This window comes from Amphiprion ocellaris, chromosome 16 (genome assembly GCF_022539595.1).
Source record: "Amphiprion ocellaris isolate individual 3 ecotype Okinawa chromosome 16, ASM2253959v1, whole genome shotgun sequence".
In the NCBI taxonomy this organism is placed as follows: domain Eukaryota; kingdom Metazoa; phylum Chordata; class Actinopteri; family Pomacentridae; genus Amphiprion; species Amphiprion ocellaris.
Window position 1 is genome coordinate 14,792,683 of NC_072781.1, and position 72,089 is coordinate 14,864,771.

At 40.3% G+C, this 72,089-nt stretch overlaps 3 protein-coding genes across 5 annotated transcripts; 1 reads left to right on the forward strand and 2 right to left on the reverse strand.

The window, feature by feature from the left end:
* Nucleotides 1-747: 747 nt before the first annotated feature.
* fbxo11a (F-box protein 11a) lies at nt 748-14,512 on the forward strand. Of its 2 annotated transcripts, none has more exons than XM_023268140.3 (22): nt 748-1,148; nt 3,151-3,275; nt 3,390-3,471; nt 4,868-5,012; nt 5,780-5,909; nt 6,620-6,703; nt 6,792-6,924; nt 7,013-7,119; nt 7,209-7,320; nt 7,571-7,677; nt 7,899-8,036; nt 9,147-9,364; nt 9,452-9,632; nt 9,753-9,875; nt 10,137-10,222; nt 10,373-10,449; nt 10,576-10,719; nt 10,934-11,044; nt 11,225-11,332; nt 11,450-11,558; nt 11,656-11,754; nt 12,786-14,512. In XM_023268140.3, exons 1-22 carry the CDS (start codon nt 1,055-1,057, stop codon nt 12,913-12,915), a joined length of 2,643 nt encoding a protein of 880 aa, XP_023123908.1. In that variant the 5' UTR covers nt 748-1,054; the 3' UTR covers nt 12,916-14,512. The 2 variants fall into 2 exon arrangements, with proteins under 2 accessions (XP_023123908.1, XP_023123910.1); XM_023268142.3 differs by having other exon boundaries at nt 4,871-5,012.
* msh6 (mutS homolog 6 (E. coli)) lies at nt 14,479-22,259 on the reverse strand. 2 transcript variants are annotated; one of them, XM_023268139.3, is made up of 10 exons: nt 21,880-22,259; nt 20,234-20,436; nt 19,959-20,125; nt 17,208-19,773; nt 16,338-16,621; nt 16,072-16,189; nt 15,888-15,977; nt 15,610-15,764; nt 14,786-14,985; nt 14,479-14,665 (listed from the first exon to the last, which is right to left on the reverse strand). In XM_023268139.3, exons 1-10 carry the CDS (start codon nt 22,140-22,142, stop codon nt 14,584-14,586), a joined length of 4,128 nt encoding a protein of 1,375 aa, XP_023123907.2. In that variant the 5' UTR covers nt 22,143-22,259; the 3' UTR covers nt 14,479-14,583. The 2 variants fall into 2 exon arrangements, with proteins under 2 accessions (XP_023123907.2, XP_023123906.2); XM_023268138.3 differs by having other exon boundaries at nt 20,234-20,439.
* Nucleotides 22,260-34,736: 12,477 nt separating this feature from the next.
* kcnk12 (potassium channel, subfamily K, member 12) lies at nt 34,737-60,314 on the reverse strand. The gene is made up of 2 exons (XM_023268163.3): nt 59,190-60,314; nt 34,737-40,758 (listed from the first exon to the last, which is right to left on the reverse strand). Exons 1-2 carry the CDS (start codon nt 59,527-59,529, stop codon nt 39,869-39,871), a joined length of 1,230 nt encoding a protein of 409 aa, XP_023123931.1. The 5' UTR covers nt 59,530-60,314; the 3' UTR covers nt 34,737-39,868.
* Nucleotides 60,315-72,089: the final 11,775 nt, after the last annotated feature.

A 72,089-nucleotide genomic window follows, 5' to 3' on the forward strand; every position in this document is an offset into this window, starting at 1 on the left:
ATGTGCCTGTCAGTAACAAAAAAAGATCATGACTACTATTACAAAAATAAGAAAATGTAAATATTGCAGTTAAGACCTTATGGTGTTATTTATGGTTTGATTTTACCTGAACAATTTATATTTTAGGGATTAAAACACTAAAAAAAATGAGAAAATACAAATTTACCTGCCTATAATATACTGTAAAACTGAGACTCTAGTGTTTTTAATTACAAGGAACAACTACTGTAATGTATTAATATAATAGTATTTTAAACTATGGAACTTAACCTAACAAATAAAATAATATCAAAAAAGTAATTAGTCCTTATCAAAAAATATTATGGTCAGACTGTACAAGATTATTTATTATTGAGATTAATCATGACATTTTAAACAGTTTTAACTTTCCAACAATGCATCGTGGAGCTTTTGTTTATAATAAACTTGATTTAGTGAGTTCATTCTCAGCTGGTCATTCAGCTATCATTTTAAGTTAATCTGCCTCGAATTATAAAAACTAGCATATTTAAGTTGTACCTTTTAAGTTTTGTTAACTTAAAATTTGCAAAACTTACGTATTTACATTACATGAATTAGAAAAGATGAGTTGACTAAATTCCTCAATGACGTTTTGCGCTGTGTGATATGATCAGTGCTTCCTGTGTACCTTTGAGCAACACACACGCACCTCCACTGATGGGACGCAGACCGCAGACTATCACAGACGGATGCTTGAAAGGCTGAGATCCAAAAGTAAAAGTAAAATCACTGTTGAATAGACCGCCTGGAACAAGGAAGGCGACGTGACGGCGAGAGGTCCTCCCATGTGATGCGACTGAGGCCTGACGGACTGTGCATGTCTGTTATGGCTCCTCCTGCTACAGTGGATCGGGGCTAGACGTAACACCAGTGCGGGGGAACGGGAGCAACACACCGCGATACGTTTCTCGGGAGCCGCGGCTAAACATGGCAAATCGTGCAATGCTGAAGAAAAAGACATAGACCGTGTGCTCGGCGTCGCCTCCTCTGCTGCGAAGGCTTCGACATTTCTTCAAGATTAACAACACCCCAAATGAACTCCGTCAGAGCAAGTAACGTTAGCAGAAGACCAAGGCGAGTATCGAGGCCGCGCCCGGTGCAGCCGGAGAGGAACCACCAGGAAAGAGGTAATGTTAGCCCAGCTAGCCTTAGCTTCGCTGGTCTGCTTGTCAAACAGCTGGCTTTAGGGTTGAAGCGTGTGTTTTATGGTGGAACGGCTGTGTGTGTCGTTTGTGTTATTATGGTACGCGTACATCACAGTAATGTCGGTTGTTGTGATAAGGCAGCGGGGAGCTAACGGCAGTCTCCAAAGGTCGCATTGCAACCAGGAAACGCCAAGGCTTTTGTGTTTGTACTTAGCATTCAGGCCGCGCTTTGTTTTGCTTGATTTTTGCCCCGAGTCGGCCTTTCTTTTGCTTGTCTGACCTCGTATCGCTGCCGAAATTCCTTTTTTGTAAGGTAACATTACATTAGTACTGAAAATGACACGCGACAGACAAGGGTTTGTTCGAGTCATGGCTGACAAACGCAGGGAAGGATACATAAAGTGGTTTTGCCATTTGTCGTAGCATGCTAACTGAACCTAGCCTGTGCTAGTTAGCTGTTATTATTAGCATGTTTAGCTAGCTATCTGCGTCCGGTCGTTTTCATTATAAGCCCCAGTCTACATAACATTTGAAACGCTGAAATGTCAACACTGGATGTATTTCTCGTAATTAAGGGTATAACATGCCCCCTATAATGTAATCACTTCAACTTCGGTGTTATTCTTCGGTAACGCTGTGTGACATCTGACGGTAATGTGAGGAAATCTTGTTTGCCGTTTTTCCAAGTAAACCTTTGCCAGCTTGGGATGTTCTTTAGTTTTAGTTACCTTGGATGAACGCCCGTATAGAGACTCAGTCACATTGAGGAACGGTGATCAATATTATTAATAGCTGTTTGCTATATCTAATCAACGTTTTTAGCTGGACTGGGGACATGTGATGTTTGGTCTCACAGCATCACTTGAATGGCAAGTAGCATAATGTGATTAACTTAGTTGTCTGTTCTTACGAAAGTGAGAAAATGGTAAACTAAAGTAATAGCTGGAGTTCATCTCTTCATCTCTTTGTCTCAATTAATTTATTCATGCAAGACCTACTATGGCACTAATTTCCTCGCGTCCAGATGTCCACAGCATGGCTCGGTTGTCAGTTCAAGGTGACAGTAAATGAATAAGCCTTAAGCATGGTCGGTATCAGATAATCATCATTATCTGTGCACATGCCACATCATATAGTATGTATTTTCTTTGAACTTAAATGTGTTTGTATTAGTCAGACGAAACAGGAGTGCCTCTTTTCTGAACTTTTTTTCAGTTCACAGCTACAGAGAAGTTCCTTTAACTTGTCCAGGTTGTTGCATAGACTGTGTTTGTAGTGGTTACTGAGCTAGTAGCTGGGGAGAGTCATCCTTGCAACCAGAGCAACAAGCAGACAGAGTTTGCATCTTCCATTTAGGGTAGCTATCATCAGGCTATTGTGAATAGGCTGATAAACACATGTATGGCTCCGCTGGAGGCTGATGAGAATTGTTTATTCTGTTGATTGAATCACATCTTGAGAGGATTTGTTGTCTTTTCTGGCTTTTGTCCTGTAAACTATGTGATGAATCATGTTAAGACACTTGCAAGTGTTAGAATGTGTTGCTTATCACTGACAGATTTGTGTTTGAAAGCTCACATCTTTGTAATCTATGTTTAACTTACTGAAGGTGTGATTTGATGTCTGTTGTTCAACCAAATATCTGAAATGTACATGCAAGTTGATGTCCATTATTTCAGATGAAGCTATACATGCTTTAGGGCACCACACTAGAGAATATTACAGAATCAAAAGGGAATACATGCAGAGCATTGTTTATATTGTGTACTAATGAGCGATAAATTTGAATTATCCAATGGCAGATTCACTTTCTTAATGTGCGCATTTGAAACGTTAAACCACAAATGAGTTGTTGACAGCACATCAACAAAGAGTTCTCTTATATTTCTTTCCATCGCATTTCAAAATGTATTTTGTATTAGTTTAATTAATTGCATTGCAAGTAATCACTGTATGTGTTTTTCTTCTTTTCCACCATTTGTAGATGAGGACGTTCCTGCAGATATGGTTGCAGAAGAATCCGGTCCAGGAGCTCAGAATAGTCCCTACCAACTTAGAAGAAAGTCTCTACCCAAGAGAACAGTGTGTCCGACAAAGACAAGCATGGAGGTATATTTATTAGGGATCCACTGAAGATGATACACAGCCTAAAAGATACGGATTTGGTTTTACTGAAATGACAATTAATATTTAAATGTGACCACTGTCTTTTTTATTCTACAGGGTGCTTCCACTTCAACCACAGAAAACTTTGGACACCGACCTAAGCGTCCCAGAGTTTCAGGAAAGTGTCAAGATTTACCAGGTAATAAGGAACACATTATTAACTTGAAGTGTGCCTTTTACAAAAGTTTGCTCTTTTTGTTTCCTGCAGCCTGTAAGGGATAATTGTGGGGGTAATTTTAGAACATTTATGGATTATTTACATATCCTGAAGTTCAATGATGTGTTGACTCATTTAACAGAAAAAAAAAGATTTAGTTTCACTGTAGTTTTCATGAGGAGAGGTCTATATCGCATAGACCTTATTTATACAGTGAGTCTGTTTGGAAGTATCGGGATTGTCAGATGGTATAACATGACTATAAATTGATTTAGGCCTATATAGATCTCATAACTTCTCTAACCTCATTTAAAATCAATGTATTTCTCAAGCAACTATAAAAGAAATTTTAGAGATGCAAGGAAGTTGTTCAAATTTTAGTGGATTCAATTCTGCACTTTAATTCCTGTATTAATCCATTCTTTTCTTTCACTTACTCTCATTTTCAGTGTTGGCAGCTTAGGAAAAGTAGACATTTTTTAGTACAACCCTCCCTTAAGAGAGTCTCTTTAAAAACTTCTGTAATAAAAGTTTGAAACAGTTCCATGAATTCATTCAGTGTGCGTGGCTTTGCAGTTTAATCTGATTGGCACTTGCTTGCCGCAGCTCCACATGATCCGTTTTAAAACCAAAATTGCATCCATAGCAAATATGACATTTTTCTTCACAATTCCTCGTGTGTGAACTTCTTCTCTTATTTTATATGCAAGTGGTCACTCAGTTAGCAAAGTTTTTTTTTTTTTATTCTATCAGGCTGTTAGTGAAGCTCCCAGAAACAATGAGTTTTCTTTCGATCAGCAAGATGTCTATCTGAAATCAGCCACTTACCCCTGACAGAGAATTAGTGGTATCGTTCAAGTACTGCAAACAAATAAGGGTTATATGATGAAAAAAAAAAAAGACATTTTAACTGATACAGAATTGAGTATTCAGTGATTTTAAGAACAGAAGCTTTACTAGAATCAGTGTAAAACACCAATAATTGCTTCACTTTTAGGTAGCTGCATGATAGTTGCTTGGAAGTAAACACAGGAAGTTTGAAATTTAACTCTGAGAGTAAAGTGTTGATTTTCAGCAATAAGGGTCTTTGAGGTTGTAGGTAGTATTGGAAAACACTGAGGGACTTGTTTATAATGTAGTGCTAATATTTTAATTAGTGAAGTAGGACAGTGATAGGGTAATTGCATATTTGCAATTCCATAAGAGAGCCTTTATCATTTCTGCAGAAGTTTGTTGGTATAGTAACATGAGAAATACTTTTGGTGGTTCTCATTGTTTTGCTATAAATATGCTTGTATAATTGCTGCTGTTTAACTCCACTCAAACTTCTTTCCTTCCAAAATCTATTATTCTAATTCCCTGGTTATCCTCCACCCAGCAGCTCCAGCAGAGCAGTACTTGCAGGAGAAGCTTCCAGATGAGGTGGTGCTGAAGATCTTCTCATACCTGTTGGAGCAGGACTTGTGTCGTGCTGCATGTGTGTGCAAACGCTTCAGTGAGCTGGCCAATGACCCCATCCTGTGGTGAGACATGTTTCTGTAGCTTGTTGGTGTTTTTCTCATGTTCATTGTGCTCCTTTGTGTATATTTAATGAATTAACAGCAGCTCTAACTTTTGTATCTTATTAATATTTCAATATGTTTCATGAGCACTTACAATTACAGTCCCACAGTTGGTCATTTAGCTAACTATGATTTGATATTACCTTTAATTCGTATTTAATTTGCTTGTGCATCTGACTTTAAATGGTTACACACTTTGAAATGATAATTAAGTGGGAAGCAAACGGAAGCTGAATGTTGTTGCCGATCTGACAGCAGTAAAAAGGTCTATAAAATTATGATTAAGGAATGTTTTAAATTCACCTTTGAATAATTTGTTTTTTAATGTATTAAAATAACCTGTATTGTAATTGTCTCCGTCGTTCTCATTGCCAATACAGGGTATTGTGTGACATTACCATAATTTAAAATAAGCAGGACTTAATTTGTTGGCGTTTCAAACACCAAAATACATCTGTAAGCCGAACAATTTTCTCTGTATTTAGAATAAACCCCGTTATGAACAGATAGTCAAAAAAAAGTAGACTACAAATGATTTACTGTCAGCTTGGTGTCACATGGTCCTGTAGTGTGGACATGAGCTTTAACTTGAAAAAAAGTCATGTTTTTACTGGCCAGAACTTGAAACAACAAAGACTTTTGCTGCATGAGATCATCTGTACTGTAAGGGATTCTGTCACACATGAGAGGAGGATGGTGTTAATCGTTGATTTGCTGTCTTATTACAGGAAGAGGCTTTACATGGAAGTTTTTGAATACACACGACCCATGATGCACCCTGAGGCAGGGAAGTTCTACCAGATAAACCCAGAAGAATATGAGCAGCCAAACCCGTGGAAGGAAAGTTTTCAGCAGCTGGTATGGAATCTCCAGTGCACTTACAGACTCATTGTTGCCTTTACAAAAGACTCAAACTGCTTACATATACATGATTATACATGATTTATTGCACTCACAAGTATTTGTTATGCAACTGTAAAAATAACCATTTGATTTCATATGTGATTATGAAGGAAGTGAGACACTGACAAATAATGTAGTAGCATTGACTTTATATCAAAGAAAGCACAATGATCATCTGAAATGCTTTACATTAAAAATAATAATTTTTACTGAAACCTTCCCCATGATGTGAACATTTATTGGAAATTATTACGGTAACCTACTTGTACATGCAGCAAGTTATGATTAAAGGTAGTACTGAGACATAAATTTCGCCCTCTTTCCTTTTAATCTTTTAATCAATGCTTTTGTGGGTGACAGTTGCTTCTGTGCAACTTTAAATCCTCCGTGTACAGACAGCTAATGTCATGCGAAAGGGCAACACCACAGGCTATAATGATGACATTCAGTTTTTAGGGCATAGAGGGGAATGTGTTTAAAGAAGAGAATGTGTTTAAATTGTTATTCCTTTGTGATATACTGACCTTTAGGCTTGCTTTCCATGGACAAAAACGTCTCAGTCATTTTTCTCCTTTCCCTAACTTTTTCAAAATGTAATGCCTGTGGGAACTATTTGCTTATTTACTGTGTGAGTTATCATGTGATTTATTTTATATTTTTTACAGTATAAAGGCGCACATGTTAAACCAGGCTTTGCAGAACACTTCTACAGTAATCCTGCGAGATACAAAGGGAGGGATAACATGTTTGTAAGTAAACTTTTCAACATTTTCTTTCCTTTTTTTTTTTTTGCTTAAATATACCAGTCATTTAACTGACCTGTAATGTTTGTTCCAGTACTATGACACCATCGAGGATGCTCTCGGAGGAGGTCAGGAGCCTCACTTTGACGGGCTGATATTTGTCCACTCTGGTATTTACACAGACGAATGGATCTACATCGAGTCGCCGATCACAATGATCGGAGCCGGTGAGTGTCTCGGTTACGTCATGGTTACGGTTTCATTTTGCGCTTCTTTAGTCTTGTGTCTAATTATACCATGCTGATTATTTTGTAGCTCCTGGAAAAGTAGCAGAGAAAGTTATTATTGAGAATACCAGAGACTCCACATTTGTATTCATGGAAGGCTCAGAAGATGCTTACGTTGGATACATGACCATTAGGGTGAGATTCTCTTTATCTAGGCCACACATACAGTACATAATTAATTAAATGGATCGTCATGGTTTTAGCTACTGTTGTTTCTGCTGCAGTTCAATCCTGATGATAAATCCGCCCAACACCACAATGCACACCACTGCTTGGAGATTACAGTCAACTGCAGCCCCATCATTGACCACTGTATCATACGCAGCACATGCACAGGTAATTCTGCTGACCCTTTAGTCTATTTTATCGATTTCTAAACTTTAAGGAGCTTACAGGAAAAATCTCAGGGGTGCTTCATAGATCTATGCAACTTACGAAATCTGTGACTCTAATTGTAATGGTTTAAGGAATCACTCCAATCAATTGATATGTCTGTGCTCAGATAAGATTTTCCATAATAGAGCAGAGATTGCTTTGTTTCTTTTGACATTTGTGTGCTAATCAGTCCTTATCCTGCTTGTCTCAGTGGGGTCAGCTGTCTGTGTCAGCGGCCAGGGTGCTTGTCCTACAATCAAGCACTGCAACATCAGTGACTGTGAAAACGTTGGTCTTTACATCACTGATCACGCACAGGTAATACTTTTTTTTTCACATCGTTTAAGTATATTGTTGACACACACATTGCTAAGCAGGTCTCTCATGGATTTATGTAACTGTCTAGTCCCAGTCTAGAGAAACTAGCCTTTTATGCTTGAGGTTAAAATAAAATACAGTATTACAGAACTGTAAAAAAATATACTGAAAACTGTAAATTGTCACAGACTTAAACTTTTTCAATACTGATCATTGTTTAGGGAATATACGAAGACAATGAGATCTCCAACAACGCTCTGGCTGGGATCTGGGTGAAAAACCATGGTAACCCAATCATCAGACGGAATCACATCCACCACGGCAGAGATGTGGGAGTTTTTACATTCGACCACGGCATGGTAAGATATTACTTAATGCAGCTTGGGTTTTGTTTAAAGCTATTTCTTACCGTACATGGAATACTGATGACTGCGAAGATGCCCCATTGCACCAACTTACTTTTTTGTTCTCAAATATAAATTGACACTTTTGGTAATTACGGGCCTCAAGACTGTCGCAGTGTGCAACAGTCGTGCCTCTGTCCTACAAACATAAATGTGTTCTGTGTGAAGTCTCAGGGTGATGGCCACTTGGCTCAGTTTGTTACAACGTGATGCTGCTAATGTCTAGGTTGTGGATTGTATCCCTCTTCAGGCCAACAATTGTTTTTCCCACACTCCTGTCTCTTCTACTTCAATTACTGTTTTTTTTTCTTTTGCCCTATTTCTCTTCTCACTTGTCCCTTTTTTCATAGCAGCAGGGATGATTTTGTGTTTGAGGGTGTTATCGCCCTGGATATTCAGACAGGGCTTTGTACAGGGAGGGTGATGGCTTCATCATGCCACTTACAATAGTGTGTCAGACAGGGTGATTTATTTGTGTATATTTTGTAATTTGCATCTTTGCTCATATTTTTATGTAAACAATTCAATTCAATTCAATTTTACTTATATAGCGCCAGTTACAGGTCAAATTGTCTCAAGACACTTTACAGAACCCACATGCCTGAACCCAATGCAGCTAAGGTCCCTTAAATGAGTTTTTATTAGTCAAAAATAGTATTTGGTCTTATTTATTTATTTATTTATTTATTTATGGAATATGATGTTTTTTATTTTACCTGTAAAAAAGGTAAAGAGAGCCACGTTTCGCTTAAAAAAAACAAAAACAACTAATGTTAACCATTTGCTGTAATTTTTTTCAAATGTTATGACAGGAAGTGAAGTGAAGTGAAGACACGATCGTGCCTTGTTACAATCAGTAGTATTGTGTCAAAGCAGGCCACAGTTGTATGATGCTCTGTACATAGGAATGTGGGCAAAAACACCTTCATTCAAATAGAGCTACACAAGCAGTATTGTGATATGCAGCATAGACACATTTTCAGTTCTGTTAGTTGCTTTCTCGTTAGCCGAAAAACCATTTTGATAGGACATAATGTAACTTTGTAATTTTGTATCTATTTCCAGGGTTACTTTGAGAGCTGCAACATCCATAGGAATCGCATAGCCGGCTTTGAGGTGAAGGCATACGCCAATCCAACAGTGGTTCGTTGCGAGATCCATCATGGTCAGACGGGGGGCATCTATGTGCATGAAAAGGGCCGCGGCCAGTTCATTGAAAACAAGATCTATGCAAATAACTTTGCAGGGGTGTGGATCACCTCGAACAGTGACCCCACAATAAGGTCAGTATGGATGTCTGAGATCAAATAAGTTGCAAGTATCATTTTCAAAAGTCATGCCCTCAATTTGGTTGTTTTGTTGAAATGCAGGGGCAATGCCATTTTTAATGGAAACCAAGGTGGCGTTTATATTTTTGGTGATGGCCGAGGCCTCATTGAAGGAAACGACATCTACGGTAACGCCCTGGCAGGAATCCAGATCAGGACAAACAGCTGCCCCATTGTCAGGCACAACAAGATCCATGATGGCCAACATGGTGGCATCTATGTGGTAATTAAATCGTACAGCTATTAATCGCATACGCTTATTAATCAAAATATTCTTACATCTTCAAATGTTTTTGCTATAATCCTGAATCATAGTGATTTATGGTGGTTTTGTATCACGCAGCATGAAAAAGGACAGGGAGTCATAGAGGAGAATGAGGTGTACAGCAACACCCTGGCAGGAGTGTGGGTGACAACGGGCAGTACGCCAGTACTTAGGAGGAACAGGATACACAGCGGGAAGCAGGTAAGATCACTGACAGGGTGCACATTTAATGTTGAGAAATAAATGTAAAACCAGTGATCAGCTGTATGCTGTCATCTAATGTGATCATAATGTGTGATGTGTAATGTCATCAGAAATTGCAAGGTCAGACTGGCTGACATTTTTAAAAAGAATCAAAAACTCACTTGTGTCTTTATGTAGGCTGCTCTGTCATATAGAAGCAAAATCCAAAAAATGCATTTTAATACCAGGAAGAAATGACAGCCAATATATTTTAAACAGGTTGGGGTCTACTTCTATGACAATGGCCATGGTGTGCTGGAAGACAATGATATCTACAATCACATGTACTCTGGAGTTCAGATAAGGTTTGTGGATAGTGATAATGAATGTGTAAATATTCATTGAAGTCTGAGTTGAGTTGTCCTGATATCAAGATGGTTGATTGGGAAAGGAAATTGATTTATCATTGTTTAAACAGTGGCTCAGCTGTCTGTTGTGTCCTTTTTATTCCACAGGACTGGCAGCAATCCCAAGATCAGGCGGAACAAAATCTGGGGAGGCCAGAATGGGGGTATTTTGGTTTACAACTCAGGTGAGAAGCAGAGAAGCCTTTTCCGTTTTATTTTTCCACAGTGAGTCGGGGCCACTGCTATTAAAGTGTTTGACCAATGTGGCAATAGTTACCCACTAATTAAAAACATGAACTTGTGTTTTTCAGGCTTAGGCTTCATCGAGGACAATGAGATCTTTGACAATGCAATGGCAGGAGTGTGGATCAAAACGGACAGCAACCCCACTCTGCGGAGGAATAAGATCCATGACGGGAGAGACGGCGGGATCTGTATCTTCAATGGAGGAAGAGGTAACTTATCAGTTTATTCTGTGAAAGGGGACTAAAAACTCTTATGTACAGTTGACTAGATGCAGTTTTGCCTCATAATTCAAAGAAGTGTACATACAGTAACCGTGTATTGTGTGATAAATCAGCATAATACTTACGAATTGTCTCTAAACCATTCAGTTTGAATTTAATGTTGGTGGTTTGTTTGATTAAAAGGACTCTTTTCTGTCATTAGGTTTGCTGGAGGAGAACGACATCTTCAGAAATGCCCAAGCTGGAGTCCTCATTAGCACCAACAGTCACCCTGTACTGCGGAAAAACAGGATATTTGATGGCTTCGCTGCAGGTGGGTAACACCTGCACACAAGCCGTAATGGCTCATCATTTGAAACTGTGATGAGGTGCTTGAGTCTAATTATTATGGGCTTTTAAAATCCTTACAAATAAGTCCGTGTGAACACATTGTTTTTAACGATGTACATTATGCCTTGCTAATGGAAACTGTTCCCCCCCCACACACTTGTAGGTATTGAGATCACTAACCATGCCACAGCAACCCTAGAAGGCAATCAGATCTTCAACAATCGTTTTGGCGGATTGTTTCTTGCATCTGGTGTCAATGTTACAATGAAAGGTACTCTCTTGGTCACAAAGATTTTGCCACATTTTCCAATCAAACCCTAAATTATACCTGATGACAGATCAAAATGTCAGTGACCTGTAACGTGCCAATTTCTGCTGTTTCTTCCAGATAATAAAATAATGAACAATCAAGATGCCATTGAAAAGGCTGTGAGCAGAGGTCAGTGCCTGTACAAGATTTCAAGTTACACCAGCTACCCAATGCACGATTTTTACAGGTAATTCACATTTAATAGTGCAATTAAAGTAACTACAATACCTTCTATTGCTTGTGTGTTTTGTGATCGTTAACAAAGACACTTTGGGTTCCTGTAGGTGTCACACTTGTAACACAACAGACCGCAATGCCATTTGTGTGAACTGCATCAAGAAGTGTCACCAAGGACATGATGTGGAGTTCATCAGACATGATAGGTTAGTGTTACTGATCCATATTAATGCAAGTGAATGACACAAATGGAATTCGCAAAATACACCACGGCCCTTCTTTTACTGTTGGATGTGTGTTGAATGTAAACAAGTGTGTGCTGTGCTATCTCTGCTTCCATATTTACATTTTGTTTGTGAATGAAGTGGTGTGAAACCGCTCTTGAGAATGGCACATTTAATGAACTAGAAAAGTAGGCCTCATCAAAACATGCACTGTGTGGGAGACAGCAAACCCTCTAGTACTGTTAAAATCACTGTAAAACTGCACATCAACCAGCTTAGAATCCCTCACACCCCTGAGGCAAGTAATAGCCATCAAGGGCTTTGGCACTTAGTTAAAGAGGATCAGTTTGCCCTAAACACAAAAATGACATTCTCCAGTAATTTCTCTATTTTTTTTATTTATTTTAAATCTGTGCTACTAAGTAGCTTTGGTTTTGTTTGCAGCTGTACGGACAGCATCTCTTTAGACTAATGGATTTTATTTCTGCTGCTGAGAGCATCAAAATGGGTGTTTATGTTTATTCAGCAAGATGCAGTCTGTAATAATTATATAGAAATAATTCAAACAGCTTTCAGGTGACATGTTAATGGGCAGAAAACCCCAAAACACCAATCTCACCGAAGATTTGTTGGTTGAAAGTCAAAATTTTTAAACAATAACCTGGTTGGTACCTCGCATTTAGACATTAAATAGGTTTGGCGACAACACACAGTGTCAGATTGAATGGATTCAGAGGAACAAAACTGCCATTCAGTCTGATTTTAAGGCAAAGGAAGGAGAATCTTTTGTAAAGATAAAGAATGGTGTCTTGTTGGCTTAACTGATGCCATCGGCAATATTTCTGATTTGATAATTGTCAGAAAACCTGCACCACAGGTTTTCTGACAGCTTTTGTCAGGGTAAAATGGCTTAGTTTTTACTGATCAGTGAGTGTACAGTATATTAAATTCAATGTGTTGTGCTTTTGTTTGACCAAGCATACTCATTTCTGCTCTTCCCTCTCCACTTTTAGATTCTTCTGTGACTGTGGTGCAGGGACGCTGTCGAATCCTTGTACGTTAGCTGGAGAGCCGACACATGACACAGACACTCTGTATGACTCAGCTCCCCCTATAGAGTCCAATACACTGCAGCACAACTGAGCTCAAGACCTGAGGTCCTTTGGCGCTTCAGCAGTAATGGACATAAGACACTTTAAGTTGTGCAGTGGAGGAGGAAATCCAAACTAAATTACAGATTCACTTTGACAGAGCATATACAGTGACTTTAAAAAAAAAAAAAAAAGACTTGGGATACGAATATCCTAAAAGGAGACATTTAGAAAAAAGTCTGATTATGGATGCCTCGCGTTTTCTTTTCCTTCAGTTATATGACAATAAAAGGTGACATCAGTGGAATAGAGCAGACGAGCAGCTGACTCAGGGTTTGTGGGTGTGTTGACTTGTTCATGCAAGTGACACCGGTAAGGGATGGACAAAAACCACCGAGGCTCATTTGCGTTTAAAGAAGTGGAAGAACAAGATACCGCAGTCGTGTACAGATCCATCGCGGACAGATGCTTAGTCAGAAGAGGCACAACTTTTCTCACGAGGAGGCCAAGGCCCCAAATACAACAATGCTTCCATCACTGGGCAACCGACGTGCTCGTATGATAAGTACGGGAAAAATGACCTAGCACTTCAGCTTTTTTTTTTTTTCCTCAAGACAGCTGTTGAGATTTGATTTAATGCTTTTTGTGTAGTTTTGTATTTTCATGCAAAAATCTTACTGTACTTGAATGTCTTTATTTTATTAAATGTGTTAATTTTTTTGGTTATTATACCCTAGAATTGCTGTAATTATACTCATGTCACAGTATCTAACTTCTTTCTGTGAAAGAGATCAGAGAAAAGAGGAAAACACTAAACTTTTTCTCCAGCAATGTTGACTTGTGTACATTTGCAATATAGAAAAATAGATGCTGAAATATGCTTTCACAAGACTTGTATCACTTCTTGTGTTTGGAACAGTATCAGAAGTGTTTTTTGTATTCCAGCCTGTTTTACATAATCTATGCATATTTTGTGTTTACTGTCTGTTTGGCTCATGCAAGACACAACTCACTGGAAGAGGTGATAAGAAAGATGTGGGGGAAAAAAATCAAACATTTTTGCTGCATTTTGCTTAGAGGTGCAGTTTGTTTAGCAGCTAAACCCATGATGTGTTCATGAGCACAGCCTTTTTTTTTTTTTTTTTTTTTTACTTGTTACCAAATGAGAAATATTGCCAATGGCATCAGTTAAGTGGATAATATATATATATACACACACACATCTGTATTAGTCAGCCTGGTTGTTTTTCCTTCTCAAACAGGCACAAATGCTGCTTCATGGCCTGTAAAGACAGTTTTATTTTAGAGACTTCACATAGACAAGTCCTGTGAAAGCATTTCTTCTGTGTTTTTCCATTGTTTGCCAATGTTGCTGGAGAATTTCAAAAGCTCTTACTCTACTGAAGCTGAGACAAGTATCTATATACAGCGCTTTATGGTTTCATTGCCCCCCCCCTTCCTCCCCATTCATGTGTACTGGTGATTGTGGGTTCTCATACAGACTGAAATGTATGCATGTATCATAACATCTAGACTTAATATATTGTGAAGTATTCAATAACCGTTATGTAGGCGCTAGCGTGAATTAAAAGGGTTTAATTTCCTAGATGAAACATTGTCATTTTTTTAAAATAAACTTTATTAGATCATTACAGTAGTGTTTTTTCCAAATGCTGAGACCACAAAAAATAAATCAGCAACAGCAGAGTTTGTGTACAAATTACAGGGTGTTGAGCAGTTGAAGGAGTGAAGCAAAGTGTGTGCTGTCCAGTGTAGCATCTTCAGCGAACAGGCAGAGCTTCCTGTCGGAAGAGATAAGAGGGTAAAATAGATAACCAAGCATTGACATTTATTAAAGTGATATCTGTGAACTGGATATCACTGCAGTAGCTACAGAATGTAATAGCAACACTAAAACATACTTGAAGAGTCTGAGAGTGACGGTGCTCCTCTCAAACTCTCTGGCCTTCCTGTGTCCTGATTGAATGACTTCCTCTGGCAGGCTGGCGAGTCGAGCAGCGTTGAATCCGTAACTCTTTGGGCAAGCGCCAGTGATGAACTTGTAGAGGAATGTGATGGTCTCTTGACTTGGATCCTCGCATTCGTTTTCCACCATGCACGCCTGACAGGGACAGACAGGGACATTACACCGAGGCACAGCACAGAATTCACAACACGCCACGGTGAAACTACAGAAACTGACGAGCACAAGGAGAAAATTATCTGTGCATGATTAATTAACAGTTCTGCTGGAACACTGTGCACAAAATTACCCAACTTCCTGAAATTATTTACACCATGTTGCTAAAGTAGTGGTAACTTAGCAGCAGCAGAAAGATACAATGACAGCATCAGGCAAGCAGCTGTGTTGTAAAATAGATGTGTTCTCTGAAGTTATGCCGTCGTTCTCATTCATTTCAACTGCTACATCGAGCACAATTTGCGAAACAACTTTGGCTTCAACTGTCGGTGCAAACTTGCAGCAAAATTAAGTTGTACAGGATGGTTTATGGTTTGAGGGAATCATTTTGTAGTTTGTACACAAATTATTACTTTAAGGGAACAAAACCTCATCTGTTTGGAAAAAAATCTACCCCCCAAGCTCTCTGGAAACAAGAACTATGACTTTAATAATGTTTCAGTTGGAGATAACCATGCAAGAAATAGAATCTGGCTCCTCTTTGTCACATTGTTTTACATCTGTTTGCCTGTGTAGAGTAATGTTAAGCATCATTGCTGTACTCACCATATGGCCCAAACGCACGGCAGGGTTTTTGGCATAGTCCTCCACCAGGGAGTGGTAATGTGTAGAGAAGAGAGTGCGACAGCAGATCTTCTCAGCAAGCTCTTTCACAACCGCACTGGCAATCGCTGTGCCATCGTATGTGGCTGTGCCCCTTCCTGTGAATAGTTTGCATCCGAATGGTTACATACTGAAAACATACCACCAACACAATAACAATGTGCAGGAGACCACCTATGATGTTCAATATGAGCTGCTATTAATTAGCAATAAATGTTTACCTAATTCATCCAGGAGCACAAGTGAGTGTTTAGTGGCATGGTGCAGGATGCTGGCCGTCTCGCTCAGCTCCACAAAGAAGGTGCTCTCTCCTACAGAAGACACAGTTGACATTACAAGCTTAGCTCATGAGGTAGAAGCTGAGATCGTTGCTCCATCTATGGTAAAGTAAGTTTGTGATGTTACCAGCCATGATACGATCTGAGGCTCCCAGCCGGGTGAAGACCCTGTCAACTGGTGTGAAGCGGAGGCTCTCTGCTGGAACATAGCAACCCAGCTGGGCTAGAATGATCACTAGTCCACACTGTAGAAAAAGAGCAGCAGAAACACTTAATATGGGCCCACAATGAACTCAAGTAAGCCTCCACTGTCCATGTGAATCTTGAACTCAAATGAAGTTTTAGTACTTTTATACACTTGGAGAAAAAAAAAATATGTATCAAATGACCCACCTGTCTCATGAGAGTAGATTTTCCACCCATGTTTGGTCCGGTGACAAGGACACAAGAGGCCCGACCTTCCTCCTCTTCAACTTCACTGCTTCCCGAGCAGCCAATGAAGATGTCATTAGGAATGAAATCGTCCCCAAAAAAGGTCTTGGTGACGCAGGGGTGGCGGGATCCGGTCAAGTCAATGAAGGGTGCTACCTGGTTGTTGTCCTCTGGGAGCACCACCTGCGGCCTGGTCATTGGTCCTTCTCCACCCTGGCTGTAGCGTGACAAAGCCAGCAGCACATCTGAAACAAATCAACACTGATCATTTATTTAACCAGTTACCCTTCAAATAAACATGATTTGCTTCCCACATTCTTATGTCATGGGAATATTTTGCAGCCAAGGTCTGTTAAAACAAAATAAATACAGCCAGACCTGTGGCTAAGGGACAGCACAGTGCTACAAAAACACATAAAAGGCACATTATGTTACTGCACCGGAGATCTGTAATAAACTGCAATTATCTCCATCTGTCAGGAGCAAACAGCAGTATACAATTTCTCTAACAGAGAAAAACATGCTAATTAGCGTAAGCTTAGCTAAGTTTTAAATGGAACAGTCACAAAAGGACAGCATTATTTCTAACAAGCACTCAGACTGCTGCACCATCATCGTGTTAAATACACAGTGACGGTTTATGGGTAACATCTGCAGGAAATGTATTCAGAGCAGACACCTGCAATGCAAGCTTGTTCTCACAGGCTCAAAAAGCTGTCAGAGCTTGGTCCTGCTCAGACAAAGATTTACTTTAAAAAAAGTCAGACAGTGAGAAATGTTTGGTAATGTAAAAAATAATGCAGATTAAAATTTGAAAACAAATGTCATTACCGAGCACTGCCATGCACTCCACACCAGTCTTCCAGTCTTTGTAGTTCTTGTCAAAGTTGTAGAAAAGCCTCCTCATGCAGTCTTTCAGTGCAGCATCTCTCTTCTCCTCATATCCCTGCAGCTCTGAGAACAGGCGTTCACTCTCCTTTGTCACGTAACGCTTCCAGCCTTTCTTCGTAGACTTCACCTCATACTCTTCGGGGATGTTCCTCTCTGAGACGCTGTCGGGAACCTCCATCTGATAGCGGTTTCGTCCAGTTCCCCAGTAGGCCATGCTTTTACAGCCAAGTCTCTTCTTCTGTCTGTCCAGGTAGTCCAGCAGCTCCCGCTCACAGTTTCTGATTCCTGTCAGAGCCTGGTCGTACTCGGGGTCAAAGCCAGCTTTAGGGGTTATGACACCAGTAGTGCGGGCTTTCTGGTGGTCGAAAGCAGTCTCCCAGCGCCTCAGCTCAGCAGAGAGATCTGGAAAGAGGCCATTCTTTTCAGTCTTCACAGTGACAACTTGGCACAGCAATGTGGAACGAAATTCGCCAAAAACTTGATCGAAGACAGAAATGATCTCTTGCATTGTTTTGAAACCTTCCAGTGTTGAGAGGAAGTCGGCTATCTTGCGCTTGCTGTAAGTGACCTCTTCGTAGAGAACTGCTCTGCCATCAGGGTGGTCCTGGCCCTTCAGAGGAGTGCCAATGCTGTGGATTTTACTCAGGAGACGCTCCAGATCGGGGAGCTTTTTCAGCAGGTCTGAAACCTCAGTAGCTTGAGCCTGAGCTCCCATCAGGTCCTCCACTGCATCCAGTCTGTCTCTGATGGATGTGGGGTTACATAGAGGAGCACAGAGCCACTGCTTCAGCAGCCTCTTGCCAAATGGGGTACAGCAGGTGTCCAAACGCTCCAACAGCGCCCCTTCTGTCCCTCCTGACCCATTCTGAAAGATTTCCAAGTTAGCCAGAGTCACTCCATCAAGGACCATACGCTGACGAGTCTGGGCAAAGAAGCTGGCAGGTCCGTCAGCTTTCTCCATCTCAACGTCAACAGGGACATATTCTTCGAAGTTAGCCATAGACAGCAACTCTTTGTCTACCAGACATTTCTTCAGGTAGAATATGCATCCACCCAAAGCAGACAATGCCATTTCATAGCCCTCTTTAGGAGTAAGGCACAGTGAATCAGTCTCAGAGGTCATCTTTTTCAGAAGAGCAGGGAGAAAACCGCTCTTCTGCTCACTGTCAGCAGACTCTTTAAAATAATCTTCTTCTGAAAGGGTTTTAAGAGTCTTCTGAGCATCCCAAAACTGTGTTCCAGCATTAAGTCCTTCCTGGAGAGCAGAGGACAGAGAGGCTTTGAGTATTTTGCGTGTTTCAATGGATGGATTACTCTTTTCAAAGAGCACCTCAGCGGGGGAAAAGTGTGCTATCAGAGTACGCAGGCGTGAGCAGTGACGATCATCTGGGAACTGACCGACATGAAAACAACCCACAGAGGTATCAACAAAGCAGACTCCATAGGTGCGGTACTGACCAGAGCTTTCCTCTTCAGCCTTCTCTTTCAAACTCAGGAGGAACTTGCTCTGACTCTCTGAAGGAGCACCGTCCAACACGCTGTAAGTTTGGGTACCGCGTGTGATAATACGGCACACCTCTCTTCTCACCACACGGTCAAATTTTGTGGGTTTAGCCAAGGTCTTACAGCGTGCCTCCATCATCTCTGGGGTCTCCGTCTGCTCCACACGAGCCACCTTGTAGCCCTTCTGAACCAGCACATCTGAGAAACGTCCAAAGCCGATCTCTGGAAAGCCAGAGTGTGCCCAGGTCCCCTTCATGAATGTTAGTCCCAGCTCGTTGACACCAATCACAGCATCCATGTGGTAGAGCTCATAAAACTTTCCCACCTTGTAGAAAATCACTGTATCGAACATCTCAGATTTGAGCTGCCACCACCTACGCATACCGGGTGTGTTTCTGTTTAGAAAGTCTTCTGGCACATACAGGGTGGTGGGATCGTAGTCATCCTCTGACTGTCGGCGCCTTTTGCTGTCTTTCCTCCTGCCATCCTGTACCCACTCCAGCTTCTCATGATCCCAAATAGTTACACCTGCGGTGGAGCCTGATCCATTTGCCTGGCTCTCAAAGGTGTCAGGAGCCGAGAAGGCTGACAAACGAGACTTTGTGTTGGCTCCGACGGTTGCCGGGGCTCGTTTGGGTGCAGCAGACGGTCCAGTAGGTAGTTTTGCTTTTGTATTTGCAGACTTTTCTACGGGACGTTTGCGCTTTACAGGCTTAATGGGGCTTTCTACTTCTGACTCCTGGGTGCTCTCCTCCTCCTCCTCACTGCTCACTGTCCCTTCTTCCTCTTCATCCTCACTGCTAGATGCAGCATGTTCTGGTTTGAATTCCTCGTCTGATCCATCACTGTCTGAGGCTACAATAATGCGACGCCGCTTGGCTTTGTTCCCCTTCTCTGTTGACGCACGGGATGAATGTTGACAAACTTTGGAGGGCTTTGCTTCCTCATGTTTTTCTTCGTCCACATCACTGAGCTCTTCATCAGTCAGTACTGAATTGTCAAGCTGGAATAAAAATAAACACAAAGTAAAATAAATAAAACATTAAAAAATTTAACTTGCATAACTGAACTGATAAGTGTGTCTGTATTACTACTGATGAAAAAGATGCATTAAGAATTATGCTGATTAGTCAAAAATGTAGAGTTTTAGATCTGTATACTAACAAACAATAGAAACAGTAATCAAACCTCCATTTCTTCATCGTCATCATCAGATGGATCCATGCAGAGAGGCATCTTTAATCTTTTTTCAGGGGTGTCAAACAGTACTGCATCAGCAAGCTCCATTGCCCGACGGATTACAGGTTTGCCACTGAAGAACACCCCTCCAGTTTTAGCATCACTGCTGTCAGAGCCTGTGCAAATGGCAAAACAGTCTAAATTACTCGGTGGACAAAGCACACAACAGTCCATCTAAAGTTTCTCAGAATTTTTCATTATGATTAAGCAGAGTAGCATCCAACCTTGATACTCTCTGACATATTTGACGCTGACCCATCCTCTGGTAGGAGGTTCGTCAAAGAAATGAACATGTATGCGCTGGGCCCGACCACGGCCCCTCATCTGCTGTCCAGTCAGAGGTTGGGGCACTACCATGCATGGCCACCAGGGGTGGCCTTCCAGTTTTGCCCACACAAGGGCCCCAGCACTGAACGGGCATGTGGAGCTGCTGAAAGTGAGAAAAATAAGGTCACATGTTGGAAGTCATATATTGTCCCAGACCAATACAGGCAATTCTTGATCAACAACCTAGATATAACATATATAAAGGGTAACTATAACTGAATATGAAAAATTGTACTAGAGTGATTAAATTAGGACGCTCTCCTCTATTTATGTGCCATCAGCTGAGATTGATCAGTTTGTCTCCTGCAGTTACGGCTGATGTTCTTCTCTATTTTCTTCATCTTTCCCTGCTCTGTCACTTTGATTGTCCATTAAGGTCCATATCTTAAAGCATTATGAATTACTGTTTTCCAGGCTCAGTTTCAGGTTATTTTGCGGCTGCCTTCTAACTTAGCCACTGTGACAGTAGCCAATTAACTGGTTTGTGTTTCTTGTTTAGATTTTGCAGTCTCTGCTTTAGAGATTTCTGAGACGACAGAGTGACTACAGATAGAGAGGATGCTGTGTCAGACCTGAAGTAGAGCATTTAATTTATCGATAATTGGTCAATGAAAATGCAGATACTGATAATCGGACAAATGCCAAATATCAGCCACAATAATCAGTCAGGCAAGTAGTTGGTCTATCCCAAAACAGTAACAATCATTACTATTAATCTACAGATTATTTTCTTGATCATCTATCAATAAAGCAGTACAAGCTGATGTCTTCATATCATTGATCAATCCAACCAAATCTCCAAACTCAAATATTCTTATCAATTTAATACTGTATTGAAACCAAGAAAAGCAGTACACTTTCATAGGTGAGAAGCTGGTTCAACAGAATTGACAGCACTTTAGCTGGAAAACTATTTTAATTCAACTTATCCCTGCAGTACTAGATTAATCACTGCTCCGTTAATTAACAATGACATGGTTGCCAGCATCTGAAAACAGAGCATGGTTGTAGTGCATCGTGTATGGTTGTAAAAATACAGCACTTATGTTATTTCATTTCATTTTTGGCACTCCGATCTATTTTATTTTTAACACAATTTGATGTCCTATGCCATCTCGTTTAAGTGTGGGGAGGGGATGTCCGCACTGTCTAAACTATGACAAGAAACAGTGATCTGTACATTTCCAATTTAATCTCAGTATTCCACCGTAACAATCACAGGCATCACACTGATTTGACCAATTGAAAACCTCGCACTGCATGGTCTGCTCAGCTCTGATCAAGTCACCTGCGATCACTTGTAAGAGTCAAATGCACGTCCACCTCCCCATGTGAAATGAACCTGACAACTACCCTGCCATGCAACGTGTAGGTTTTCTATGTTGAGTAACTCGCACTAAATACACAAGTGGAGTTACTTGCATCTTAAAATATATTCGGCAACACGTTAGCTCATTAGGCCTTATAAACGGTCTTTGGCAGAAGGAAGACAACAGTGCACAACGTGTCTCCAGCAATTACACGGCTCCCAAAGTGAACTCACTTGTCTTTGGCTGCTGGGGTCTTGTCGCCGAATAGTTTCTTGAATCCCCCGCCGGCAGTCTTGGACTTACTCTTCTGTTGAACTTTTTTGTCCTTGGCTGGCTGCTGTGTCGGGGTCTGTTTAGCTTGTTCCTTCGGAGAGGAGTTGGACTTCTGTACGGAGGAGGGCAGGTCTGCCTCGGCCGGGGAAGGGCTCGGCTTCGGCTTGGAGACCGACGGCGGAGACTTCGTGAAAAAATTGAAAAGTGAGCTTTGCTTCGCCATTTAAGCGAGTTTTAAAGTTAGTTTTTTTTCTATTTTGTGGAGATAATCCGAACAACTTGGTCCTATGGCATCGCCTAACACCCACCGCGCGAGCGCAGTCCGTTCGCGGGAAATATGCGCAGGCGCCTTGTGGGCGGGGCCACGAATCTTGACCAATCATCAGCGAGTACACTGTGACATGAACCCACGTGATCTAAACCTGACTTCCCTTGTTGGCCATGTTGTTGGCGCCCAGAGAGAGTTTTTTTTCTCATTTCCGCGTCCAACTTTATTTTTAAGGAGGTGTGTATGTGCAGTCTGTACGTCGTGTCTCAAGTCGGATTAGCCGCTTTCAGTTTCACATATCTGAAAAACTGTCATAGAAAATACAACAGACTAAATTAATGAACAGGCCTTGGTCCTCAGCTGTGAAGTCTCCCCAGAGAGAGATGCAAAATGTCTACAGCTACAAAGACATGCAAAACGTTAGCAAGTTGCATAATGTGACGCACAAAACATTTGCATCAACACAGCAGCATCTTTTTCTGTCTCTTCAAGTCCTCCTCCCTTATGGAAGACACATGTCAAGGCCTTTGACATGTGGGTGCCCAGGGGTCCATTGTTTTATCCATGGAGTTAGGTGGGCCTGATAAAAGAAAAGACAAGGTAAGAAGTCACATCTGTCTAAATGTGCTTTTTGCTCTGATTATTATAGTCATTCTTAAATTGTAATGAGATTCATTGATCATTACTGAAGTAGAATTTGACCTGAGCTGTTAGTAGCTCTCAATGCAGACTGCCTATCAAATTATGCAGTGTCAAAGAGGATAAGCAAACATTTGATTATATTATTATTATTATACACATAATGTTAAAATAGTAAATTCTTAAATTCGACTTAACACGTTTAACCCTGAAATTGAACTAGAAAACCCATCCTCTTGTCAGCCCGTTTATGAGCTGTGTGTCTATTTATTATGGTATAATTTATTATGGTCTACATCTACCATAAACATCTCCAGAAAAGAAAGATAAAACAGCTTCTACCTATTTTCATGAGCTATGAGATGTGTGGGTGGGAGTGTAATATCATATAAAGAGTATGTGGAGTTTAATATTTTATCATTTTAACTGATCATTAGAAGTATAAGGGATAGTAGCAAATTGACAGTGCAGGAAATGAATGTGTAAGTTCTTGCCTTCCAAGTGTCACACGTAGGCTCTGTAATATTTTGTATTAATCTTTTCCCACCAGCAGAGAGCAGCAGAATACTGGAAGCTTCATGAGTAATAGCCTCTTCCTTAATATACTATTCTAACCATGTCGCCCCAGGATGATAGTACAAGTATTGTAGTTTCTTCTCTACAATGCTCAAGGTGGTATTTGACACAAAACACCCCAATGTTTTCTTCACCCTGTTACCTTTGTGTTAAGCATTTGCTGTAAAAATAACATCAATGTTGATTTGTGGCCACTTTGTTCAATGTGTCATAGTGTTACACAATTTGATTACAAGGTATAAAAAGAGCAATGGGCTCTGAAAGCTATTCATGAAGAGGAAACTAAGAAGAAGCTTTGTTTCGGCAAAACTGTCCAGCTGAAATATTACAGTCTACCTAGTAATGTTCTTCCAAGCGAGGCACTAAAATGCCCAGCAGCATTTATTGATGCTATTGTCAAAGTACAGAAATACCACTATAACCACCAGAAAATAAGAATGGTCTTACATATTCAAAACATCCAAACATCCACCCACGCACTTTTTTGGCATATGGTGTGTGGGTGACAGAAAGCATCTAATTAAGTTAGCATTATGAAACCTTACACAGCGGTTGCTGTGAGGAGCTCTTTCAATTCGATGTGAGATTTAGTGCCACTAATCAATGAGTAAACCTGAACTATATTGTCATGCCATCATCGGGATCTTGAGGGAATTTACTAGACAAAGCGCACACAATGTCATGAACCGTGCGTCACCTATTATATATGAAACCTCAATTAACGGGGTGACTTTTAGCAGAACGAACACAGCTAGTTATGTTTGAAGTTGTACATAATTAAAGATCGTGTACACTCTGGGGAAAACAAGAAAATTCCTCATCCTTAGTAACTTTCAGCCCTCCAGGAAGCAGCAGTCTGCAAAAGAGCAGCTAATTAACAGAAACAAAAATTTCCTGAAGCGAACAAAAGCCTTTTTTCAGAGCAGAAATTTTGACTTATCACTCTTTAAAGAAAAGAAAAAAATAACAGGTGTTTCCTGATGACTTTAACTGTGACTAAATTATATTAAATTGTTCCAGTAAGACATTACAATGGGACATTAAGCTATAACATGTAAAGCAGGTAAATGGTAATTAACATTGATTTTTATTACTTACACCTACGTTTTACTCTTTTTCAATTAGTTCCATTTTGCCAATGACTTGGGAGATGATTTCAAACATATTCAAAATGATACCCAAGGTGCTGTTACTGGATTCTTATGTCATTGCTGGGTTGCTGCTAAGTTGTTGCAAAACGGGTTCTAAGTTGTTGCTAAGAGGTTGCTAAGGTGCTCGTGGGGTTTAGCTGTGAGGTAGTTTTAGGTCACTAGGCTGTTGCTATGGTTTTCTGAGTTAGTAGTGGCACTGCTAGTAGTCTCAATAGTTCTTTAAGGACACCTGTAGAAATTACCCTAAAGCTCTTGTTATTTATTGCATGGGACCATATTATGTATGTCAGGTTGTATTAAAATGGCCTGCAGCACTAAATATGTAAAAAATAGGAGTGGTGGAACAAAATGCCAATTGAAAGGCAGTTGGTGGACTTATTAAATGCCTTCTTCAGTCATCTTCATTCTTAGATCCCTGTCTTAGCATACTGCATTCTTCTTTCCTTATATATTCCTGCAGCACATCCTCCATCCACAGTGGCTGTTTGCCCAGCAGGCACACTAATAAGGCTGATGCAACAGCGTGGAGCAGCACGGGTTGATAGGGTGAGTCTCTGCAGTCAATGTTAAACTGTATTTTATCATATCAAGTGTTTCCTCACCTCTCACCCTTTCAGAATATTGAGAGCAGTATTGCTACAAGCCAGAGAGCGATATACTCTAGACTGTAAGGCTCATAAAGTATTTATATTCCGAGCACAGAAATCCTCTTAAAAGACTCCCTCTGAACAGACAGCACGCTTGTTTGAGTTGTGTCAAGTGTTTTAGGAAATGAAGTGGGCAAGACGTACGAGGTGAAGGCTTGAATAACACTGGAGAATGTTAAATCTTGTTCCGCCCTCAGTGATGTGGCCGTCACCTGGTCTTAAAACCTGCTTCAGGCAAGATTTATGTGTAAAAAAACACACCCACCTCATCTGCCTAACTCATGAATGGGTCTGAAAAAGAGAAAATTATTACCTCCCACCTCATTGAGAGCTGCAGATTGAAAGTCATTTGCTCCAAATGGACACTTGTGGGATATTATTTTTGTACACAGAAAGTGATAAATTGAACATTTGTGAGCGGCAAAATATTATTTTCTCACCAAACAACAGAGAGCAGACTGAACTGAGCAATGCAAATTGAATTTGCCTCTGAAATAAATTATTTTTTATCATTCCCATCTCTAAAAGGAAACACGAAGAAGATGTTTATGTCATGTAGAATGTCCGGATGTTGAAATACAGCACATGTTGTCCTCTAAAATTGTTATCTAGTGGGGCCCCCAAATTGCAAAGTTGTGTAGCTTTGACAGAACATACTTTTAGTGCAGATTGTCTTTGTCGTTTTTGGGTGATTTTGAGTATCACATGCTACCCGCTTTGTTTTTATAAGTTTAAAAACCATGCATCCAGAAGCCTGCAGCAGTTGTTGACATATCGTTGAATATTACAATCAGCTGTCACTTCTAGTGCTACCAGTGGAAATTTAAAATACTTCTTATATATTCTTATTTAAGACACAGGCAGGATGTCAGGGGCAGAGTTCGGTGGACACTGTTTAATTATTTCTTTGGTGAAAGTAAGGATGGGGATGTCTGTCAAAAAATACAGCACCTGACTCTGTTTGGATCCTGAGAGTTATTCTGCACCACAGCCATTAAATGCAGGACAGGATGGAGGGCCTTGTTTTAAAAGGGAAAAAAAAAGCAAATGCCTCAAAACTGAATTATTAATATCAAATTTAATAGCCATCTCTATAGACATCTATCTGGAGCAGAGTAAAAAGCAATAAAGCTGACGAGAGAACAGAGCCTGTCTCTGCATCTCTCTTGTTTGTATTCCTATTTTCCCTTTGATCGGCTGCACCACCATCGCCTTACCTGTTAACATGTTAACAGTGTTTTTATTTATTTATTTACCCTTTTTTTTGTTCTTCCTGTGTGTCTTTCCTTCCTCTCTAATCCAAATCAGCGCTGTTAGAAAGCAAGCTCCATGGGACTCCTCTCAGCATAATGAGGACTTTCATATCAGACTTATGAAGAGAGTAATTTCCCGAGCACTGCTGGGACTGCATATATATATATATCTATATATATATATCTATATCTATATATATATATATATATATATATATATATATATATATAGAGAGAGAGAGAGAGAGAGAGAGAGAGAGAGAGAGAGAGAGAGAGAGAGAGAGAGAGAGAGAGAGAGAGAGAGAGAGAGAGAGAGAGAGAGAGAGAGAGAGAGAGAGATGACATGAAATAAAAAGTCAGCCCTTCCTCTCCATCCTTCCTCCCTTCCTTCCTCTCATCTTTTCTTCCTCCGTCTCTGCTGCTTAATGGGGTGAGCAGATAAACACAGGTTCCCTCTTTGTTGTTGCTCCCATTTTACACCGACATAAGACGGAGTTTATGATCACAGGGTTTCATTTCTACTTTTGTTTCTTCATGCTGAAACATGGAAACCAATTAAAAGTCCTAATGCAAATGATTAATGCCTCTTGCCGCTGTCCTACTGCTCTGTTCTGCCACAGGACCTTATTGAAATACCATAAATGTGTAAGGTTCAGTCACCTATTAATTCGGCTGCCTCGGGAGGAGCTGAAGTGGGGGCCCATCACTGATAGTGGAGTGATAGTGCAGTCAGCAGATTTAACAGCGACTGCAGTATCTTTTTCTCTACACAGGGAAAGAGCGCATTTGTGTGGAGTAAATGGGAGAAAGAGAGATTGAAAAAGATATTGCAGCGTACAGTCGGCTATATTGTCCTCCTTGTGGTGCAGCATGAACGATTTTGTCTATATTTAGATGCATGTAGTCACTGAGTCTTTGCAAATGTGTTTATTTCGAGCACCCACACCAATAAAACATGCAAAATTTGTCCGTAAAGCACTACCAAGCAAATACTTGGTATTATTTACTTTTAAATCATCTCCTGAATTTGTGCTCTTCTTGAGAAGCGGTGCACTGCACATTGATTTGCAATTCAAAAGCAATTTACCCAACTCCATTTTTAGAATCTGCTTTTCTTTTTGTTTTATTTTTTTTACTGTCTGTCACAAAGCAGTGGAAATTTGTCTTTGCCTTACAAGTAAGTAAAAACCTCACAGTCCACATCCTTCTCTCTCTCTCTCTCTCTCTCTTTGCATCTCTCTCAGTCTTAAACTCCACTGAAACATGCTTAGTTCTGGTCATTTCTTTTGTCTTATAGCTCCTTATTTTTCCTGTTTCTTATTATTATGCCAAGAGGCAATAATGCAATTGCCTAAAACCGTAGTGTAAATAAATGATTGCTGTCAGTCTGTTTCACATTCGCCTTCATTTTAGACACAAATTCCATCTGAACTGGCATTTCTTCAGCTTAATTTCTCTGGACAGATTCAGGACGGATCAGTTTATCAGAGTGAAACTGGTTAAAAAGACATTACCTGGCTCTTGTTCTTCTGTGCCCTACACAGAACTTGAAACTACCAGCTGCTTTAAATTAATTTTTCATTTTTATTTATTTAATCAGGAAGTCTCATTGAGATCAAAATCTCATTTTCAAGAGAGACCTGAATACAATAGCTACATATTCAATCATACAGTTTTTTTCATTCTAGACAATAATTAGAATAGTTTCAAGAGTTAAGGAAAGTAGAACCTAGAGTTTCAAAATCTCTACAGTTGAAGGAGTATCTCTACATTCAAACTGTGTTGTAGTTCATCCCTTTAGTGAGGTGCATAGTATTGGAAATCTTCTTCCCCAGTTCAGTGTTAATGTAAAACCAGTGTGTCCTGTGATCTGGTGTCACGATGATGAGCTCTGACCTCAATGATGTTAGATATCTTGGCGCTTCAGACAGCAAGGATTTCTAGAGGAAAACATGCTGATGCCTTCTAGTCGCCTGTGATGTCCAGCCAACCTTCTCCTATAACTCACAGTGGTCAGTGTGATAACTGTCTGCAGTAATGAATCACAGCATGCTGAGCAGTTTCAGTGTGGTGGGAGCAGCATGAGCATACAGGTTATCTCCAGAATCCAGTGTAGATAGTATTAGGGCTGGACCCGAATATTTGGTCCTGACGGTGGTATCCGGATATTAATTTTGAGATCCTAATATTCGTCCCGTCGGACGTTATGTAGCGGACCGAATATTCGGATATTCGTCATTAATAGAGCCCGAATATCCGGAGCCCAGAAACTGCTATTCGGGCCAGCGCTACATAGTATGGTGGGTTGTAATAATGATGTAGGAAAAACACACTAGGTTGTATAATAATCCAATCTGAACCCCTTCCTGACCAGATCCCATGATATTCATAGTGCTTGATTGTATTAATTAGATCACTACTTACAGTATAGGTAGGATTTGGAACCTCAGTGCTTCAAGGTCTTGTAAAATTACCACATTTATTCAATTTCTAGTGTAGAATACATTTTGAATTAAACAGAGAGGTCTGCAGGTCATTGAACGTAGTCTGTAGGCTGAAGAAAACCTGGTTTGCAGTTGGACCGATGACATACAAGATGGTATCATCAGCATAAAATATGCAACATGGTGTTAAGATGGAAAATTAATATATTTTATATACAGAGTAAGAAGCATTGAACCTAATACTGAGCCTTGAGGAACACCTGTACTGTACACTTGATATGTAACCATCAGCAGCTGCAGTTGGAACAGAGAGGTTTGATTTTAAGTAGCTTGATATGGAACATCAAAATCAAACAGCAACTTCTGGGCTGAAAAATGAAGCCAATAGGCAAGTCCAAAAAATTGCACTTCCCCAAATTCCCACTCGGAGTTGGTTCAAACAGTGAGTCAGTCCCAGTAGACCTGCATGTTAAAACGTGCAACTTTACAGCAGAAACGTGTTTACAGCCTGGTACTAAAACAGTTTTGGTCTCTATAGCTATAGTTCATTAGAACTGTGTGGAGGGTGATTTTTTTTAATATATATATAAAAAACGAACCTATTTCAATTGTATTAAGGCTTAAACTTATGTATAATTAAGGGCATAGCTGCTTTGAGTGACAGATGGGTACCATTACAGGACAGTCAATGGCCCAGAGATGTTTGCATGGCCCACCTCAGCTCCTCCTCCACCTCTTTGCCCATTTTTGGATTAGCTGGGTCAACATAAGTCAGCCACTGTCAAGCTGGAGATGGATGGAGCAACCACACTGAGCTTTTTAAATCGCTCCTCAGGTCAGGTCATGGAGTGTTCTTCCATCTGTATATACATTCTGTGGTCAATACCCACAAACAGCATCTAATTTAACTAAATGCTACGATCAACGGTATCAAAAGAGGAGATGCTAGGCTAAACACATGTCAATCCTGGACATAAATGCTCAAGTTGCACCAGAAAATGCTCAGAAGAACTAAAATGAGCTGTTGAGTTCAGCTGATAATTTTTTGTAAGTTTATCTCTTCAAGTGACCCCCTTTCACATTACACATAGTCTTTGATTTTACACAAAGTTGGCATATTGTTAATATGCAACTATTGATTTTAGCTGCTTTTAAAAGTCTCTGAGTGCACTCAGTTGTTCTAAGATAGACCAGCAATAACAAAGTGAGACTAAATCCAGCTAAAGTTCACTTTTGCCCTACATTTTCTAAAATGAACTGCACCTGTTCATTTTACTAACAGGCTTATCAAGCGCCACCTGTGAAAACAGCAGTGACATTAAATGAGAAAAGTAAAAATTTCTGAAGGAAATCTCTGTGAGTGTGGGAATTTGCATAAACGTATTATCACGCTGTCTGGACTTTTGAACGCAGACACTCCGAAGAGATGCCAGTTTTACTTGTACCTCAAAACTCATTCAGTTTTACTTGTGAAAAAGGCTAAATGTTGGATCTTGTTATAGATGTATGCTGCAAGAATGGAGTGAGCCACGAAAAGTTCACCCCGTTCCTGATTAATTTTAATTGTCTGACATTTACTCTCTTGGTTTAATTCCAGATCAGAATTTAAGTTTTCCCAAGGGATGGGAAAATAACATTTCTCTGTGATTTAAAGGATAAATTCCATAATTATTGCATTTTTTTTTACATGTTAGAGTAGTAAAGATATAAGACTTGTGTGTAGATAGTGGCAGTTTTGGTGCACAGACGACGGGGGATATTCTGTGGAATCTGGAGCTTCTTCCACTAAAGCTAATGAAAAAGCACTTGAAATGTGCTTTACAACTCCACTTTTGAGTCATTTAGCTTGATTAGCATTTGTCCTGAGTTTATCTGCTCTGAACTGTGTGGTTTATTACGTTTAAGCAAGCTGACACTGAAGAATTTCTGCCATAGTAAACACCGCTCCGTCCTAATCTGAGTAGGAGATCATATTAAAGTTCATTAGCGGAATTGGTGAGTTTCCCTTATCTATTAACCCCTCTCTCCTTCTATCTCTCCTCCAATGGTAATTGAAAGAGCAGATGTTATAAAGTAATTGCCTCATCATTCAGGCTGCTCAGCCCCTCTACATGTAAATGTCCCATCTCGACAATGACGTTTGATTTTCACACTCTCTTCAGATACCATTAGAGCACTGCAGGGGATTTCAACAGACATCCCCATGTGCATTTTGAACAGACTGATGAAGCAGCGGCCAACATGAAAGGGATGTATTAGAAGACGTTGCTGGGTTGAAAGAGATCCTTAATGTGGCGAAACATATTATTGCCCCGGGTTATGACATGAATATTGAGAGTAAAGAGCCTGAGGATACTGGAGGCAACTGAAGCAATTAACCCTGTTATTACAGTAGTTACTTCAATGAGTGAATTTACACCGACTGCCGTTTTATACGAAACAGCCACAGGTCAGAGCTCTGTCTAAAATTGTTTAAAGATGTTTTGTTTATCCTTCCATTATCTCAAAGAGTCAATCTTGAGTCATTATATATTTTCTGACATCAATGTGTCTCAGCACAGTGATCATTTTTTTAACGCGAGGACACTAAATTAATTCAGAGAATATCTAATGTGGCCACAGCTTGATGTTTCTTTTTATCTCCCAAGATCTGAACCTGAAAAGAAAACCACTTTCCAAAATGAAAAACCTTGAAAGTTCAAGTCAATAAAGGACAAGGCGGGTGATTCTTCGTTTTTTTTTTTTTCATTTTTTGAAGAAGCCGAAGCGATTTCCTCAACCAGCTGTGCTCTGAGGCTTTTAGAAAACTTTACTGAAATGGGATGAAATACTGTTTTTTTTCATTGGGAAGGGGATCATTTTCAGCTGCAGATTAACAAACATTTGGTGCACTAGTGACTAATTACGGTGTCTGGATGGTGAATGTTGCATTGCCTCAAAATAAACTACAGGGCCTGCATTCATCATAATGAAGGAACGTCCCACAGAGGAATGCTGTGGAGCTTAGTGGTGTATTTTTAATCGTTTTTGAAAAACAACCAACATCTATAGCCCTTAAAATCTGCTGTATGGGAAGTTGGATACGCAGACAATACTTTGGTTTTTGAAATTCAACCTTTAAAGTAAAATTTCAGAAATTGAACAAAATGCAACACAGTAAAAATAAAGTTTTTCTTCTTATATAGAAAAGGGAAAAAATCAAGTGGGCCTTTAATATTTAAAATTCTACCGTCTTAAATGATCCATTTAAACCGACCTTACTGCCACTTTGACTGCATTAATGCCTGAAGCTATCTTCTCTCTAGACCGATTGGACAATATATTTAATTTGACATTTTAAGCAGACTTGATTCTCAACATCTTGCCAACCAAATCACTTGTGACAGTGTTAAATGAAGATAAATGGCATTTTTCCATCAAGTGTGTCAAGGAAAGTGGTGGCTTGATCAGGAATGTGTAGTTCACGGAAAGACATTATAATCTATCTGATTGCAGCCGTAACGGGTGTGTTTTGTTTTTTCTTAACTGAAAACTTGAACGTAAAGAAACGGGGCGAAAACAAGGAGTAGGTGCAGGGAAACGGTGTGAAGAGTCCTTGACAAGCAGCAGGGAATCAGAGGTTTCTGTCGCAGTAAAAGATTCGAGGCACATGGCTGTGGCACAAGCTGAGACCCAGAGGAAACACTTCAGCCTGCTGCTGGAGGTTTAACTGCAGCCCCGTCTCCCTGTGGGATAATCTCACTGTTCACACTGTAGTGTGACAGAGAGGTTTGTTTGTATGCCTAGCAAGGGAGAAAACAAGGAAAAACATACAAAGGAGGATTTGTTTTTTTATTTCTGTAACTGTCTAAATCAGGGAACTCTTTTGGGTGACAAAGCTGAGTTGGACGCGTTGCAGAAAAAAGATGGATTTATTCTTGTTTCATTTCTTGTGGGAAACACAGACAGTTCCAGTTATTTAGCACAAGTCTGGCAACATGCAGATATTCCAGCAAAACAAAAGCCCTGGTGATCAATTGTGGCCTAGCATAAGGAGATGGAAAACTGCAGTCATTCTAGGTGGGTGTTAACTGCTTCAGCAACAATACTGCACTACTTAATGTCCCTGCTAATAGGAGAAACCAGGCTTCTTACTGAACAGAAAATAGCAGATGATCCAGACTTTGTGGCATATTTCCTCCACACAGACTCCTCTTAACCCCTGTGCAGTGAGATAATGTATGTTATTTTTCAGCATAATTTGCTGGGATCAGACTCATTTCAATAATGAATGCAATTACAGGTTCCCCTTTATGACCAACATCCTGATTGACCCATTACTGAAGAGCCAAGCTGTTTCATGGTCCTTTTGGTAAGCTGCATGTGTTTTAGTGGAATAGGGCTCAAATTTAAAACAAAAAACAAACTAATTTATCACTTACATACAGAGAACTACAGTTAACCTACTGTTGAATAAGCATTTGGGAACACAATCAAATATAGAGCTTTAATGAATAGCAAAACAAACCTTCTCCTTTGTTCCTCAGAAATTGAATGCCTCTTTAAAGGCTAAATTAATGAAGCACATTTGCTGTTGAAATAAACAAAGAAGAAAAAACAACCAGATACTGAGCTTTTTTTCTTAGTTCCGGTTTTGCGGCTCTACCTGCTTTAGTGCTTAGTAGCATTGCTTTCATGTGTAAATTGGGTGTTTATTCCTTTGAGAAACTATTTACCAGATTTTTGCTCATTTTTGGTGGCAGCTTCTCCTAATATACCACAAAGGACTTGGCTAGATAGATGTAAATAACAGCGTTATTAATGGTTTATACACGGAAAGTAGCAAAGCTTTATAGATTGCTATTGATTAGAATCAACGCTGGGTTGCAAGGGTGTGAATAAAAAGTCTCCCTGACTGTGGAGTTAAAGGGAAAGAGCATCTGGGGAAATATACCTTTGTGCTGAGAGTTAGATGAGAAGACTGATAACACTCATACACACCGTTCAGTTACAACATTAGAACCACCTAAACAATACTGTGTAGGGCCCCCTGTCCTGCCAAAACGGGTTTGTCTGGACAGCAGATATCAGGGGGTGTCTTGAGGTGTCCGGCATTGAGATTCTTTGGCCTCTGTGGACCAGGCTTGGGATCTGGAGGCCTGGTCAAAGCCATTTGCTCCTTGTTGTGTTGTTTTAGCCATTCCTGAGCTGTTTCTAGCTGTTTAGGAAGGTACATGTCAAACATCCACACTAATACCAGAACCTATAGTTGCAACAACAGAATCAATGTTATTCACTTCACCTATCAGTGGTTTAAATGTTCTGACTGATTACAGTAGCTTAGCTTAGCTTAAAGACTGGAAATAGGGAATACCAGTTAGCCTGGCTCTGTCTGATGGTAATAAAATCTGCCCTTCTGAGGCTCACCACTGAACACATTTGAATGTCTTTGTTTAATCCACACAAAAGCCGAAGTGTAAAATTGTTTTGGTTTTGTGGAGGTTATGTACCAGACCATTCTTGGCAGGGCTTTGTAACTTCCTGGAATTTCCCTCTCTGTCGTCTGGCAAGCTCACCGAGACAAGACTCCAGGAGATTACCAGTCATTAGTGAAGTTTATACTGCATTCATCAGCGCTAACATCCAAGTCATAATTACATTTCAGAAATACAAACTTCTCTGAAAGCTCCGATCTCACTTGGCGTTTCAGTGGATGTGCTCGAAATTCGATCACTTCAGCCTGTCTGAAAGTCTGTCATGTCAGTAACTAACTCGAGATATAAAAGATTAAGTGTTATAAAAACATTCAATAAGAGTCATTATAAGAGAATGATGATTAAAAAAGCCAAAGGAACGTCAGTAAATATCAGTGTTTAATGGAACCCCTCTTGTTTCATATAGGTTTTGCTTTTAATTACATAAATATAAAAGTACAATCATTGGTATAAATGTGCAACTTGCAAACAGAATTAATTTGCATACATTAACTGGATGTTACACCACGATGCAAGCAACATGAGACACACACCAAGGTGTAGAATTATGTTGATGTCAATAGAGTCGAAGGTCAACATAACTGTGGATCACAGACACATGACGCAGCTTCTAAATTGAGAGCTCAGTGTAGTTTGGGGCTCCTTATCATCCGTGTCCACGAGAAAAAAAAAAAGACCTGTCCATGTCCTGTCAATTTGGGACTCGAGCAGCCAAGCAGAGCAAATACTACATCATTCTGCTGCCGAGCCTCTCGTCTGTTTACCTGGCTAATGGTAACTGCCATTTCCAATGTGCGTCAGCCAAATTAATGTAAACACAGTATGCTCCTGAAATAAGCATCTTCAGAAGTCTCTAAATTCAAAGAGTTCCTGCACTTTTCCTTCGCAGAAACTGGAGAGTGCAAAGTGTTATGCATCATACCGTGATCTTGCTGAAGAGAGTCCATTAGCACCATTGACAGCTTTCAGGATTAACACTAACAACATCTCCAGTCTCTTCTTATGTCAAACAAATTGTTTTATTAATAGGCTTGTAAAGGCCATGTAGCATGACATGTTCTATGGAGCTATTTTACAGTCAAGGAGGTGTTGACTACAAAGTAGAGATCCCATTGTGAGTACAGCACAATACATGTTGGGTGAAAATAAACCCTGTCAGTGGTGATTTGAACAATTTAGGGTTTAAATTAACACTGACAACTTTACTGCGAATCACGTCGCGCTGTGATCCAAGTCTGCTATGTTCAGCCATTATTATGTACAAATGGTGCGGGCCTAAAATTAGAATTTTGCATCATCTCAATCCAATTTGGTGTTCTGTGAGAACATGAAATGAAGTAATTACATTAAAAAGAAAAGTCACTGATATCACATTTAGGAGGCATTTCTGCTGTTAACGAGTACAAACATACAGTAAATCCTAGACCACCTGTCTCCTCTTACAGAAGATACAGAGGACAGCAGGGCAGTTAAAACCATTGCAATCAATGGAGATCAATTTTGCAAAATGCAAAAGGATTGTATAGTACAACACACAAGCTCTACACACTATAATCTTTTCAATAAGGAACTTTTTTGTAATATGCAAGGACTAAAGTAAGGCAATTGATGTCAAGCCACGCATGCATTTTAGGTGAGCAAACATTACTCTAAATACTATACTCAGTGTCTTAAAAGCTTGATGTGTTTCAGGCTTAAGGAAAATACATTTTAATGGATATTATATTGATTCAAATAACTTCTGGGGGCTTATGTTCAGGGAAGCATTTAAGATATCATATCGCAGTCCTTGAATTCTCATTTTCAGTCCTTTACACTCTGGCTTGGATGCAGAAATGCATACTAACACACATGATCCTTGTTGAAATTGACGTTAAAGATACAGTGCAGCTGATAGCTGCGAGGGAAGAATTGAAACCTCTATCAGTGTAACCTTAAACCTCGGGGAAAATGAAGGTTCACATAACGTATCATTTGGGAATGATGATTCTAGAAAAGCGCCAGTAAAACTTCCCCCCTTGGAGACATAATACAGCAGGGGAACACCAGTGAATTCAAACTACAGTATGTCATTTGCTACAGCATGCCCATGCTTCTCCTCAAATGTCCCAGGGTTTGGCACTTTTTCTTTTTGCAGTGTTACTGTTATCAGCAACACATGAACCTCCCTGGTGCTGCAAGCCTCACATCACCGACGTCTGCTCACTTCACTGCTCCTGAGCCACTTTGCTGGGCTTTGTTTAAGGAGTAAATTGACATTTTGGGGGGAAAACATGTAATTCCTCAACTGTGTCTCTCAAAAATGACGTTTCTATACAACATAACTGGATGACGTATGAGGAAACGTTGTCACATTCAAAGAACCACAAAGTCGGAGTTCGGAGATGACAAAGAGCTGGGCAAAGGTTATTTTGGAAGTTTAGTTAGGCGCCAAACCCACTTAGTTAGGTTGAAAAAAATATCACAGTTTGGGTTAAATTACACTCCTTCACAACTTGTTTGAATTCCTGCTGTAAATATTACCAAATTTTCCATTTTGTTTTACATTTTTTTACTGCACGTCCGAAATAACCAAAAATATTAACTAAATTAAAAATATGTTTAATACATTTGAGGGTTTGTCCTAGTTTCACAAATATCTCCTTTTTATTGAGTAGATGAAATGATTTAATCCAAGTTTAATACTAGAAATATATATTTAAAATGGATGCAATTAGTGACAATCAACAGAAACATTATTGTTTTTTATTTTACATAAATTAGCTTGTTAAATGAGAAGTATCTTTTATAATTACAGATGTTTTCACAACAAAAATATTGAATCTGTTCTGTATTATCGACTAGTAGTATCTATCCATCTATCTATCTATCTATCTATCTATCTATCTATCTATCTATCTATCTATCTATCTATCATTGTCACGTGTCATTGTTTTTCTACATTTAAATGTCCTTCATTGAAGCAACAGTAGGAAAGCAATAGAATAAAGAGTAAAAATACCCTGATTACAAATGTGTTTGTGATACATCACAAACCGACATAATCTGGGAGGAAATGCATTTCCCTCAAACGTTACTGAGAATGTAGTTTAGTTGTACGGGGACGTCATTTTATGGAGACAGAGCTCAACTGTAATCTTGTGGAGAGTTGGATAAGAAAACTGATGATACTCTGGGATGCAAGCGTGTTATCAATCTTCTCATCTAACTATAAGAAACAACAGCAAAAGTCTGTATTTTGTAAAATGTCAAATATCCTTAACATCTAGAAAAAAGCTTTGTTTTTCTAGTCTTTGTTTTCATAGGGTAGTTAAGCTCTGAATGCTGAATCCTGTCAAGCTGCTGACTGACCGTGTAAGAGACATGTGACAGTGAGACTTTTCCAATCATCCACGAGTAGACATTTGAAAGCTATATGTAGAAAAATAGACTTTAAAGAGTACTCTGTTTATATATATATACAGCTATCTTGTATGGCTTTACCATAATGGCATGCAGGAAAAACTAAGACAAGCCTGAAGATTTAACTACCTGAGTCATTTTCTCTATTCCTCTTGGTGAGACTGGGGGAGTAAAGGAAATTATTCCGATCTATGCACTGAAATGATGGAGATCAACAAAGGATAGATCCAGATTCAGTTTGCGCCTTATTGTGAAAACGCTTTTTAAGACATTCCAATGCTTCTTATATATATATACATATATATATACACATTTATGGCATGTCTCATATTCACAGTGTAAGGGGTGATGGGCGTGAGGAGAGAGCCGAGGTCTGCAAGAAAAAAGGAAGCAGGAGGCTTTTGGTGCAGTGTGTGTGAAGCGAATGCAGAGATGACTAGAGGTAAAAAGACGAGAGTGGGCCGGAGGGGACGTTAGATGGTGAAGATGTGGCGCCAGGAAAAGTTGAGCCCTTGGCTGAGCTAGGCCGTCGATTTGCACCGGGCATGAATTTGGATATGAATTGAGTCCATTAGAGCCACCTCCTCTAAACTACTGCTGTCACCAGCTCTCTCCCTGCTTCATCAACATCCCCTGGACACTTCAACTATCCCTGTCTCCTCCAACGCATGGTTTTAAATTGCCGACGCCTTTCTAAGAGATAGTAGCCCGCAACAAGGGCATTGATCGTTCAGCCTGACAGGGTAGCACCATATTCTCCACAAACACCCTCCATTTATTAAACCTCGGCTGCATGTTTACACTGAAATCAAGAAAAAAATCCAACTCTACAGGCCTTTTTTTTTCTCTTAGAGAAAATTAGAAATGCAAAGAAGGCGATGAAAACAGAAAATCCTCACAATAGTGAATCAGTGCAAGTGAGAAAATCCTTCAGGGTTTTGTTTTCCACTCTAGCATCTGAGATTGACCCGGCTACTTTCAATCTGCATCGTTTAACATAATGTGCCTATGGGATAAAACCAACTACAATTTACTTCCTTACATTTCACTTCCATTCCTCATTTTTCTCTGTTTTACCAACACGAGTCTGTATCCTGCATTCAAAGAAATAATGACAACATTGCCTTTATCGTTTATTTTTCTCGCACACAGCTGTGGGCTTGAAAAAGAGAGAAAGAGTTAGAAGGTGCCTTCTTTTACCCTTCAAGTCAAAGTCTTTGGCCGCCGAAGCATGTTCTTAGCTGATAAGCAGGCCGGTTCCTCTCTCACGAGAAATGGATTTTCATTCTTCAACTCTGCTCTTTCCTCCATCTTGAGGAATAGGAAATAACTCTTTGTAGCCTGTTTGTGTGCCACTGTAACACTTTTCACTACCGTCCTGCTCAAATCAGCTACATCTTGGTCACTCTTAGAAACTCTACTTCCTCCCAAAAATGAAAGCAATCACCTGAGGATAGAAGAAGACAAAAAAAGGGGGTGTTTTGCGTAATCAATGGAAGGTCTAGAAATGGTGCAAAAATGCATGAGAAGTATAATGCATAGATCAGTATGTGCTATATCATTCAGCGATTACATTTATCTATATCAGCATTCAGTATGTACATTCAAATAAGCCCCCAAAACTGTAAAGACTAGGCTCTACGCTTCGCTTGGCTTCTTTACTGCACAACATTATAGTTTGTTTAAGTCTCATGTATTGAGCGAGCATAGCAGGCTATTTATTCTGCAGACTAACACTGATATTTCAGAGATTTTCAGTGATTTGTTCTCGTTTGAGGTTGATGAAATGAGTGGCGGGTGGTCCCCATGCTTCCACATCAACTTATGTTTTTTTTTTTTTTTTGATGACTCTGTGGTTCTCTCTTCATGCCATCATCATCATTATCATCATCATATTCACTGAAATCATCACCAACATTCCCTGTTTTATCACCACAGGCTTGTAATTCCAACCAAAAGTATCAAAAAATCATATGTATCATGCATAACAAGTTACACTGACAGTCCCTCTCAGAAGCCTGGTATTTTTTATGGCGTTCAACCTCGTGGTTTGTTAGAATAAAGAGCTCCCGTACTTTCTGTCTCACTGTGTCCTCTACCTGGAGTTACTCGTCTCTGCCAGCCTGTTGTTCATGATCCCCAGAGCTCCAACCCCCCCAGAGAAACCATTATGGCGAGAGCTGCCACAGACTGTTCTGGGATATCCGTTGGCAGACTCAGACAGCTGCTTCTGCATGATGGCCAGAGACACCTTGTTAGAGGCTGCCAGGTCTTTCATAGAGATCATCTCCCCTGATAGTCTGCGTCCCTCAGTGTCACTATCACAGGGTCCATCTGAGTCGGGCTTGTCGAACCGACTCTGGCGGCTCTTGGAACCCGGGCGGATGGCGTTGCGTCTGCTCAGGAAGGCATTGGCCTTATTGCAACGCTGGCAAAACAAGCAGCTCATTTTCTCCAGCATCCAGTTGAGGACCTGCTTGATGACAATAGAAATTACGTTGAACAGTGAGTAAATGCAGCACACCCCCATTAGCATGAAGCAGCAGTTGGCCACCCTGTAGAGGCTTTGGTATTCGTACGCCGCGCTCTGGCTGCTCACAAAGTCCCCAAAGCCGATGGTGCTGAATGTGACAAAGCAGAAGTAAAGTGAGTCTAGGTAAGCCCAACCCTCGACTGGGGTGTACATGGCCGATGCACAGCAAGAGATGGTGATGGCTGACAGGCCGAGGATCAGCATCACGTGGTACACCGAGGGTTTCCATCCTGGCAGGGAGTAGGCTGAGAAGTCATGGCGGATTCCTGGTGGGAGCAGACCGCTGTTCCTGATCCGTCGCTCCCTCACGGCCTTCATCACCACAGCCAGGAGTGTGATGATACGCTCCAGGAAGAGGTTAAAGAAGAGGATGGTGGCGGCGCAGCCCAGAAGCCCGTAAAAGATCAGGAACACCTTACCTGCAATCGTCACAGGTGTTGTCATCCCAAAACCTGCAGAGACAGAACAGAGACATTAAGTCCTGTATCTGAAACCAAAAGTCAATTTTCACCCACAAGATGTTCTGAGGTTCCTCACAGGAAATTATATCTCTTGTTTGAGACAAGGTAAGCGATGAGTGAGGCTTAAGTCCCTAGTCTAAACATATTTTCTTAATAATTAAAAATTCTGTAAAGGAGCAGAGTGATTGCAACATGAATAATGTGCAGAAAATACTGAGTAATAATTTGTTTTGATGGTATTGTTTGTTCGTTTTATTAAGATCCCCTGTTAGCTTTTGCAAGGCAGCGGCTATTCTTCCTGGGGTCTTCATAATTACATTTGTGACAACACCAAAATGCAACATGTACACATAATGCATACAAACCAGAATTACAGAATACATAAACAATACATACAAGAATACACATATACAATACAAATGACGTGTACACAACTCATGCTGAACCAAAAAGCATGCAACACACAATACTCCCACATTGAATAATCATAAAAATAGATTTTGTTCTTCTTCAAAGATGCCATGACCCAACAATAATAGTGATTAAAGAACGATCTACTTCAGAAACTAACCATGATATCAGTCTCCTGAACAATGAAACACCAAACCCTGCATCCTTACTATTAATTACATTCACAATATATACAGTATAATTGGAATCTGTCTTGCTGTTGTAATATCGCAGCCACTATGTTTGAGTTTATGATTTTTTAAAATTGAATTATTGTATTTTAACAGCTTCTGCTCCCCGAGCAAACCAAGGATATTAATAACTGAAATTGTGTGCTAAGTAATAATCTTTTAGTTTTATTTTAAAGTTTACTATGTTCCTCTGTTGAGTTACATAACTGGGGAGTGAATTCCCTTCTTTCATTGCTCTGTATGTTACTGTATATTGAGTAAGTGACTTAGATTAGATAGAACAATTTCTAGCAGCTTGTCTTGTTGAGTAATTATGTGTTTCTGTACTAAAAGACAATTTATTGTACAAAACGTGGCATTTTTGTTGTGATTCCTTATGAACACCATCAGTAGGTACAACAATCTATTTTTTTACATCTAACCAGTGGAGACTATCATGCATTTTAGCAACATTCGCCTGAATTCCACAGAAAAGAGCAACACGTGCAGCTGTACCATGGCGATGCATGAATGTAAGCTTTTAACTGCAAGGTGACTGTTGTAAAGTCATAGAGCAGAATCTTGAATAATTAATTAAAGTTGCTCTCGGGCCATTGATTAAGCCCCTAAAAACTCATCTCTGTGTATCGGGGTTACATGTTTAGGTTTGTTGTCATGAAAATTATCCCTTGATATCTTCAAAAGGCTTAGATGTAACTTCATACTGTTGATTCTTTTAGAACATGATGATCTATGAAGTCCCCGCCTCTGTTTCAACCCATCTCTCGAACATGAAATTCGATTTTGAAGAATAATGATGATAAAGAAAGCCCTGCAGGACTGGTTCCTTAGGTTTAAACCCGGGAAGTCAGAATTTTTTGAGACTGTCACATGTACATGGCATTGGCTGCTTTTTTCCCCACACACAATATATCCGCCATCATATAAAAAAATATAGTATGGAGCTGCTGACAAGGCAAACAACTTGATTTTCACCAGGGGGGAGTCTTTGAAAAGAGGAATTACTGAATGCAAGCGTCCGTTTTAATACATTCAATGTCATTAAAGTTCAAGGAAATAAGTTTAAATCATATTATCGTATATTTATATATTTATCTTAAAGCAATTTGCATAGTGAAAAGCCTCATGAGGCGGTATGTACAGCATATGTTTACATACTGTGTTAAATATGCTGTTTATTGCTGTTGGTCAGACTGCAAACATGAAGGACTTAGGGGTATATAAAAGGGAGAAGGATGCCAGGAATAAGCTTTGGTAAGCTCTCTGAATATGTTTTTTTTTCCCCCTCAGCTGTGTGGTTTGGCTTCCTGCTATCTTCTGAGTCCTTAGTCAGTTTGACTGAGTGTTCCAGCTGAGGAAGGGACTATTAGAGGAGAGGATGTTTATGGATTTTGCTGCATGTTGAAGGAGCACTTCTCAGTCTCGAGGAGTGTCACAGGTGCAGCTCTGAAGTTAACATTTGCTGATGAGTGTCTGAGTGCAGCGTTGTTTCCCATCGGGCCAAATAATATTATACATTCTTTCAGCATTTTAACTGCCTCCATTAGAGGAGGAGATGTAGAAAGTAATTTACCAAAACAATCATTTACCTCAATGTTTTTTTCTAATTAAATGAACCAACAGGGCAAAATACAATATATAGCGCATGATGTTAGTACAGAATTTAATTTCCAGCTATTAAATAGTTAGGCTGAACTATTCCAGACCAAAAGCAGCGACTGATAGACTAATATTGCAGTGATTCAAGCTTATTTCATTAGCATGGCAATATTTATGGGCTAAAATTCATACCCGTGACTTAAATGATCTTATCAGTAAAAAACATTCACATATATTCTAAAACATCTAATTATAGGAGCTTTTAGCTGCAAAGGCCCACAGATGCGCTGACATTAGACCTCTTACGCATGTCGTCCTGATGTTTGATTTTTCATGTGCTAATGTTCTGCTCCCATATGTATACATTACAGGGATATTTGTATGCATACATACATCCCTCATATTTCCATCTCAGGGCCAATGTGTGCACACACATGCACACAAACTTGAACACACCAACAATGTCGAGCCCCTTATCCACGCAACACCAGATGGTATATTTGTCAACAAATAAAATCGTGCTGAAAGATCAACCAATTCACTTCCAGGCCAAGGTTAATTGATTTTTCCATCATGGCTATCCTCCATTTCAGTCTTCTCAGAGCATTAGGGCAGCACTTTCCCCCCTTTTTCCAGCAACCATCCTTGTCAGGTAATAAATGACATCAATATCTAGACAATACTTCCTTTATGATAGCCAAAATGGCTTTTTTGACCTTATCTCCAGCACTGAAAACCACTCTCATGCGGGTTTGCTGTTGACATGTTGGGTCATTTAGATCAGGGCTGATTGATACAGATTGTTTTATAGACAAGAGGGAATATAACCCCTACATGTCCACACATGTACACACACTTCACCGCCTCACACACACAGGCAGACAGACAGACAGACAGACAGACCCTTGTCGGGTTTTATACCTCGCTCCAGACATCAAATCTGCTCTTGTGATCGCGAACATGTTGAGTAACCGAGCCAAATGCAAGGCAGGGTGACCGAAAGGTGAGGGGCAGCGATTACCCAAATTAAACCCTTCAGTGAAATCCTATTTCACTGTTTCATACTTAATTAATTAGCAGCCGAAGACTCTCTAACAGGACTAAATCATAGGGAAAACAGATTACATCTTCTCAGCGCACAGAGAGACAGTCTTCCGCACCGTCTCTCATTACCAAGTAAATTGCCAAAGAGAGGAAAAAGCACCGGGCATCGATTCAGTGTGGCATTTCAGAGCCATTACTTCAGACTACTGTGTCAAGACGCATTAGTGACTACAGAACAAGAATACAAAGCAAAAGGTGGGCAAGCCAAAAAAGAAAAAAAAAGCAAACTCTTTGTTTCTTGGATTTCTTAATTTAAAATCCTCAATTAAAGACTCCACCTGAAAGTCTTCCCACTGTTGACCTCGGTCAACACTTTGCACTCCGAGCTGAGTCATTTCATTCAGCTGGACTTGATAAGGCAGGAAATCATATGTGTGCAAATCCAATTCAATCAGAGCCCTGGGAGAGTATTTATCCATTAACATTAAATAAAATATGCTCGACTCAACATAGAAAATGATGTTATGTTCTAATGGTTAATGATGCCTACACACATAATTACACACTAGAGATTCAACCAGAAGGAAAGTGATGGAAATGGTGCCATTAGTATCCATTAATTACCATTTGACAGTTTTAAGAGTAGAAGAAGACGAAGAAGGTGCTTTGGGGAGATGAAATGTGGGTGGGGGAGGACAAAAATAGATTTTGGCTGTAGTGACTTCAGTATTTAGGTTGGCTTTTATCACCAAGTGTAAATCACATGTGCTGAGCAGCTATCAGAGAGCCGACACAATTTAGACTGAGCAGCTCTCATTACAGTCCAGTGGCAAATTGCAGTGGTTCATTAAGCCGTGTAGTAAATTTGGGGTCTAAACAAATCCCACAGATTACTGAGGGTGATGCTAATAGATATATTGACGGACTTCATGAATGCTCTCCATTTCATTTTGCTCCACTTAGTAGACCACTCGCCTCTGAGCGGCAATCAATCGTCAGATTTTCCACAGAAGAGCCACTCTGAGCTGCGCAAAATCTTCAAGAGTCATTTCATTATCTAGAGAGTTTGCAGCACAAAGGAGTTAACAGCAGCGATTAAATAACCTATAAAGGGCACTGTTCGATCTCTCCTCAGCTCAGGGGGTGAAAGATGATGAAATGTGCTATTCTGTAGCAGCTTGTCTAATGAATAAACTGAATAAACATATAGATGTGTTCACAGAACTGACATAGGAGAATTCACAATACCTTGAAGTATGAAATATTTAGGTTACTATCAACAGGTGCTTAAAATGTCAACACTATTGATATGTTAGTTCACTTCTCAATGCTGTCCAAACTTCCTGCCCTGTCTGTGGCATTCAGCCCAAAGCCCATTACTTCCTACTGAGGACGTAAATCTCTAAAGCAGCCAAGATTTTTTATAAGGACAGTTGATCAGATGGTTATGCGTGAAGTGAAAGGGTCTGCTCACTGAGACGAACCCACAAATAATTATCATCTAACTCTACAGTCCCCATCTGCTCTAATGAGTGTTTTAGTGGACTTTGAAGCTCTAAATGTCAGACTTGCAACTTTACAGTTTTGATTTTGCCCAACCGCTCCAATCAGTCTCATCTTCCAGCTATAGCAAATGAAAAAGATAGATGCTTTTTTTTTTAATTCTGAGAAAAAAACATTAAAAGGTGCAGATGGTCCAGATTTATCCCTCAGTAGTTGGTGGAGACCAAAAACAGAGCTTAAAGAAGACTAATATATTGTGAGGGTCGCTTGCAGGTTGTTTCTGCTGCCCGAAAGTGGCAAAAACTAGTTATTGCATATTTAAAATATGCTCCAAATATGAAGCTTCATTCCTGAAAAAGCTGTATAATTTCCTATAACAGCTTCCTGCTAGCTTTTACTAAATGCTACTGAAACAGGAGTAAACGGTGCGTTTGTTCCAGACTATGTTCAGCTGAGCATTTGGTCCACTAGTTAGTATTTAGGACAGCAAGCTTGTGTATGTGGGATTGACTCAAAATAAAGTGCTGTTCCCATGTTCATGATAATGAAGACACAGGTTGCCCACTGCAACAATAAAGGTCTGCAGCAAAGAGGAATCAGCTGCAGCAGTCTATTCATTTTAAAATGGCGATTTGGGCACATTATTTCAATACAGAAGCAACTGTTAGCAGTCCAAATGCTAATTGGATACATTAATTAATTAATTGCTGATTTAAAAGACAGTAACGGTGAAGTAATTTACTCGGTGTCTGGTGTGTGTGTGTGTGTGTGTGTGTGTGTGTGTGTGTGTACTGGAGTTACTGCAGTTTCCAAAAGCTCACCTTGGAGCTGGTGTCACGATTGATCAAAGTCCACTTGACAGCTTTTTTGCAAAACAAAGTAATCAGAAAAAGATCTACTGATTCACTTTGGTGGGAAATAGCCTCACAAGGATAGGTATCATATAGCTGAGCACATTTTAGCCTCATGTTTGAGCACCCTGCTTGTACTAATAATGAGTTCAGCTTGGAATATGAGGTAAAATCTAAAATGATTATCAACAGATAAGAAGATACAGGGATGACAATACAGGATAAATAATAAATAGAGTTATTTTAAGTAGGTTATAGCTTCTAATGGATATCCAGATGAGAATAAAGGGCTGCTAAAAGCACTCCGGGTCATGTTTCTGTGAAGGACGTGCTGTATATTCACTGCCTTTCTAAATAGTATTGAGTCTGAAGGTCACTAAAGACAATATCCTCCCCCACAACTCCCTGAAGCCTTGAAAATGGACCCAGAAATTCATTATCTGACTGATTTGCAAACCAAAAAAAAAAAAAAAAAACCCCAATCTCTGCCTCCTCTTGCCCTTTGTCCCCAAATGAATGCTCCCAGTTAAGCTAACTGTGTCCCACTAGTGGGAGAAGTCTTAAATTGGCCTGATAAGAGCATCAGCAGAAAACGCCACGCATGCCTGTCCCCCTCATGACTGTGTTTCTGTGACGAACAGGAAATCATTAGTCACGGGTGCGGCGTGGCGGGGGTCTGCAGCGAAGGACAGAGGGCCGAGGAAGCAGCAGCACGGCCAGACCCGAGACATCGTCGCCACACCATCTGCTGAGGAGCTGCCAAGATTACTGGCAGACTGGTTCATAGCAGCAACGTTCACACTCCGATGTCAGTTTTACAAAAAGCAGATGATAGAATAGGTCACATATTGCCAAATTTAGTGTGAGATGTGGTGATGTTTTTGCAGCTGCACACACAAATTAAGCAAAGACTGTAATATTACAAGAGAAAAAAAAAACACCCAAAGCCAAGACGTTCAACAATATTTCTATGGGGCCCTGAAGCAAAACAATGTGGCTTTGAAGTTCACACCCAGCACACCCACACACAGTACAGGCAATACATTAATGTTATCTACTCGTCATGTCAAAGCGCTGGTAATGAGCATCTTGTGCTGCACAGGAATAAGAAATATTGGACTGATGTGGCCATAAAGAACCATGTGGGTAACATTCATTAAAGCCGGTCAATGAAAGAGTAACAGCTTCTTTATACGCTATATGAAGTACTAGCATAACTGGAACCTGCACACACCTTATCACTTATTTTTTGGTATGATTTTATAAATAATTTGGCTCCTCCGAAAATGAACCCAGTCTCTCTTTTTTTTTTTAAAAATTGTATCTCGATAGTTAATTCACCGGCAAAAAGAGCCAGGAGCACTGATGACTCCACTGTGGTCTATATTGATTTATTGTCAAAAAAAAGCTGCATTCTCTTTGGATCTGCACCAACATGCATCCCTTTGTCTTCATTTTTCCGATCTGTCTTTCATGTTTGCAGAACCAAAAAGACCTTTCACAGATAGCGAAGTCTGGGCATAAAGAAGCAAAAACAAAATTAAGATTCATTAAGTGTTCATCTGCAAACAGTAACAGAGATTTTGTCCTTCCGTGTGACTGAGGAGTCATCAGATTAATAGCTTCTGTCTGACGGATCTGAAGGCTGTGTCCTTGTGCCTCTTATTATCTTGTACTGTATGCAGTGTCAATGTTTGGATAAAAGCTTGGGTACATAAAGCCCTCATGTTTTATTCCCCAGAGTAAACACACCTGTCCAGGTGGAGCTTTTGAAACACTATCATCCTCAGATCAAGGTGATAAATGTCCATGTTCAGCTAATAGATAATACAGATATGTACATGAAAATCTGACTGCATGTTTTTCGTAGCTCTGCTTCAGATTTTTAGCTACCTCATGAAAACAACCAAACAAGAAAGCAGCAGGAAATGAATGCTCAAGCTTCAGCAGACATTCGATTTAATGGTTTTTCATTGCTGCTAATGTGAAAGCATAAGTCCCTGAAATTTAAGGCTGTGCAAAAAAACACTCAGTCTCTGTCAGGAACTGCTACGTTACTGACAGCTGCAGTAATGATCTTGGATCATACATAGAGAAACCGCAGAAAGCTGTCTTAGAGGAATGATGAAGCAATGCTCTGTTGCTCACAATTAAATATTTTTTTTTACTTTCTATTAACTGAATGTGCCCACTATGAGTCTGAGACTGACTCTGCCAGGGGCTGCCAGCCTGGAGGTAGCAGAATCATTTGTGAACGCTGGCACTGGGACAAGATATTTTCAGACTATGTGTGATCAGTGTTTTTCAGGGATAATAATTCTTTCATTATGAATCAAATGTATGCCAACTCAGTGTGTCCAAGTGGCAAAAGACAGAAGAGTTTTGTGTGAGAGAAGAAGCCTGTTGCTTAAGTGATTTCTGTTCATACACTGGCTGCCCAAAAAAAAAGTGCAACCATTAGCTGTGAGGTGTTTTGGAGCAATGTGGTGCAGCTCCAGTCAGCTGAGCTCCACAGTGTTCCCTGAGAAGCTCATGTGGTTTTACAGAAAGAACACTATTCTCTAGATAAAGCAGAATCAAGAGCAGAGTTTCCTCTAGTTCAAACAGATTAAAGTGCGTTATATGTATGACTCCCGCTATGAGATCTATGATCTCAGCCTGCAGGGATGACATAGTGCTCTGTCAATTTTTTTTCAGGTTGTAATCTAATCATGATGATCGACCATCTTACTGATTCAAGGTCATGCTCAGAATTAACGTGTGGTTCTTTGGTGCAGAGACTCTGGGATTGTCTTTGCTCTTTTTTTAGTCCCTGAGGCTCAAAGGAAAGTGATCGAGTTTGAGAGGATTTTTGATTCATCTCAGATCTGACAGTTGTACATTTAATACAATTCCAGTATGTTGTTTGCGTTTAGCCATTGGAAAGATGCAACATTGCAGCATGTTGAGCTGCTGTCCTCCTGTCTCTCTGCTCTCATACAATCAGCCCCTCCTTCATAGAAAGAGACACATGGACCACTGCCAAATCTGTTCACCAACCTACTGTATCTTATTACCATTAATAACCATTTATACACATGATTCTAATGAATAAAATTTCTTCTGGTGCAGAAATGGAATAAGTGTCAACATTCATCGATGGTTCCCAAACCATACAAAACTTTCAGGGGACAGACTTTTCTGCTTATGGGGAAAGTTTAAAAACTCTCATACCTGCAAGTCAGCAGTGGCTTCAGCCGTGGTACAAATTGGGCTGTCACAAAAACTGATGATGATCAAAATGTGAACACCAGAATAAAACCTACAATGTCTTTCAGAATTAACCCCAACAGGGAGCAGGTCAGAAGACTGCAGAGCAAAGAGACTTTATCCCCTCTTCGCCTTGCCAGTGCAAAGAGCAGAATCAGTGAAATGCTAATCAGTTTGAAGAGGAGGAAGCCTGGCAAATTTGCTGTGTCCTCTAAAATGATCTTGGTATCATCTTGGCCATGATGATCTGAGTCTGTGACTTACAGTACGTAGGCGAGTGTACGCCTTAGCCGGTCAGGGCAGATTTATGACCCGCTGCGACGGAGCACAGAGGTGTGTACAGCCATCCTGTATGACAGCAGTTAACTATGATGGGGATTTATGGAAGCCTGCGCTTCTCGGTAGGTTTGCTTTACGTGCACACACACAAGCATATATGCGCACACCCGGACACACACAAACACACCCAGATTTCCACACCACACCAGGAAGCACCCAGGAAGGAGAGGAACTGAGAGAATGGAAGGACTGGAAGGATATATAGATAATGAGTAAAAGTACAGCCATTTGTTATCTGGAACAGTAAATCATATACACACACACATATATATAATATCATTCTTATTGTTGTCATCAAATTATAATTGTTGTCCCTGTCAGTCCTTGCCTAATTTTTGAATCGTAGATTTATTTACCCTGTATTAACCATTTTGCTAGTATCAAGCTGTCTATTGAATGCATTTTGTTTGTTTGTTTGTTTGTTTGTTTTTTGTTAGCAGGGTGCTAGTGATGTGGCTGTCTTTCAGCCAGCACCACCATTAGTCTGGTGTTTGTGACATCAGCTTGTCTCCACACTTCTTGGATGGATAGCTATGCAATTTTGTTCTCACATTTATGTAGTTCTTGAGATAAAGTGCAATTGCAATTCTGATGAAAGTTAATTTCTTATCCAGCATCTTCATCAACATTTCTACATGTTTGCGTTGCCGAGCGGCACGATCCGAAACTTAAAGAAAATTTCAGATTTTCAGTGTGGTAACATGTAGATAGCAGAAGGGGAGGAGAAAGCTGCATAAAATGACAGTGACAGGCTTATAACAGCAATCTACATCTGGCGAGTCAGACTGCTGTTTTTGAAACCCCCTTTACTACACAAAATGACAACAGCGACCTCCTTGAGGCAGCACCTACACACAGAAAATTTCAAGTTTTGTAGATCTGGATTGTGCAATAAAGCAGCCCTGCTGTTAGTTTGTTTTTTTTTCTGTTAATTGTTCAATTTAATGGCAGCACTGACCTCTCTGGGAGAAAATATTCCACCAGAACAATCTCCCTGTTTTATTTTGAGTGAAAACCATTGGTGCAACCTGTTCTTAGCCCCGTTCAGGACGATTTTGACTGATGATGGTTGTTGTTGTTCCCCCTACAGCAGTGTGGCAATGTGGTACAGCCAGACCATTCTACATCAGCGCTAAAAATATTGTGGTTTGGTTATGAGAGTCTAAGGGCAGTGACTTTAACTTGCATTCTTTCCAACAGCCAGCAGGAGGTGACTCCGTTGGTTACAAAAAAGTCAGATTGTATAGAAGTCAATTGAAAAAATAGTCTACTTCTCACTTAAAATTAGATTTTAGTAAACATTTTTGACTTTCTGAACACATCATGATCTTCATTTTGTGCATTATGGTCCTACTTTGGGTCAAAGGATTGGGGTTAGATCAACCTGCCTCTTTTGCGTCCTGTTTCAAAAGAGCAATATGGTGGATGTCAGATTCCAGGCTCGAGGATTTAAAATGCTAATCCACAAAGCAGTGGATAATGTCAAAGTCACTTGGTCTGTCTTTTATTTACAGAATATTGTTCAGACTCAGAGCTGCTGGTGTGACAGTAGACTGTTTTGTTTGAGGAAAATGCACCTGTATGGTGTGAAAATTCAAGTGTAACTCAGTTATTATCAGTAATGGGTTATTGGTTTGCACATATTAGTTTTAGTGTCTTTTATACCTCAGCACAGAATTTGCAATATTGGAATATATACTTTAAGTCCGTTTTATAAATTAAAGTTCTGAATTCTTGGGGAGTCAATGAGGGAGAAAAAAGCCTTTTGTGGCTCCAGAAGGAACCAACCTTTTTCACAGATGACGTGCCACAGTGGGAACAACAGAGGAATAAATAATATGCTTAATGATCGCTGACTTCCATTTAGTTTTTTTTACTCTGGTATTATACGTGCTCGCTCACTGTGGCACTTATGGGGCTCACCAGGACAAATGGTACTTTATTAATGTTATTAGTAACACCTGTGTTTTTCCCATTTTGCCGCGTCAAAACGTCTGCTGTGACGGCAGCCTGTGGCAAAATCTGATAAATGTATTCAAGTGATGTGCCTTGCCCCCGCACACAACGGAGACTGAAGACTATAATTCAGAAAATGACAAGAATCAGGAGGTGTGGAGTTAGAAAGACCTCTGTATCCTGCTCCTCATCTCTGCTCGAGGCTATAGAAGCTACCTCAGCTTCTATAGCGACCAAACCAGCTACCAATCTCATGTATTTATTCTCTGTGAGTTATTTTTTTCATTTCTTTAGATTAAAAATTGATTAAGGCATTGAATTCATCAGTAATTTGGACATAATCCTATATGTAGTGGTGGCACAATTCAGCTGAACGTCCTCGCTGGAGAGACAATTTCTGTGCTGTACACAGTCTAAAAAGACCTCCAGAGCCTTTCATGTGACTGAAGGCCCTCTGTTTTCCATTTTTAACAGTGACATTTGCTCTGAGTCTGTGATTTCACAGAGTAGCCCAGGAGATCTAAAGAGAAGAGAGGGGGGGAAAAAAGACAGCAGCAGAAACAAAGAAGAGGGAAGAATCATATTGACCAGCTTCAAATGAATCTATAAGGTGATCTTCATGTAATAAGAAAAGTAATGTTTGTCCAATATGAGCAGCTTCTATTTCATACAACAAAAACACACAGTAAAATCAAAATGAGTGAATGATCGAATCCAACTAACTGAGTGTGCTGCAGAAAAAGTCCAAGGTAGATAGATGTTAGGAATCAACAGTGTCTGGGACAATGCAGAAGTGAGAGACACACGACAAGAACAAGTCTGAAACATTGCTGTGCGGCGATGAATTTGCTTTCACAGATTGCAAACCTTTTCCCATCCACCTCCTGAAAGCACATCCATAACATACACCAACAGCAACAGCAACACAGATGGTTTTGTCCCAGCGAGGCAGCACAGTGCGGTTAATCTAAACAAGAACACGACATCAAAGCAAATACACAGCCTGCCTTCAGGAGTCCACGCAGTCCATCATGTGGCATTTCACACTGCTTAAATGCCAAACGCACGCTCCACCAGGCTGAGGTGACATTGTCTTGTAACCTCAGAATCACATGAATTAGAAAGCGCGCTAGAGTACAGTACAGAGGACAAATTTGGCAGGCAGCTCTCCTCCAGATACATGGATCCTGGTCAGACAGGCGTGTAATAGTTGCACAAAGCTCCCAAGTGTGACTCAATGAGACCCCGCTGCCAAATCAGCACTTTTTAAATTGGCACGAGAAGATGAGAAGAGGAATATCCTCGAAGTCATTAGGCATAATTGTTTACCAACACTGCAGAAATGCAGATGAGGACTTGGGTGGTTTTCATTTTTTGTAATCTTCTCTTGCATTGATCATATTATACAAGGCCACATAACAACCGTGCACGCTCACACTCAACCCTACAGCCAATTTAGAATCACCAATTAACCTACCATGCATGTCTTTGGATTGTGGGAGGAAGCCAGAGAAGCCAGAGAAAAAAAAAAAAAACCCCACGCAGGGAGAACATGCAGACTGTACACAAAAACATTCCAGCCAACCAGCAGGTTTGAACCCACAACCTTCTTGCTGTGAGAGGACAGTGCAAACATTGTTGCTCCTAGATCAAATCCAGTGCTCATTAACAGGAATCTGTAGTCGCTCTGCTGAACTGGTAAAATCTATTATGATTTCTCATATTCTCTATGGCTGGTGTCACTAAAGTTGGCAGAATAATGACTCTTTACACACCACTTCACACAATTTACCTGATACAGAAGCTATAAAATTAATCATTTTGTGGACATAAACATGATATCTTAAACCTCAAAGAACCCATTCGGAAGTTCTGCAAAGTTGTGAGTCTTATGCATTTTGGCACTGTGTCATGCCTTGTAAAAATCTTAATTTACTGTCCTGGCAGAGGCACCATTGTACTATAACTGATCCTATTTGAAACTCTAAAGTGCTGTTTCAGACGCCACCAGCTCAGTTTGAAGGCATGTTGCTACGCAGCAACAATCTAATGCTAAGAGCTCTACTGTACGGTTTATAACTCTAATAATGTTCCCTTTTAGAATTTGTAAGTTACCAATTAAAGAAGTATTGATTGATCTCTTGGGGACCTTGGGGACACTACATTCAGTATTCAGTAGATAATGTACAAATCCAGCAGTATTAGAGTTTATTAAGACTTGTTTTAGGTGACATTAAGTCCAATAGTCGCTTTCCTTTTAGCTCTGTTTTGGTCTCTACCTGCTATATGCTTCACTGTGTTCACCACCTTGTTAATTTTGCCTTCTATTTGGTGCTGGGCTAGTTTCTTTGCTGACAAAAGCTGCCAGTAAACAATGTAGACAAGACTGAAACACATGAGTAAAGTTATGCTCTGTATAACCAAAGCAACGGGCTGAAAGATGTCTTAACACATGTAGAATTGATTGGGGTCTATAGATTTAGGCGGTATTTCTTTCTGGGTTTGACGCACTACACACCGTCATTTGATCCATTACTAATGTAGAAATTATTGATTAGTGCAACTTTAAGATAAATTATGAAATGTTTCTACTGCAGTCCAATACAACACTATAAATTGCAACATGGAAAATACCACACAGCCTCTTTAACACCTCTCTTACATAAAGTGCCAGCATAAACAGTTCATAACAGCATAAGCTGAAGCCAAAAGCCTAATGATGAGACTGTTGTTTAAACATCACATTTCAATCCAGTGGCTTGTGATGGAGGAGATGATCAGGATCTCTGTGTATCCTGAGGGAAGAGCAGCTTGTCATCTCGCTGCAACACAGCTCTGTACACACAGCACTATTTCATCTTCTCTTAACCCCACCTACCTGTGACATTTCTCCTCCTTTTGCAAATTCTAGACTACAATGAGGTTAAGTCGGGCCTCATATAAAGCAAACGCTGCATGTGTTGTGTTGTGTGTGCTGTTTGTTGAACTGTGTTATTTGCCTTGTCTGCCTTTGTGGCATGTCTGAGTGGGTGGATATGAGTGTGATGGAGCAAGGAGCTGCAGTATCTGCCAGGGGCAAGAAGAGCGAGGACAGAATCTGCCCCCAGGAATAAATAGCCCTGAACACGATCCAAAGTTGCTGCTGAATAATGTGTGGAAAACTGCCTAACAACCAACTGCCCTAACTGACTTTGTCCACTCAGTCTCAACAAGTTAAAAGCCATCACTAAGTACACTTGATTCTCAGACAAGTATTCCCACATCAGCACTTCCAAACTGACAAAGCATTTCTCCGAAATGTCATTGCAGCGACTTACCAAGAAAGCATCGTACAGGCCTGCAAACGGCCACGGAGAGCTGTCCTAATTGGCAGTTGTCAGCTATCAATCAGCCTTGGAGGTTATAAATAGCCTTTGTATTGATAGAAACTCTGTTTGCTGAGCAGACTCTTGTGCCCTCCTTAATGAGAATGCAAACAGTAAAGCTGTGTCTGAAAATGTAGGCCAAAATACAACACAACCAAAATGTTGGAGGCTGAAACAGCACTTCAGTTCAATGAGACAACCGAAAAAGAAAACAAGACTAGCAGTCTGTTGCCATGCCAGACTGAGACACCCAAGACACTTTAACCAAGTAGACTAGGGACAAGAAGCCTAACTCAAAGACACCCTTGTTAAAAATTGCTCATCGAGCTCAGAAAGTTTGATAGCTTCTGCAGTCTGTGGACCACTGCACATCGCCCTGCCTGTGCACTAGCTGCTCTTTCCAACATGTGACATAAACTTAAAAACGGGATGATGTCACACAAATGTAACAGCTTTTCTCACATATAATAATGAAAAGAACAACAACTGACATCCACTGTTGGTGGAGTTCTTCCGTCATCACTTTTACAAATAATGATGGTCAACAGCGAAAATTCTTCCTTTGCAGTACCCCAACATACACTGGGAACATTTGGCAGTGAGGCTAAGGGGAAGCGCAACATCCAGTTCTCCTTATACATCCATGTCTTTAACAGACATTCCATACCTTGACCACTATCTTTGTTTAACTTGTTAGAATGCCAAGATTTGGTTATTTGAATGTCTCAGATTTACCAGCAGGTTGATAGGGCCTTGGTTTGGGCTTTGTTGTGTATTTGTTTATTCGCTGAATGTATCGTTTTGAAATTTCCTGCAGTTTTCCTCATTGAGCTGTGTCTCCTCAATAGTAGCCTGCCTCACCAAATGTAGACTGTGGGTATAGATCTGCCATTTCCACTGCTCGCTCTCCTCTCCTACTGCTGCCTCCTTGTTACTGTTTCCAGAATTCCTTTTGCAGACGAACACAACAACCACCCAGATATAAACCTCTACCCAGAAAATGGTAAATTTTGAAGAAGACTTGGATCATACAATAAGGCAAGCTTGCTAGTTTTTTTTTGTGTGTGTGTGTGAATTAGTCATTTTAATACCACCATTGACCACGTCCATTAGTTTGCAGGGGCACCATCACTGCATCTTGGGCTTAGCATATCCCCTTATTATTGGTTTAAACAAGCAACCCTTTTTGTTGCACTGTAGCCGAAAGATTGAGGTTCGCCAGCGCTCACACAGTGGAGGTCTTTGCTTTATGAGACTGCCTCAGGATATGTACCTAAAGCTTTCCACTACTCACTTGAAAGACTGTCTTTAAATGGTCCCACCCCTCTACACTGTTCCTGTACTGTGTTCAGACTTGGGGGCAATAAAATAGTTGTGTTGATGTGGAAAACCTGTGCTTTTTTCCAAACTGAAAGATAATCAAGTATCAATAGGGGAATCAAAAAAGAATTGGACAAATGAGAAGAATAGACAGAAGTATCATTAAAACCTTATCGACTCCTAGCTGGAAAAATCACAGGATCACCAAGATGAGGATTCATCCTTTGGGGTCCATAAATGGTTGTACATAATTTTGTGTCTGCAAATTTGTATTCCTAGGATAATGTACTGAGAAATCTTTACCTGCTGGTAGTGCTAAGGTAAAAAAAAAATGACCATGAATATCTGTACCAAATGTCAAGACAGTATATCCAATACTATCGTCAAAGAGAAAATTCTGTGTTGACAAAAGTGGTAGACTGCCTACCCCGACCAGCAGACAGACTGACCTTGCCATCCCTTGGAAACAGTATTTCTTGTTCTGTTGTCAGCTGAGACACTTCACTGACAACTGGCCTACTATTGTGTGTTATGATTGAAAATTCCATGTCGTATTGAGCTTGTTTTTCTCAAGTGCCATTTTAAGGTCAAGAGTGAATTTTCTGTCAGCTTTTCAGAAAAGTTGAATGAGAAGAAAAACCGGACATGTGGAAATCTATATTTCCATGACAGCTGAGCAACTCCATCTCCTGAGAAAGGCCAACAAATAGCGGATTTTGTCGCCTTTGTTGAGACCACACGTTAGAAGAAGCTGCAGAGTGTTTTTATGTGTCACATTTCTTGCAGTATTTCCCTGAAATTCTAAAACAACACACCCGGGGTTGCCTTTATGACCTGCCCAGAACCCCAGGTAAAAAAAAAAACAAAATACAAAAAGAACTGCCTAAAGTGGTCACAGCCTCACATTCATTCTTCAAAGCGATATTGTGGAGGCACATCAAGGGGAGCAAAAGAGTCACTGCTGATTTGAAGCCTCAGCCACAGCAGTCAGAAATGGAAAGAGTTGGGGAGGAGCATCTAGAGTGCACAAGGGGATGCCATTCGGATAAAGAGTTGTGTGGGGAGACCCTAAAATCCCTTTTATGTTACCGGCTAACAAACATACAGAATAACTGGCACACGAGCCAGAGGGTTGGGGAGGGTGTAGATCAAAGCTAAGATGAAACTCCAGACAGAAATCATTGTGAGCATATGAAAAAGACAAACAATGTAGCGAGAATCTCAACATCACTTTTTTTTTCTCAGTTCTTCCCCTACCCCCAAGCAGCCGAGTCAGATCATATGATCTCCCTGTCGGGGTAAGACGATGATGCTGCATGACAACTGGAGTACAAAGGATTTCAACCTGCCACAGACATGTACACAAACACAGCTGCGGCAGTCCTCTCCAGCGACTCGGCTGAGCGGAGTGCACGAGCTTCCTGAGAGGTCTGTGCATTTGTGTATCTAAGAGCAGACGGTAGAAGAGCCAATAAAGCTCTCCTGACAGGCCTACAGTAAATAAAAGTGTGACAGGTTCTCTGCTCGTGTGGATCCAATTCGCCCCGCGCACCCAAACGCAGCCATCAGTTTTCCTTATCTCCTGCCTCGCCACTGTATTCAATTAATAGGAGGTGCCAGGGGTATCACTTTCTATATGAGTGTGTTTATGCGTTGAGGGCAAGGTCAGAGACAGACAGCTGCTGTCAGCTCAAATTATTACCTGGAGTGTATTCATTTGCTCGTTCATCCATTCACGTTCACTCACTCACTCACTCACTCACCCACTCACTCACTCGCAGTAAGCTTCCCTTTATCTGTGTGAGGGTGGTGGGGATGTGGGGTGCTGGAGCCATCAGGCATGCAGTGCACCACACCGTTGGCCCTCGGGGTGCCCTGGGAGGGACACTTGCTCTTTTCTGACCTATTGCACAAGTAAATGTTAAATGGAGGGGAGGGGATGTGGGGAGCAGAAGGGGCTTCTCATTGACATTCCTGCTGGTTTGAACGGAAATGTGGCAAAAAGAGACTGCACCCATGGGTGCTGTCCTATAGCCAGGGATGAGTGTGCCGTTCCAAATGGCAGGCGAGTCAGATGTCGCCCCGTTGCCAAAGTCCCTCACAGCCAAATTGTAACACATGACTGGGAAAAAAAAAAGAAAGAAGGACAGAAAAATTGTAATCTGTCATTCTGTATGTAAGCCAGTGGAAAGGGAAGCAGCCCACAGGGAGGCAGCTCCAGTCCTGCTGACATCCAGACTGAAAGTAATGATCTGATTATTCAACAAACAGAAACCATATTAATATTAATCATTTACCAGGACATGAGGTCCCAGATCCTGTCACTATTTACACTACAGCACACTGAAAGATTGTGTAATTGCTGTCTTCGTGGTGGGAGCTCATTATTATGCATTCTTGGAGTTTATTTCATTTTTGCTAACCTTCATATGGTTGCTTTTTTTTTTTTTTTTTTTTTTAATATAATGAATTTTCAACATGTACTTAGAGGACAGCGTGCCTGCAAACCAAAAGGTCAGGGTGGAATTCGGTGAATGCTGCAGAGATCAACCCACCTATAGTCGACACCACAGTTCCAACAAAATAAAAAGCCCCTGTAAAATCCCATCTTGGCCTCAGAGCGTCAGCGCGGATCCCGGCGGCGATGGCAGCCTCGTACTCCCGCAGGAACGAGTTGAGGTCCTGCAGGCTGATGTTGAAGGTCTCACTGAAGTTGTGGAGCGTCCCGTTCCAGCGGCCGTGAGCCCGCAGCTCCGAGGGCCGCTCTATGGCCGAGAAGACCGCAGCGCCGCACAGCAGGTACAGGAGGATTAGGATGGCGAGCAGCACGAAGCGGCCGTTGTCCTCGTTGAAGTGCAGGGAGCGGCAGCCTTGCAGTCGCTGGCCAGGCATCATCCAAATTTCAGCACCACTCGCGCGTCGGACAGCGACAAGCTCCACATCGGAGACGGCATTCACTCGTCTACCCTCTGGAAGTCACTGTCCTGCTCTCTCTCTGCACTTCTACAGGCAACAGTCCCCCCAGTGAGCCCACCACGTTGTCTCATTGTAGTTGTGAAGTGGTATTATGTGCGGCTGAGAGGCAGAAAAACGACCCACTTGTGGATATTAGTCTGTAGATCCGCCGCAGAGTTAGTTTCATAACGCACACATTTTTCTTCTCACACTTGTGCCAATGCAGTTGAGGGTGAATTGGACTGCAGCTTAAATCCAACAGGATGCGCGTCTTTGTGCAAAAAGCAAGCAAGCAGCAGTAGTAGTAGTAGTAGTATTATCCGGGTCCCCCTGCACCAAAAGAAAAAAAATGATTCTCCCACAAAAGATAAGATTTCTGCAAGTTGCAGATTTTTACGCGCTCTCGGTTAAAGTCCTCTCCCGTCAGGCTCGACTGATCTGGAGGAGAAGTGTGGAGCCTTTATTTGGGTGTTTTAGTGGCACGCTGCACCCCATCAGCGCATATGGTCACATCACTCTTCGCTGTGAATCAGAGGAAATTCGGGATCCCACCACAGAAGAGGATGGGAAAAAAATTGCTTTAAATGTGCAGTTGACGGAGGAAAAAAAGAAGCATCCTCGTGCGTCCTTGAGGTAGTCTTCAGATGACAGGATTTACATTTTCAGTCCGTTGCAGCCCGTTGTTACCTTTGTGCCATGCGCACTGAGGAGGCTGCTCTCAGTGGAAACTCACTTTCTGCACCGTGGGCGCAAACACAGACACGAGTAGCTCTCTGTACTAAGCGGCTTTATAAAAAAAAAAAAAAAGTTCCTGAAAGCTTCAGCATGAAGCCAGGGGCAGGAAAAACACAATGCTGATCAGAAATGGATTAGACCTCAAGGAAATGTCAATCAGCTTGGCAAAACAGGGGAAAAATAGCAATTTCTCACAGCAGAGGGACTGAAAGATGTCTCAAATTATCAGGATTATCAGAATATTAACACTCAGAAGTGGTTATAATCTCAACCTGCAAAGCAACTAGAAGGCCAGGTTGTCAAATAAATGTAAATAAGTAAGTAATTTAGTGGAGTGCGAGTTAATGGGAAAAATGATCTTGAATTTTAGGCTCCTTCAGTACAATATCTGACTAATTGTACAATTAACTATAAAATACCACATGTTTCTGTGTCTGGCCTGCTGCACATGTGACATTAAGACGATGGTTTAAGACAGATGGACATGATCTCACCCTGCTGTCATCCTTTCACTTGATCCAAATGAATAACGATCCAGCCAGGATGCTCTTAAAAACCCAGGGAGAGACTCCTTCGCTGCTGGTTAGAATTACAGCAGGTCCACATTTCCAATACAACATAAGGACACGGTTGAGTGAACTTCTAGCAGCCTCCTGAGGTTCAAATTACAGTTCAGGAAGAAAAAAAAGCAGTGATTTTTCTATCGGTTTGGTTGGTCACACAGTGGAAATTCTAACAAAATCAATGACGACCTGGAGCTGCTGATCCATGAAAATACCTGTGAAAACATCGACTGACGCTTTAAAAAGGCAAGTTATCCAGCTGAGGGGGAAGCAGTGACTCTCTGTCACAGATAAACTTTGACTTTGGAACTCACAAAAAAATAAAGAAGAGTCAACATTAAGAGGATCAAACAGTCTTTGAGAGGTAGAGCATAAAAATGTGTGTTTAATCCATATTTTTATGACAGGCAGTGGCTATTTTTCCAATAGGAAGATAGTAGAGGGTTTGCAAAACCCACTTTATTGATTATGCTCTCTAATGTAGTTAATTGGCTTACAAATATCAAGGCTGACTGCAGAACAAGGGCATCCTCAGCACAGTTATCTCCGCTACCCACAGACTGTCCCTGTCAAATCTAATCTTTACCTCAAAATGTAAGAAAGCCCAGTAATAGAAGGAGACATCAATGAAAATTTGTGCCTAGGGCACTGACAGGAGGCCTATCCATTTATTTAATTATAGCCTGTGTTCTTTGTAGTGTAGTACACGCCTGACTGAACGAAGCTTCGAGAAAAAGCAGTGGTGGCCACGACTAGAGATAAGATGGAAAACATACTGATCAAGTGAAAAAATACAGTATGTCCTCTTTGCCTGTTATTTCTCTTCTCCACCCACTAATTTCTTTCAGGGTCGTGGGGGGCTGCAGACTATCCCAGCATGCACTTGCTGGAAGGCAGGGAAGTCATTGCAGGCAATCAGAAATACGGTACAGACGCTCATTCATACCTCCAGGATATTTAGACTCTAGTCCACCTGACTGTGGGAGGAAACCAGCAGAGCCAAAGCAGAAATTAATCCTGAGTCCTTGTGTTGTCTGACAACAGCACGATTAACCCCTGAGACACAATGTAAAGCGTTTAGCTGATGATATTTCATTTATATGCACACTGGGCAGTGCTGTTGTACGCACATAAAAGAACACCTTTCTGTGCATTTTTCAACAATTTATATTCCTCCTACATTATGAAGCATCCATAACCCAGTCATATTGATCACCAATCATTGAAAATGTGCTGTATGAAGAGTTAAAGAATGACTGATAGCACAACAGCAGAGGTATTATCATATGTGATGCCATATTACTGAACATGGACAGATGATTCATCACATTTCCGCCTATGTTATATCATGTTATACGGGTTTTAAAGGGTGGAAGATTTATTGTCATTCAGAAATACAACGATAAATGTTTAATACATTTTTATGCCTGTACACAGCTACCATATGAGGCTGGATAATGTGTAGTATATTATAATCTTTTTGTATTTTGTGCACCTTATGTGAAACTGTAAGGCTGCCATATTGAGCAGATCTCTCTTGTAAAAGAGCTTGCTAACGTAAATGGCATTTTTTAGGTTAAATAATGGGGAGAATAATCTGTTATTGCTTATATATAGCTTATTAATGCTAAATATTGGGATTAAAATTGTGTCACCAAAGTAAAATTATTCAATCAATCTACAATTAGTTGTCCAATAAGGCCAAGATGTTTAAAAAAACTTAGTTTACTAAAAACTATATCTACATGAATCACTTTTGTCCTAGTAACGTAAGATTTGAGGTTAAATGTTTCATGTTTTTTAACTTGTGTCTCCTGTACAACAGCCACTGTGGCCAAGAGTGACAATTACAACCAACATGGTTCATGCGGTTCATGCGGTTAATGTGGTTCATGCGGTTCATTTGAAGCAACCTTGCACAACTAGAGAGGAGTCATCAGGTCAGTTAACAGACTCAATAATGCCTGAAAACATTAGTCATCATAAGCTGCTGGTCAAACCCGACCAAGTGAAACTGCAGTGGGAAAACTCCTGAGTGTATTATATCAACCAAGGGCATGTGCTATCGCCTAGAAACCTTTTATTTTTATTTTGAAGATGAAGAATGGCTCATTTCTTCTTCCAAACGTTACACAGTTTATCCTGAAAACCAAACAATGCTCGTGTATTCTAAATGTGAAATGGTAAATGCGGTCCGGCTGTACGTCGACACACACACCTTAACTGGCCTATTACGGAAATTACAGAGGGCATGTGGGGAAGACAGAGGAGAGACAATCCTTCAGAGTGCAGCAACGAGGGCTCCTGCAGTGAATAAAGATGAGGTGACAGGGGAGGACACACATCCATTTACAGTGAGAGATGAAACGGGAAGGACGAGGGATTTCCTCTCACCCTGCTGAGCCAGAGTTGCTCCCAATGATTGAGAACATATGGCCAAATCAGTCATTTTGAAAACCCTCTACACAGTTTATTTATTTATAAAGTGTATGTATTTAACTTTTTGATGTATTTACAGTATATATGTGTGTTTGTGTGTATCTGATGCCCACTAAAAATACACAAGGTCTTGGTATTGCGACCGTTTTGACTGGTATATCTGCATTTCTGTTGTTTTTGTTGGTTATTATGGCATTATATTCACTATCATTTAGATTGATTCATATAAGAATCAACATGTTTTTACGCCATTTTTTTGTCATTTTGGTTAAGAATAATCATTGTTTTTGTTATTTTTTTATATTTCTGTCCACATAAGAATGATTTCATATTTGAAATATGTTGATTTTTCACTTTATAACAGATTTTAAACATTTTACAAATGAAAAAAAGAATATGACGCAGAACAGCAATAGAAGAATGTCAACATCAATTTTGTTGACATTTTACCACTCTTTTCCTCCAGCTGTTGCTGCTCTCCATCCTTCCAAGTTTGTGTACTGCATCATCTCTTGTATGATATTATCAGTGATAAAGAGCTTGGGATAGTAATACAAATATTACTATTTATTTAAAAATATTAAAGACAACTTAAACATTTTAATGGAATGATATCAAAAACATGTTTTTTGAGGAATAGCTGGAATATAAAATAATAAAAACCTTTCGTTACAAAAAATTTACAAGAAAACCACCTCACCAGGTCATTCTTGACCCACTTATGCATCTAAGGGTTAATGAATGAATATGGTCAACAGGTTTGAATGTTATTTTACAGGAGAGAGATAAAAAGCATGCACCATGTCGAAAGGTGTGAGTGTATTGATTCAGATCTGGCTTGACAAGTCCAATTTGCCCACAACAGTCCACTGAGATTTGAGAGAAACCCCTCAGAAACATCATTTATCTCGAGGGATTGAGGGAGATTGATTTAATATAGTCACCTCCACATCTCAGACTGGCACATTTGTGTCCAATCGTTTTGCTTTGCAGGCATAATTCACAAAAAGGAGGAAAACAAAGCGAGTTCAAGAAGCCAGGAAGGTTGAAAAATCCATCTAAATCCTCGCAGTGCCAACATACAGGGTTCAAAACTCCATGTAAAGTGCAAACCGCATGTTGTGTTTGCCTTCCGAGGTTCTCTCCCTCAATAAACTCCCGCTGTAATCTCTGACACAAGAACCGACGGGAGTGTCAGTCAATCAGCGCTTCTGTCCGACAACTTAAATCCCCGTCTTTTCTGCCTCTGTGATTTTGTGTCTGCGTGCATTTGCTCTAAATGAAAACCGTTTTCCCGCCGTTGAGAAGGATTTGCCATCAAGAATCGAATTAGATTTACAGTCCAACAACAATAACTCTCCCAAGAAATCCTGAAAGGTGAATTATTTGAGGAGAAGGGGAGGCAGGTTTAAGGTGGCTCATTCAGTTGTTGAGCCTGCATTTCAGTTTGCTAAAGAAATGCATCCGTTTGGCAACTTGCCGGGTTCTCAGTTGTGGACTGAGGTGAATCCTACGCAACAATATATGATTTTCCACCCTACAGGTCTCCTGCTGCCCATGCGTCCGTTTGAAAACCGTTTTGGTTGCAATAACTCAACAAAGAAAAGTTGTGCTTTGAATCCAGTTTTCACATTTATCCTTTAACTGTCTCACCTTTTTTCTACCTTCACTCCACATCCATAACCTGGCCCATTTATTCACTGTATCATCTTTCAACCTACTTAGTGCCTTTATGCAACATGCTCTTTTTACTCCCTCTGCAGAGTGAGACAAGCTTTTCACATGTCCTCTAAATCGCAGCCTTTCAAAAGGATCTTGTAGAGCACATTTCTCTTGGTGAGCCACTCATGACAACAGTCCAGTCTAAACCCGGAGGCGGTCCAGGTAAGAGCTCTGGGCTGTTGTAGTTTGCTGCAGCTCTCCTGTGTTATTATACCTTTCAAATCCACTCACCTTCCCAACAGCTCCCAGATCTCAAGGGCAGCCAGCAGAATGGAATTACAAACAAACGTATCATAACTTTCCGACAAGCTAAATGGCACAGGAGGAGGGATGCAGACTTTTAAGCATCCCAGGCGTATTTCATCCAGCATATTGCCAGTTCTTGTACGATCATAATCTTTTTTATTAATCAAACACCGCTTCAGAATAGAAAGATAATATCCATGAAGAGTGCTTCACAGTGGATAAGCTCGCTTTGGATGCTTACCTGCCGCAAACATGCTCATGTTAGCACCCAGTGTCAGTCGCAGGCTGGTGCTGCAGCACTGTTGACTTTTTCTATTCAACACATGCAGGCAATGTTTCACTTTGCATTTGTGAATGAAGCACAATTCATTATGATAAATAAATGCTCAAGAGAGCACCATGAGCCATCACAGTGTTTTCCTTTTTAAATTGTCTTTATTCCTTAAAGATGGGAAAACACAGAAGCCAAATCGACAGTGGGATGAGATGCAGCAAGGGTCTGTTAATTACTGGGAAAAGGCTGATTGGACAGCTTTCACTTCCATGAGCTGCAGAGTTTGTAGCTGTAAATCCCTTGAAGCAGAGAGCATCACGGGCCAGTACATTTGTTGTAAACCCAGAGCCCTGGGATAAATCCATTAGCTTAGAAAAGCACATCATTTTATGGTTTGTTTATTTACTCGGTACAAATGAGTTAAGGATAAAGCTGTAACACTGAAGGATAATTCTACTTATTACAAGATGATGGAGCATCCTCACAGAACAAAAAGCACTTAGAATAGTATAGATTCTTGGTAATGATGCAGAGGTAGAGTTCTTTTAGAGTGAAATCACTGTAGACCCATTGAGACTGTGAGCGGAACAGTGAAGGAAATCTGACTCTGGCCACGATTCATTCATCATGGTGACAGTTGTATAGGTTTCCTCTCTCTATAGATGCCATCTCTCTGTTTGACCACTTCCACACAACATTTTTAATTTAGATGTGTGGAGATGACAGCATTGAAGCGTGATCCACAGAAGATAAATTGTGTGACATACCTGCTTGTGAAAACACACAATACATACTGGGACAAACCTCTGAGACCAAACCCTTACAAAACACAAACAAGTTTTTAGAAATCTGAAATGATTGCAACAGCATTATAATCATCTTAATCACTGTGGCTGCTCATTTCTGGTGCCATTTGGCTGCTTTCTTGCAAGAATCTACATGATTCTACATCTACATGATCCACAGAAGATAAATTGTGTCACTAACCTGCTTGTGAAAACATACAGAACATACTGGAACCACACAACAGGTTTATTAGGCTTTAATCAGAAAATGACTCAAAGGGAGTGACTGCAGCATCTCTCTCATCACAAACTGGATGTTCAGCAGAAGTGTCGGAGTGTTGAGGGAATTATACAGCTGTTGCTGTGGTCCGCAGAAGAAAAAGTCCGGTTGCAGTATATTAAAAGTGATTTGATCAGGTGCGCTGCTTTCTTGCAGGCGTCTTAGTCAGCAGATTGTGAAAACTCAGCGCAGCCTCGCAAAGCTTTTTATAGAAACGGTTGCGAAACCTCTCTTTCAGACGGTGGGATGATTTTATTAAACTGTACGTTCTGCTCCTATAGGTCATGGCTCCGTGATGTGTGAATATCTCATGCCCACTCGTATCAAAATAAATGTTTCCCCCACAGTTACGTACCTGCGAGACGGAAAAATAAATGCCAGCATTATGGAGCTACAATATAATGTAATGGTATGAGCGAAAATGCTGTGCTGGTTCCCACATTGTGCAATTCAGTTAAAACTTTTATAGAGCTCAGAAAATGATAAAGGAAATAATGAAATACAAAAATAAAGATAAGTAAGCAAAGAAAGAACACCTGTGGCTCCACATTATTGACCTGAATCTAACTGAGCTCAGTTTAGGACAAGTTAAGGCCTGGAAAATGTCTTTTGCACATTTAAATAACATACAGCTTTATCCTTACATACAATTTTACAATAAAGCAGGAGGTAACACCTGTAAACATCTGGCTTGTTCTGCAGTTTCTAGGAGTTTTAGCCTCATACTGTCATTATAAAGTACTGAGTCTCTGTCTCTGCAAGCTACCTTTAGTGTAGCAACGCCTCAGGTAGGCAGTGTACAGGGGGTACAGAAAATAGCATTATATAATAGTAACCTGTCATATTTTTAAAATACTGCTTTGGCCGATGTGAAAAAATCGCACCTAAAAGTACAACTTCTGAACTAGAAAAGCTTCAACTACACGATTCTTCTGTTTGAGAGCCTGGATTTATCAGGGTTGCTCTTATTTACAAAGCAATAAGGAATTTTACTAAAACTACCAGCACATCAGTCATACCCTTAACTGAAATGGAAAAGAAATCAAGGTTAATGCAATAGGCACCTCACTTTTCATTTAATTGGACAAAACTTATTGGCTTTGTTCTTTTAAAATATGTCACAGTTAAAATTGATCTGTAAGCAGTGAGGATTTGTGAAGACGTTTTTCAGTCATTACTGTAGTTTTCGCCTCTGGAATCTAAATGATGATGTCAAATATGGACTCTTTAGCGGGCAATATTAAACATAAACAGACTAAGGCCTTTTCAATCATTATGAGTAACTGCATCTTCCTTGGCACGCTTCCAGCCTACAATTTATTTGATGGGGCTGCACTCATGAAGCCAAACCGTGTGTTTTTCTGCTGTCAAGTGAGTGAAAAGGTTACCATAACGATACAGACACAGGGATATGACCAAATCCACCAAGATGTCATCAGATGTAAACACAGAGCAGATGAAAAATTTATATTCGCTCCGGGGCAGAAGGTTGAGATTATGGCACAGCTGACTGATGCCTCATTTGTCTCTATTGGACATGATCAGATTACCGTTTCTTTCTTCTCTAATGGCTTCGCTCTTTGCGCCCCGCCTCTAGGAGCTCCGAGGGGGAGGAATCACAGTCACCAGCAGGGTTGCTTTTATCCTCTGCCACAAAGCAGCATTTTATTAGCACTAGTGTGGCAATCAGGGGACAGACAGATAACCCTCTCTGCTTATCCAGAAACTAGCCCTTGCCTGTGAATTGAGTCTGGACCTGCAGCTGCTCTCTCAGCTTGGCTTTGTCAGACCCTAGTCAAGGTTGCACAGTGTCCACAGCGAGAACACACTGGAGACATTTTAACAGGCGAGAATAATGTCTGATCACACAGTCAGCAACAGATGAGCCTCCGTTTGTGGTGGCAGATGCCTTGTAGAGTTCCAAAAACACAAAAGTGTGTCTAATTAGACGCATATTCATATCAGTGTAGAGGCTAATTGGAGCTCACTTGATGGGATTCATGGAGATAAGTGACAATTCTCAGCTCACCAGTTATTATGCAACGCTGCTTGCTATTGTCTGATATTCATACACAGCAGCTCCCTATTATTTCTGCATAATGAAGTTGTGAAACAGTCAAGGCTGTGTCCAGATTTCAGAAATAATGAAGTCATGCCTCCTGGTCTCCAGAATGCATAAAAAGCCCTCAGTCAGAAAGTTCTGAAATGATACCAAAGATAAAATCACTAAAATAGTTTCTTTCTTTTTTCTTCAGTAAACTGTTCAGTTACATTTTGTATGGATTAAAGGTGTAATCTTTGAGATTTACTAAACAGCTGTGGTCACCTTGGTAACGAACTCTCTGTATGACACTTCAGTAGACACTCGTTGAGCTTTGTCAAATCTACTGTAAATTTGTGACTGTTGTGGGTTTCCAATGCAGCTAATGTTGTTTTTAGAAAGAAGTCAGTCAAAAATGATTACAGCAGCAATATATCCGTCTTAGTCCCCATGGCTGCTCCTTTCTTGTGCCATTTGGTTGCTCTCTTGCAAGATTCAAAAACCATCTGTTGCTAAAAATGAGAAAAAAAATAAGCACATATGACTGTGTTTCTGTTTTCTAGACACATTGAAGCTGAGTAGTTGCAAGCTTTGCTAACTTCTGTTTCAAATACTTGCATGCTTAAATTAGATTAGATTTAGATTAGATTTAATTAAAACAAGTTCAGTCCATTGGGACAAAATACAGACTTGGCCTCGACATATAGAAAGGTTTAATATATAGGGGTATTACAGAATGTAAATATACTGCTTTATTAGATACAGCTGTGCAATGTGGTGGAGTTCAATACAACCATCTATCTTTATGAAACTCTCATAGGTGACATTGTCAGAAACATATAAACTTAATTATATTTTTATTATTGAGGTCATTTAAAGGTGACGGTCGACAGAGAGCATTATATATATGTACTAGTCATTCATGAGGGCTGCAGGATATAATGCAGTTCAGTCAAACAAAACAACATCTTGACCTCTGTGTTCAAGCGTTTAATTTATCCAACGCCTCTAACACAGTGTCAACATAAACTCAACATTACAGGCATCATAACAGACAGAGCTGGATTGTATTGAATCACCTTGGAGTACATAATAAAGTGTGCGCTGCATTAAACGGCCTTTGTTGGAAAAAAATGCTAACAAGAAATAGTATAAAAATTAAAGTCAGTGTTCATGAAAATTTGAAGTTTATTCATTAAGATCTACGGCATGTTTCCCAGGTGAATATATTTAAAGTTTTCTTTTTCTTTTTCATTTTTTTGAGCTCATCAGTATGATGGTTCTCTACGAGAAGATACAGAAATCGGATTATAACTTACGCACAACAAAAACTCCACCCAAGCTGCTTAAATGTCCAAATTACAAAATAAAACTTAATAAAATTTTTTTTGAAAAAGCAATGTACTGAGGACATGATCTCAGTCCTCAGTGATTGCTGCAGTCATGAAAACAATTCATAAACACAAAATCAATGTCATACAGTGACTTTCCTTTCAGTATTTTTGCAATTTCATGCCAAATTAGTAGACGAAAGCACTAATGAGCTTTGCAGATGAGATAAAGCTGGGCTGAATATGATGTTTTATGCACCAAGGTAATCATGTAACCTGGAGATGCCAGTGGCTCCGACCACAGAGAGGGATGGAAATCCAATTGCCCAAGAGATGGTAATGCTGATACCAGTGCAGCCGTCTGGAAATGTTATTCTTGTTACATAAACTTGCTCATGCAGGTGTACCATCCTCCCCTCAAGATGTAGAATCTTTTAACAGAGGGGAAGGTCCTTGTAATGAATGTCATCATTCTCATGAGGCAAATGCAAGTACAACCAATCCCCAGGTGGAATCACTCAGAAGCTGAAACAATTACCAGAACACATGTAGCATAACCCCCCGCTTCCTCACACCCTGTACTAGTGCCTCCAAACGGCAAGATTCATCTTTTCCTTCTTCCCACAGCAATTACAGAAGAAGTTAAGATACGCTGACTGATGGAAGAAAAGCAAGCAAGTGAAAAAGCAATGATGTCCTTGGGGGAATGTGTAGCTCTCTGTGAATCCCAGGCTATAGGGAATGCCTTGTAATGGAAAACTGTTTAACATTACATGCTTGTAGCTGCTATGCACAGCCACAAGCGGCTTACACACAGAGTGAAACATTCAAAGCTCCTGCTTATCATGTAATTAGATTATCCCACACATCAGTTTTGCAAGATTTATTAATAACAGTGCCAGAAAATTAAAAAATTCGGATTAAAGCTGGTGAAGTCACTTCATACAATCATACATACAGAAATACACTGAAAACAAAGATCTATCTATCTATCTATCTATCTATCTATCTATCTATCTATCTATCTATCTATCTATCTATCTATCTATCTATCTATCCATCTATCCATCTATCCATCTATCCATCTATCTATCTATCTATCTATCTATCTATCTATCTATCTATCTATCTATCTATCTATGTACCTAGGTCAGGTCAAAAAAGTCAAACAAATACACACAAGGTCATGTAAAATGAAGTAAATGTAACGATGATTATTTTCAGTTATTTTCCATTATTTGTGGTGCCCCAGCTGCCACAATATTAAGCACTATTTGTTCATTATAATGATATATTAAACATTTAAATGGTGCATCACAAAAGCTAATCACTTTCTTCACAGTTGTCAGTCTGCCAGCTATTAAAGTGAGATTAATCCACATCTGCTATACGGCAGTCACTGTAGCCAAAAGTGCCAATTACAAGATCATGATGGATGCTGAACTTATGTTAACAGTGTTTCACGTAGAGAAGAATCATAAAGTCAACAAACTGAGTAAGTGGTGTCAGTTAAAAACAAGTAGATCTCCAAAGTTTGGTCGTGTTACCTTTTTTGCTCTGTGTTTTATGTTGGTTTGCTTTCCTCCTTGCTCCTCTTGCCCCTTACCTTCCAGTGCATTGCTGAGGAAGTGAATTGGCTCCCTGCTGCAATCTGATGAGGAAAACCTCCAGCTCATTCCAGATCATCAACGGCTCCATATAACCCAGGGCTTTTCCCCTCTATGGGACCAGATCATTTATTGCCTTTGGTATGACAACAGTGACTGTCTGGCTTCTCCAGTAATGGAACTGGATATTTGACTTCTAGTGATTGTGATATTCCTACTTTCCTGACTACTTGTGCTTTCTTTTGTAGACAGCCCTTAGCTTCCACTGCCCTTTCAGGGGCATGTTTTAAAATAAATCACTCTTTTTTTTTCTTTTTTTTAAACCATGCTCCTCTTCATATTCTGCATCCGGGTCCAAACCTAAACCAAACCTGACAATTAACCACCATTAGATGCTGATCATGCCAGACCAAGTAAGGCTGTAGCAGCTGTATTGGTGTATCCATATTTGATTGAGGAAAGTGATTTCATAGCTTA

Excerpts from the sequence above, each read along its gene's own strand:
- fbxo11a (XM_023268140.3), top strand. The coding sequence starts at position 1,055 with ATGAACTCCGTCAGAGCAAGTAACGTTAGCAGAAGACCAAGGCGAGTA. Across the intron at positions 1,149-3,150 it reads GAGGAACCACCAGGAAAGAG|ATGAGGACGTTCCTGCAGAT; the intron begins GTAATGTTAGCC and ends CACCATTTGTAG. Across the intron at positions 5,013-5,779 it reads GCCAATGACCCCATCCTGTG|GAAGAGGCTTTACATGGAAG; the intron begins GTGAGACATGTT and ends GTCTTATTACAG.
- msh6 (XM_023268138.3), bottom strand. The coding sequence starts at position 22,142 with ATGGCGAAGCAAAGCTCACTTTTCAATTTTTTCACGAAGTCTCCGCCG. Across the intron at positions 20,440-21,879 it reads ACCCCAGCAGCCAAAGACAA|CAGCTCCACATGCCCGTTCA; the intron begins GTGAGTTCACTT and ends TCTCACTTTCAG. Across the intron at positions 14,666-14,785 it reads GTCACTCTCAGACTCTTCAA|GAAGCTCTGCCTGTTCGCTG; the intron begins GTATGTTTTAGT and ends CTCTTCCGACAG.
- kcnk12 (XM_023268163.3), bottom strand. The coding sequence starts at position 59,529 with ATGATGCCTGGCCAGCGACTGCAAGGCTGCCGCTCCCTGCACTTCAAC. Across the intron at positions 40,759-59,189 it reads AACTGTGGTGTCGACTATAG|GTTTTGGGATGACAACACCT; the intron begins GTGGGTTGATCT and ends CTGTCTCTGCAG.